Here is a 72,089-nt window from a genome sequence, read left to right as displayed (position 1 = left end):
ATCAAATTTGGCCTTGTTGTAGTCACTATTGTAAGCCCTTTTTTCTTGGCAAATTCATAGCAACATTCTACATGGGAATGAATTCAAATAAGGAGATATATGTTGCATACCATTTGTTTGACAAAATGTCCATCTAATAGCATATATGATCAACATAATAGTTGTATGCCAAATATTTGTCAAAATGTTAGTTGGTTGTAGGTATGCATTCCATATCTAGTTTTCATGTATATGCATTGAAAATACTAAAAAGAACAACACTTGCATATCAGTTCATTGTAAGAGGTATTTTACTATCATTTGAGAATATTCTAAATTGCTTAGCATCATTCAAACTATATCAAACAATTTGAAACACAAAAAAATAGAAAAGAGAAAAGTAGCATACAAGTGTTTGACAATATTCCTTGAGCTAAAATCAATTAGTTTGGGCAAGGGATATTACATTGGTATTAGAGCTTTCTTGCAAAGTGTTTGACGAAATGTCAAACAACTGAATTAGAGAAGAATTTGGTGTTTTATGAAGTTACAACTGGTTAGGGTTATTACATACTATAGCAGCAAAGAAAAAATTATTACTAATGGTCGCCAAAAATGAATCTTCAAGTTTGCACTCGATAGTTCTTCAATATTCTTCAAACTATTCGGTTATTCTTTAACTTTGAAAGCAAGCTCTATGTAATAACCCAAACTAGTTATAACTTTGTGAAAAACCAAATTCTTCTCTAATTCAGTTGTTTGACATTTTTTCAAATACTTTGCAAGCAATCTCTGATACCAATGTAATATCCCTTGCCCAAACTGACTGATTTTAGCTCAAGGAATATTGTCAAACACTTGTATGATGCTTTTCTCTTTTCTGATTTTTTTGTGTTTCAAATTGTTTGATATAGTTTGAATGATGCTAGGAAATTTAGAATATTCTCAAATGATAGTAAAATACCTCTTTAAATGAACTAATATGCAAATGTAGTTCTTTTTGATATTTATAATGCGTATACATAGAAACTAGATATGGAAAGCATAGCTACAGCCAACTAACATTTTGACAAACAATTGGCATAAAACTATTATGCTGATCATATATGCTATTAGATGGACATTTCATCAAACAAATGGTATGCAACATATATCTCCTTATTTGAATTCATTCTCATGTACAATGTTGCTATGAATTTTCTAAGACAAATGAGCTTACAATAATGACTACAACAATGCCAAATCTGATTTTGAATTATCACGTACAACATCAAAATTATATGTCTACGATTACAACAATAACTACTAATAGTTGAAAGAGGAACCTGATAATAGGGATGCCCATGGATGGAATCATAATCAAGCCAATTATTGTAGTGTGGGTACTATTCATGGCACTATTCATGATACTATTCACGTCACTGTTCATGACATTGTAGCAGCTAGCAATAAATGTATTCTCCAATTTAAACACAAATAGAACTTTAGAATGAATCTCTCTTGAATGTCAAATTCAATGGATATTTCACCACCTCAAATGGTTGCAACACTAAAGAATTGACACTCTCCAATGGCTAACTAAAATCAGAAACTCTTAGTTTCTTCTCCCAAGTTTATATCAAATGCAATTGACAATAATTAGATACCTTGCAATGAAGCTTCTACCTCTATTTATTCTTTTCCCTCACCCTTCTAGAAGGAAATAAAATATTATTTAATTGCACTCTCTAGAAGCTTCACCCTTTTGAAGGCAATAATTAGTTGTACTTCTAGAAAATGCACTCTCTAGAAGCTTCCCCCTTTCCAATACAATAATTAGTTGTGCTTCTAGAAAATTAAATTAATTAAATATAAAGTCACTTTAATTTATATAATGACTTTATAAGAAATTAATTTAATCAATTTCTCCTTATTTCTTGAATTAGCCTTTGGAGAATGTAAAGGCTAAGAACTCCACTAAGATGCTAAAAATATGGGGACATTATAGTTCCCCCCTCTTGAAATTGCTTGTCCCCAAGCAATCTCAACTCTGGATGTTGCAAAAAAAATTCACTCTCCCAAGTGGCATCCTCCACTAGCAAGTCTTTCCACTTCCCAAGTACTCCTTGATAGTACATCTCAAATTCCTCTCCCTAAACTCAATGATAGCCTCAAGTACTAAAACCAATTTCCCCTTATCGTCCAAGAGTAGAAGCATTGTAAGAGGAACAATTTGGTGTCCTAGCACCTTTTTGAGATGTGACACATGAAAAACATTATGGACTCTGCTCTCTACAAGAAAATCCAACTTGTAAGCCACCTCTCCAACTCTCTTGGTCACCCTTCTAGAAGGAAATAAAATATTATTTAATTGCACTCTCTATAAATATTATTTAATTGCACTCTCTAGAAGCTTCCCCCTTTCCAATACAATAATTAGTTGTCCTTCTAGAAAATGCACTCTCTAGAAGCTCCCCCTTTCTAATACAATAATTAGTTGTTCTTCTAGAAAATTAAATTAATTAAATATAAAGCCACCTTTACATTTATTTATTTATTTATTTATTTAGTTTAATTTATTTCTCCTTATTTCTCCACTAGGATTTGGAGAGTGAAATGCTAAGAACTCCATTGAGGGTCTAAAAGATGGAGAATATTACAATATTGGAACATCTCTTGGGTTCAACATTATAAAATTGATCACTACTTTCAGAGTTAGATATGCCCTATAAAGGATGTTGAAATTGGTTTTCTCTAGAAGATCTCTCTTCCCCATCTTTGGTGGGGTATCTAGAAAGAGAGAAACAATAGAATTTTCAAAAATAAGGAAACTCCAGATTGGGTTTCGGGTCAAAATATTATTAGAGCTATTTAAGAGAATTTCAAATCTCAAAACAAAAACTTTGATGAAATCCAAATAAGTAATCCAATGAATGGTAAAGGTACTAAAACCAAATAGTATGACCAGAGACAATATGTGAAATGGAGATCTCCTCCTTTGGGCTAGGTTAAAGCTAATTTGATGGTTCAGCTAAAGGGAATCCTAGAAAAGTGGGGTGTGGTGGAGTTTTGAGAGACCATTATAGTAGAGTAGAGGATGCTATTACTATACCTATAGGTCATTCTACTAATCATAAAGCTAAGGCTATGAAAACTTTGTTCACGGTGAGAATGGTTGTGGTATCTAGATACTAGAATTTATTGTTGGAAGGGGATTTTCTTAGTATTGTCAATATGTTGAATAATAAGAGTATGATAACTTGGATTATTGAGGGTAGCATCATGGAAATTAAAGACCTTATTAAAAATATTGATAATGTTATTATTAATCATATTTTCTGTGAAGGTAACAAACTAGCTAATTGGATAGTGAATAAAGTGGTTTATAGGGATGCTAAGATGACTTGGTAGGATTACCTCAGCAAGGAGCGTGAGTTGGTGGCTATTTTTAATTATGATATGAGAAATTCTATTGAAGGAAATATTACTTAAGATTGAGAAATTTATGAGAAGTGATGATTTTATGGTAGATTATTTGTGTATCCAAAGGAAGTACCATTGTGTCATCATAAAAAGTACTTGGCACATTTTCAGGGTTAAATTTTTTTTGGAGATTAAATATATTTTGTTCTCTATTTTTGTTACCATTTCTCATGACATTAGTTGCAATTGAAGAGTAGACTACGAGATGGGTGGAGAGGTGAGGAAACAAGAGCTGACGACCTACAAGGAACTGAAGATGAATTTGGTTGTGTAGCATATTCTCCAAAAAGAGAAAGTGACAACGTATATTGAGAAGCTTCATGGTTACAAACCGCATATTACAGAGTATTTTTTCAAGAATTGGATTGAAGATAGGGTTATAATGCATGGTGTTACTGTGAAATTGTCTGAGGAATTTCTCGCCGAGATTACGAGATTTCCAATGGGGGGCCTAAAATTTAGTAAAGAGACCATCATTTCAAATGTTGCCTTCAAGAAATTTCTAAAAAGTGATGAAGAGGAGAAAAGACTTGTGAAGAATGGTGAATTCTATGACCTGGGCTAGATTAAGGTGATATGGCAAGATGTATTATCCTGCATTCATTAGTATTTCATTCTAGATGGAAGATCTAAGAGGGTACGCCAATTTCATTTTGTGTTTTTAAATCACTTTCGGTATAAAGATAGATTGTCTTTCTCATTTTATTTAAAGTTCTCTCTACTTCATAATCTCTAGGCCCATAGGAAGGAGTCTAGACCTGTGCTCCATGAGGGGCTAATTTTATTAATTAAAAATTACTATTAAAAAAAAGTTATTAAACGCTCTCCAATTATAGAGAAGAAGCATAAATTGCTTGGTAGTGGTCCTCATCAAAAAGCTAAGAAAATTGAAGTTAAATTTGAGAAGGGTAGCGATAGTAAGGGCTCCAAGAAGGGTAACAAATGGGAGAAAAAGAAGAACAATGTGGAGGAAGTTACAGAGTCTAATAATACTATTGAAGATTATGATAAAATGGAAATGGGAGACCTCAATTTTAATATGGATGGTTACTCTAGTAGAAGAGGTATTTCTGTTGGTAAGGATGACTTGAATAGTATAAAAGAAAGGAAAACTAAGCCAAATACTGGCTCTAAAGCATCAGGGCATAACAAGGGGAATCAAAGTGCTAACCCTACACCCATAAAAAAGGATGCTACTGAGGTCAAAATCCATATGGACATGGAAACTAAAAAGAATGATGATGGAAAAGCCATTATCATGAAAGAACACAACCTAAGGAGAATAAAGAGGAGCTATGAAGTAGTAGGGCTTAAACACCAAGAAGCAAGACCATATCAAGGAAAACTAGGAAACCATTAATGACTCTATGAATAAGTTTGGTGAAGTGATTGGGGATGGTTCTCATCAGGTGAACTTGTCTTTCCTTCATAGAGCCAAGCTTAAAGCTAATGCATCTCTTCAAGGTGACTCATGGTTCTATAATGAGATTATGGTGTTGTGTTATCTTAAAATAGAAGCACTTCCATGTTAAGAGCATTTAGCCCTCCAAGTAGGTGGTTTGGGGTCATGGCAAGCACCTTGAATGGGTCTTTGCAATGATTTGACTATTTTCCCCTTGTTCTACTTTTCTCTCTTTATTTCTAGCCTATTTCTAACAAACTGCTTTATGAAACTGAGGACTTTCACCTCTGGGTCAAGGTTGACCTCGACCCTAGGTCAAGGATGACCTCAACCCTAACCTAGGGTAGGGTTGACCTCGTCCTTGACCCCAAGTCCTATTTTCAATTTCTAGGAGTTTCATGGCCTTGGGCTTCAGAAAAATTCTTTTTCCACTTCTGCGTTGGTTGTTTCGAGTTTTAGAATGGTAGACTTTCAAATTACATTTAAACTAGGTCTATTCCTAAGGGTTAAGGTTAAATAGGATTTAATGCTCCTATTTCAACCTTCACTAGGAGCTAGTGCCCTAGATCTCTATATAAGGAAGCCCTCTTCCCACATTTTGACATCTACTTTCTATCCATTTATTATCCATAACTTCATAAGTGCATCCACTATCTACAATCTATGCACGACTGATCTAGTTTTCTATGAGCTAGGAGCTACCCTTTATGAAGTGTATCCACCTACATGAAGTGAAGTTCTATCAAACATTCAAGTGTTCAAGCATCCAATTCATCAAGGAGGACCATTGTTAGCCATTGAAGGATTCAATCTCTATGGAGCCCTCTTGTTGAAGATTTCTATTCCACATTCATCCAAGCCTTCTTCTATACAAAGATACATTCAAGATTAGTGTTGAATATCTAATGAAATTGATTTGATACATCTTACATACATTTCTACATAGATTTGGAACATCTATACTTGTGGATTCAAGGATTTGAAGCTAACACAAAGATTTCCACATAAGTAAGGTGAATAGTTCCATTTACTTTGTTTATGCATATATATTGTTTCAATTATATTTCAAGGTTAATTCCAAACTAGGGTTTGACTAAGGAAAACCCCCCATACAAACAACAAAATCATTTTTCTTGTAGATATAGGTGTGGAACAATGAATCAGAGAGTAGATTTAGATACCCTTTTTGATCGAACTTGCAAGATCCATGAACAAAAATTTTGTCAGATTAGTGCAGGTCAAGGTCAACTTTTTGGGGTACAATTGTGCCCCAGGGTAAGATTGTGCCATGCCAATAGAATCAAGGTTGACCTCCCTTCAAAACACAAAAGATTTATGGTTTTCTCTGTCTCAACATTTCTAGTCTAGAATAGGTTGCTAATTTTCTAGAAAGTCCATATAGACGTTAAAAAATAGCATTTTCCAAATTCAAGGTGAGTATTTGTCTTTTATCTATTTTAGGTTTTTGGCACATACTCTCCCATAATAGAAAGATCACACATAACCCCCCTCTTTCCCCCTATTTTTCAGCACTTGATCCATTTCTGCATTCAACACCTGCTTGTGTTTAATCAATTTGGATCATTCCTATTGAAAATTAGGGTTGGGAAGAGGGTTCACATTTTCTTTCTATTCAGGTGCTAAAGAAAAAAGTGGGTGAGATGTAGAAAGATTTGGATCATGAAAGAATTTTGAGAGCCCATCTGGAAAGCCAAGTTGGAAATATTCCTAATAAAATTAAGTAGTATGAATTAGAACTCCAATAATTGATCAAGGATAGTGGACATAAGATGGAGCTTGTTACTTCTAGCTTATGTGTTGTTGCGGCTAGTTTAGGGAAGAAGAGTAATGAGGAGATTATGTCTCCAGACACATTTGCGGCTAAGAGTCCAGGTGGTCCATGTAAGAAAACAAGGTAAAGTATGAAGAAGGAAGTTCTTGAGGCTCCTAGGCCTGCAATAGAAGACATTGTCCAAACCACTATGGAGGTAAGCAAGGAGTTAGTGAAGGTCATCAAAGAGCTTCTTTAGTTGTTGGTCGGGTTCGTTAGTGTGTTGGTTCTATTTTTTTGTTGTTTCCAATTTTCTCTATTTTAACTCTAGGTTCTAGGTCCTTGTAAAACCTGGGTTTGCTTCTATTTGTTTACTCTTCTAGTTTTAGGTCCCTATAAAAAATGGTATTTTGATGTTTTGTGGTGAACTTTAGGTTTTGGGTCCTTGTAAAACCTAGTGATGCTTACTGTTTATCTTTCACTTTTGTAAGGGGTTTTCGGTCCCCTCTAAACCTGTTTTTGTGTTAATCTAAAAATATATATTATAATTAATATTGTTTTTATTTACAAAATTATATAAAATATTTAAACATTTATCTTTATAAAATATGTGAAAGTACATATCTTTACAAGAATGTATATAAAATATTTGAAGAAAGACCATTGAGTCATTTATTAGTATTTTTAAATTATTATATATAATTTATTAAAATTAAAAAGTAAGTCCTTAATTTCTTTCAATCTACCTTTCACTTTTGAAATACAAGATTCAGATTCTTCTTGAAAATATAAAATTATGTGGAACTCATACAAATTATAAGGGAACTAATTGCCAAATGTTATCTATCCAACATTTTGAACTTTCATTCATATTGATTAATGTTTATGGCCCTACTCCTATGATAAATAAACAACAACTTTGGCTCACACTTACAAGTTTAATTCAGCAATCAGCAAGTGCCAAATTCATTATTATTGGTGATTTTAATGACATTTTGCATCCAAGAGAAAAGGTTGGAGGTATAATTCCCCCTCCTAGAGCTACCCAAAAATTTAATTAGTTTGTTGACAATACTGCTCTCTATTTAATGTTTATCCACAAGTTGGATCTTTCACTTGGACCAATAGAAGAGTTGGGTTCCACCATATTGTAGTTAGATTAGATAGATTTCTATGCTCACAATGCTGAAAATTGGAGATTTATACTATCCTATCAGATATACTACCATATTTTGAATCTAATCATTTTCCTATTCAACTTTTAGTTCTTCTACCAAATTCCCCTCTCACTAGTTTTTCTAGACCATCCTTCAAACTTGAAAGTGTCTAGTATCATCATCCCCATTTTGATGGCCTTTTAAAACAATGGTGGAAGGATTCCCCATTAGAACCTGGAACTAAAATGTTTTAGTTTCACAAGAAAATGTAGTATGTAAAAGGGCTTATTAAAATATGGAATAAACATGTCTTTAAATATATTTTGAGGAAAGAAAGGTAGTAGAAGGAAAGCCAACTGAGATTAATCAACATATCTTACACCATAGTTTAAATGGTGATACGTGTGCAAGGGAACATACATTATAAGTGGAGTGGTTTGAATTATTGAAGAAAGAAGAAGATTATTTGAGATAAAAGTCTAGAGAGCTATGGCTTCAACAAGGGGATCAAAATTCTAAGTTTTTCTACTCATCTACCAAACAAAAAAGGGCCAACAAAACTATTTTCACAATTCATGACCATCTAGAAAATTTAATTTTTAATTGATGCAATGCAAGGCTAGAGAATCCCCAAAGGAGATGTCTAAACCCCCAACAAATAACCACACAATGGAAACACAACAAAAATGCAAGATTTAATACCAAATCCTAACTCTTTATTCATAAAAATAATTGATTACATGCAATATGCCCAACTATAAGGCCTTCTAGATTGTGGCCAAATACAACAATAATTACAATAACAGTTCTGCAAGATCCAACAAGATCCCACTTCTAGCTAGTCTAGATCCACAATTAGATAAGAACACCAAGAAAAATCTGCACTTGTACCCTTGGGTCCACCAAGCAATCCTTTGGTTCTCAAGCTGTAGCTACTAGCTCTTCAAAGTTTGAATCTATCCTCCATCCTCTTCTCCAAGTTGGATAATCATAATATCTAAAGACTCCAAAAATCCCTGACTTATACCCAACTAAACCAAGATTTGGCCTATTTGATTATAAATTAAATTAAATCCCTTACATTAAATATATGTTGAGCCACAAGTCATCTACAACATAAATTAAATACCCATACATAAATTAAATGCCAAAAGTCAGCTCACAGACAACTCGACACCAATAGGAACCAAGACCAAGTTGAGTCCTAGTAAGCATTAGTCAAACCATAAGCAATGTTGAGCTCCCAGAGCATGTCAAGCTCCCAATGTATGTTGAGCTCCAAAGATTGTGTCGAGCTCCCAGTGTCTGTCAAGCTCTATATAGTATGCTAAGCTCCTAATATCTATCAAGCTCCATAGAGTATGCCAAGCTCCTAGGCTAAAACTATGCCAAATAATGATCAAGCATCACTCCTTTGGTGACCAAGTCCACAACTTTAAGCCAAAATCCCTCCAAATCCCTCCAACATGCAAGATTACAAGCCAACCAAGGATACTCCTACATCAAACACCCTAGGTTCAAAAAGATGTTTTCAATAGCTAGAAGAACATCTTCTGGGATTCCACACATAAAATTTCAAATTGGTTTTTCACATACATATCCTCCAAGTCTTCAACTTCTACACTCTTTCCCTTTTTTTTCTTCTTCTTCTTCTCATCTAGTCTAAGTGTTCTACAAGTATTCTTTCCATTCTAATCTCAAACCTTCTCATAATCCCTCAACTCAAATCGTCTACCAATACTCAGGTTCCTCCTACTAAGCTCTTCATTTTGTAAAGGAATCATGGAATACTTCATGCCACCTTTCTCAACAGTAAACACATTCTTGACACAATCATGCACAACCCTGCAATCATATTGCCAATGTCTACCAAGAAGCACATGACAACTATCCATGTCCACAATATCACACAACACTTCATCCTTATACTACCCAATCTAGAAATCAACAAGGCATTTCTTCCTCACTTCCAAAGAATGCTCACCTTGTAACTAGCCAATCCTATAAGGATAAGGGTGTCTCACTCTCTTCAAACCAATTTTTGGAACCATCCCCTCAGCAACAAGGTTATCAGTACTACCACCATCCACAATCACCTTGCAAACTTTACCACCAGACTTTCGGTGAGTCCTAGAAAAAGTAGTCCTCTGACAAGAATCTAGTGTCCTCTGACCAACCAATATTCATCGAGCCAGTAAATTCTCTCCTTACTCAAGTTGAGTATCTTAGACTACAACCTCATTGATAACAATAAATTTTCTACCATGAGGAAATTCAAAAGATCTATGCCCTTCTTCACCATATCTGAAACAATTACCACTAAAGTCACCTCCTCTTGTCCTTCTCTTTTGATTAATAGATTTTTTTCACCTTTAGCACTTATTTTAGCTTGTGTCAAGCTATCTTGCTTTTCCTTCCCTCTAGCAGTACCTTGACTTTTCCTTTTCAACTTATCTTCTTCCTTTAGAGCATAATGAAAAGCATGCTCAACTAAATAAATATTTAGCATACCAACTTCATCTTGAATATTGAATCTCAAACCATTAATGTATTGAGCTACCTTCTCCTTTGACAATTCTCTATGCCTAGACCAAATAATTAACTTGTAGAACTCCTCGGTATAATCTTTCATAGTCATATCTTTCTACTTTAGATTTTGCAACCTCTTAAACAACTCAAGTTCGTAATCAATAAGAATAAACTTAGCCTTCAATTTAGTCACAATCAACCTCCATCTAGTGATCTTCATTTCGCCTTCCTCCTCTATATCTCTTTACAATTCTTTCCATCAAAGAGCAGCATGTCCCTTCAGCTTAGTTTGTTGCAACCTCACTCTGAGAAAATCCTCAATATCCTCAAGCTCAAAGTAGTCTTCCAATTCACCAATCCAATCAATCACCTAAGAAATTAGAAACCTCCATCTTATGCTTTAGCTTCAATTGAGATCTAGGTCTAGCAAATTGACCATCCCTAGTTCCCATAGGTCTCTCCACATGATCAGTTATGTCCTCACCACTAAATCTAATAGCTTCAAAGTATTCAAAAACTTCCTCATAGCCACCTTTAGTACCCACATGCCTAGGTAAACCACCTAAAGTAGTAACAATTTCAGCAATCATATCACTGTTCATCAAGGCAATCTCATATCTAAATTCTACTCTAATCTTCTCTAAGATCCTTTCCTCCATAGCATCACTAAGATAATCAATTCCCCTAGGGTCCAATCTTCTTGGAGACATCTTCCAAAAATTTTGCAAACCCAAAGCACTAGATCCACCAATCCAAAAGATAAATCAGCTCCATAAGATCAACCTTCTCCAACTTGAGATCCTGGTGCAAACTGCCACAACTTTTTGTGATTTGTCTACACACTTAGGAAAATCTTTTCTCTAATACCACCTAATGTAATGCAAGGCCAGAGAATCCCAAAAGGAGATGTCCAAACCCCCAAAAAAAAACCATAGAATGGAAATACAACAACAATGCAAGATCTAAAATCCTAACTCTTTGTTCATAAAATAATCGATTACATGCAATATGCCTGGTAGTAAGGCCTTCTAGATTAGGGCCAATTACAACAGCAATTACAATAATAGTTTTGCAAGATCCAACTTACAATCTTAGTCCTAGCTAGTCCATATCCATAACTGAATAAGAACACCAAGAATAATCCACACTTGTACCCTTAGGTCCACCAAGCAATCCTCTAGTTCTCAAGTCACAGCTACTAGCTCTTCAAAGTTCACATCTATTTTTCATTCTCTTCTCCAAGCTAGATGATCATAATGCCTAAAGACTCCACAAGCCCCCTACTTATACCCAACTAAGCCACAAGTCATCATAGTTAATTATAAATTAAATTAAATCCCTTACATTTAATATATGTTGAGCCACAAGTCAGCTACAACACAAATTAAATACCCATACATAAATTAAATGCCAAAAGTTGGCTCACAAACAACTCGAAACCAATAAGAACCAAGACCAAGCTAAGTAGTAGCCAAACCATAAGCAATGTCGAGCTTCTAGAGTATGTTGAGCTCCAAGTGCATGTTGAGCTCCAAAAAGTATGTTGAGCTCCCAGTGTCTTTTGAGCTCCATAGAATATGCTAAGCTCCTAGTGTTTGTTGAGCTTCATAGAGTATGTCGAGCTCCCAGGACAAAACTATGCCCAATAAAAATTGAGCACCACTGATTTGGTGATTGAGTCCACAACTTTAAGCCAAAAATCCCTCCAACATGCAAGATTGCAAGCCAACTAGGGATGCTCCTACATCACTAATGCTAAGGGTATGCAAGATGAGATTATAGGGTTTTTCTCTAATCTCCTTTCCCCTCTACCTCAAGACCCTTCCTCCTCTCACCTTTCACATGAGTTATTGGATTGCATCCCCCCAATGATTATACAACATGAAAACTTGATTGTAATGGCCCCTTTCACTCTTTTTGAGATACACCTAATAATTTTTTCTATGCCTCTAGATAATGTGTCATGTCCTAATGGGTTCACAATGCTATTTTCTAGAAATTTTTGGATGCCATCTATTTTGAATTACTTGAGGTCCCTGAGGAATCTAGAAAAAATATTTCTGTTCAGAAGAACTTTAATACCACAAAAATTACTCTCATCCCAAAGATCATTGATCCTTATTCTTTTGTTGGTTTTTGACCTGTTTCTTTGTGTAACACCATTTATAAAATTATCACAAAGGATCTTTATTTGTGACTTAAGTCCATTATCCTAAAGATAATTTCAAAGGAACAAGGGGGTTTTTTTCCTAATCGAGAAACCATTGACAGAGCCATAATAGCCCACGAAACTCTTCACATCATCAAAGAACATGTAGTGTTGTGTTCTTTGTTACTAAATTTGATATGATGAAGGCATACGATAAACCAAATTGATATTTTATCTTCTTAGTCCTTCATCAATTTGATTTCTCCCCTAGGTGGTGTAAATAGATTTAATATTGCATCTTAGGTACAAAATTTTCTAGTTCTCATTAATGGAGCACCAGTATGCTTTTTTTCCTCTTTCCAAGGAGTTCATCAATGTGATCCTCTTTCTCCATTCTTGTTTATCATTATGGTGGAAGCCTTCAGCAGACCTATTAATTCTTTTTATCAAAAGGGTTTGTGGAAAGGTGTTAACATAGTTGGTACATCCTTATCCATAACTCACTCTCTTTTTGTTGATGATACCTTACTCTTTGGTTCATCTTCATATCAAGAAGCACAAAATGTGAAGAAACCATTGAATTATATACACAAGTTTTGGGGAAATTTATTAATGTAGATAAATCAAAATTTTATGTCTTTAATACTTCTCAATTGGTTTCACAAAGGATAGTTCAATTGCTTGGATTCCCCACTGACCAATTGTCTTCTACTTATCTTGGTGTTCCTTTTTTTATGGGTTCAAATAAATATTCTTATTGGAATTTTGTTATTGATCATATCAAAAATAGAATTAGTGCATGGAAGTCTTGTTGGTTATCTCTCAAGTAGAATTTTTCTTATTAAAATTGTTTTCTCAGCCATTTCAAATTATTATTTTTGGGATCCATTTTGCAAGCTCCTAAAGGCATCATCTCTCAAATTGAAAATTTAATTCGCTCCTTCCTTTGGTCAAAAAATTTGAATGGATAGAAGAAAATACCCCTTATTTCTATTTATACCATGTCAACCTCTTTGAAAACTAGAGTTGCAAGACTTCACAACATTACTAATGGGAATAGGGCTTCAAGTGCTAAATTGATTTGGCAGATGTGTGGCAAACCCTTTTCCAAATGGTGTCAACTTTTACAAGAGAAATATTTGCATAACATGGAATCCTCTAGGATTTTTACTACCCTTGATCCACCAAAGGGCTCTATTTTGTGGGATTTCATGATGGCCTCTAGGGAATTTATTACTTCATTCATATCCTCAAAAGTACATAATGGGGAAAGTGTCAACTTTTGGTTTGATTCTAGGAATGTATTCCCCCCTCTCCCTTTCATCTCTTGACTCTTTAAAGGCTTTTCAAATTTAATGATGCAAGCTTGGGGAACATCTTTCTCTAATTATGTATCATCTATACATAGATTTACAGGATTGGTTATTTGGAAAGATCCATCAACTCTTCCTATATCTCATAATTAGGTTGCTTCTTTAAAACAAATATTAGTTTAAAGGAAAGTATTTATGACTAATCAATGAGATTGCCTCTTTGGGCTCTGATCAAAGATGGTAAATACTTTGTTGAGAAATGATACTTAGCCCTTCAACAAAATTAGGATAACCAAACCACATATCATGCTTTTAATTTATGTTGGAACAGTTTAGTTTTGCCAAAAGTAGTATGTTTTTCATGGCTTGCATTAAAGCATTAGATCTAAATAATTGATCCTCTTCACAAACTTAACCTCTCTAATCCCTTTAATCATGTACTTTTTCACCAAGATGTAGAAATAACATATCACCTCCTCTTAAATTTCCCTTTTGCCCAAGATTGTTGGTATTTTGCTCTTAGTAAGCCTAGCTTTTCTATGCCACTACTTGATTGCATGTGAGATCTCTTTCAAGCATGGCCAATTCTACATATTGAATTAGTGTTTTCATATCTTTGGAAGTGTATCCCTGCCTCTATAGTCTGGGCCATTTGGTGGGGGAGAATTAAGATAATTTTTAGACAAATTTCATCTTCAATGTACCAAGATTTAAAAGGATTAGAAAGATCAATTATTGATCTTGTTAATGCTACACTAAGTAACTACAAGGGTAATTTATTTTTTTCTTCCTGGGATAACTATGTTATTCAGCATTGGAAAGGTTTGGTCTTTCCTCATCTACCAACTCCATTATGCCCATCCAAGGTACCTTTGGTCTGTGAACAAACTAAGTGGATCCCCCAAAGTAAGGGTTATTATAAACTCAATTTTGATGGGGCTTTTGGGGGGAATCCAAGTAAATCTAGCTATGGCATAGTCATTAGAGATTTTAAAGGTCAAGTGATTGTAGCTAAATCTTCTCTTCACCATCTGGGTACCAATAAAATACCTAAAGTCTTAGCCTTTCTCTTTGGTTTGGAAGTTGCAAAATCATTGTCCAAATCTAGGTTGCATGTGGAAGGGGACTTAGTCATTATTATTAATGCATGTGTTAAACATCATGTGTATAACTAGTCCATTCAGTATATAATTCATCAAGTCTTGTGCCTTCTTGATTTAATCTTTGAATGTTACATTATGCATACTTATAGAGAAGGCAATATTTTAGTTGATTGTTTGGTCAATCTGGGTATTGATGGGGTTATTATTAATTCTTTAATTTCTCCATTTAATCCTCTTGTCTTTCCTAATCTTGTTGATATTATCACAAAAGAACGTATTTAGAACTTTTCTAGCTTGGGCCTTTATTTTGGCTCCTCATTATGCTTATTTTGGCAATTGCTAGCATTAAAGGATTCCACACCAAAATTGTTTGAATTTCTCTCTCGTTACATATGTTTATTGTTTTATGGATCTCACCTATTCTTTTGAGATTTCATATAAAATTCATGGATGTGACGAACTTGTATCTGTATTGGATGGCCTTCTTTCTATCATCATGATCGCATTTTTGTATCATAGATGAAGAACATTGATGGTGATTTTTGGGCTCTACTTTGTGGCATTTACTCTTGCACCAATTAATGACTGGCTTTACTTTTGTCTTCATATGAGCTCTAGGCTTTTGAGCAATCATAATATAATGAACATGTAATCTTTTTAATGATGTCACTATTCTATGGGTTAAGATTTAGGCATGGTTTTGGGATCTTTTTATCAACTCTCTCCTCTCAAAGCATTGATGTAAGGGTTTTTGGGATTTAAATTTGGGGCTCACAGTGTTTAATACTCTCTTACAATGTAGTATTTTTTCTTCTACATTCTTTTTTTGCATCAAGCAATGACTAGATTTTTCTGCACTGGTTCTTTTCTTTGAGAGACCTTTTTGAACTAGTTATTATTATTATTATTATATATAAAGTTTCACCAAAAAAAAATATAGAATTATCTATTACTCATACAAATTATAAGATAAATGAGCTATCCTTCAATTTAGAAACATGAGATTCAAACTTTACTAAAGTAAAATATAGAATTTTTTCTAACTCACATAAATTATACGATAAATAAGTTATCATTCAACTTAGAAATACCAGATTCAAACTCTATTCTAGAATATAGAATTATTTGTAACTCATATAGATTATAAGAAAAATGAGGTATTATTCAATTTAGAAATACTAAATTCAAATTATATGCTAAAATATAGAGATTTTGTAACTCATATGAATTGTAAGATAAAATAGCAAAAAGAAATTAAGTTTCAATAATCTCTTTCTATATATGAACTAATGAAACTTTATTAATAGAAAAAGGTACAACTATACTAGTAATAAATTGGGAAAATATAAACAAAGGAGAGGCAATAATGCCATTAGTAGAAAATAATAGAGTAAAAATCCTATGAATATGAAAGATGTGAAATTAATATTTGTAGATAATAGAAAAATTCTAATGAGTATTATCCCTAGAGAGAAAATAATCAATAGTATGCTTAGTTGTGTGTGAAGAGTGGTCACATGTGTCACTACTGCCAAAGAGCATCAACATAAATGATCAACATGGTAAGAGTATTCATATTCTCCTCCACATTGGAAACCAAAGTTGCATCAACATTGGTTTCTTTCAACTCACGCAACCAATTTTTTAAATTACTCTATGCACCAAAAAGAAAAACCTACACATTTTCTACACAATCCTTGAACCCCTCATTGGACAATATTCTCAAAAGAAACTTTGCATCATTAAAATCATATCTCAACCCCTTCAACACCTCTGAGCAGTCTACAAGATTCCCCACACTCAAATTTTCTTTCATCAACATTTCCATGAAATGATAAAAGAGTCTCACTTCTTTACTAGCCAAATCAATTGAAATAAAATAATGATGAGTTAATGTCTAAGAAGATGCCCACCCTCCATTAGTTTCCATCAAAAAAATTAAGATGATCATACCACTTATGTAGGATGCCATGCTTTTTTAACTTCAATGCAAATACAAAACTTTAGTTGTTGCTATTATTTGCCACCACTAGTAGAATAGGAAGCTTTCGTTCTTGTTATTCTTTCCTTTGACAAGTTACCTTATATAAGACACTCTCATTTTTCTATTGGCCTTTTTTGAACTTTTGAAAGACATTGCATGTTGCATATATTTTTGGAATAAACTGTTAGGCAATCAAAGATTTGTCTAATTTTACCACTTTTTCATGCGCTTGTAGATCTATTTTTTTGGAATTTAGTTATTGATTTTTGTTTTAAATAATTTTGTAAGTTTTGTTAGCTAATAGTTGCAACTTGATTTTCATGCATGTCATTGCATTAAATTGTGATTTGTCTATTTTTGTTTAGCTAAAATTATATTTAAAACCTCATATTTGCCCCTATCTTATTATTATTAAGTATCACTTCCACTTTTATTGTTCTATATCTATTATTATTTTAATTCCACTCACCAATCAAATATTTAAAATTATTAATTTTTATAATATAACAATAGTATGATACCTTTAGGAATGATTGGAATGAGCAGAGGAACTAGGATTTCTTGAGCGGATGAACCAAATAATGGTGAATGGGCCTCTTAGAGTGATGACCCTGATGGACAGTGTGTGACTTTTCTTCTTCAATGTTTTCCCTTTTCCATGTCATAGGTTCATGATTTTGTATCTAATTGTTGTGTAGATGTGTGCTTGTTTCGAAGGGAAGCAGATGTGGTTTGCCTTTGGCTACTTTGGGTCATGGGGTGTGGATGTCCTAAAGTGATATCTATTGGCTATAGGGTGTGTGTCTAGCCTAATTTTAGATTAGGTGCCCCCTAGTTGACATTGATGGTGTATCTCAAGGGAAAAGAAGGGTTTCTTTTGATGATGGTGACATGGCTTTTGTTCTTGGGATTGTGATTACAAATGAGGGTTTTTTAGTTTGGCTCTAGGCCCTCAATCCTTTGGAGTGTTCCTCTGATGTTTGGTGGAGGGGTTTTGTTTGTAGGTTTTCCATTATTGATGATATTAATATGTGGAAACCCATCTTGGCTCATGGTTTTTCCCCTAATTTCCTTACTGAGGAAGTTCTCTTTCTTGTTGTCTCTATTGTTCTTTAAAAAGCCAATTTTTTCCTTGAAAGGGTTACTCCTAGCAACTCCTCTCATGTTGTTGGTCAAAGGAATGGTTGTGACCTCTTTGCTTGTGAGTTTGAGATGCCCATTTTATGCCTCTTCTTAGGCATCTAGGGATGTTTCTTTCTTGGGTTATGCATATCTGGGGGGCATGTTGTCCATATTTCCTAGTCTATTAAGTGGTTCTATTTTTTGGCAGCTAGGAGATTGTTATTTCTATAGTGATGAACTCTCACCCTCAATTTCAAAGGTACCTTCAACTAGCATTTTGGTTTGACAACTAGTTCTTGTAGTTTCCTATTATGCAAACAAATCTAATTGAGGTGGAGATATCATCTATTGAGGTGGTGATAGGTTGCATGGTTTTTGTTTATAGTGGGTTGAACATTACTCCTCATTTGGTTGATGCTAGGAAGGTGGAGTGGTTTCAAAAGAAGGTTTTCTTGGGGTTTCTTTTCCTTCTCATTCTCCTTATTGAGGTGGAATTCCTTGTTCTTAAGGTGGAAGGAAGCTAAGCTAGGAGGATTATTTTTTATACTCTTCTTTTCTGGGTCAGAGGTGTTGCTCCAAACTAGAATTGAATTTTGTTGGTTGTTACATCCACGATCTTGACAAGGAGATTGAATTTTATAGAGGTTGAGTTCATTCTTATGTTTTTTCTGGTGGAGATTAGTTTAATTAAAAGGGTAGGTATATGGGTTTCCATTTGTGATAGTGCTAATTTTTGGGAATCTCTCTCCCCTAGCATTGATTTCAGGGTCTTTCATCCCCTTAGTGCTATTGAGGAGATCCCCTTCTCTATTTAGGTGGGAAGGCAGTTTGTAGGAGAGTGGAAGATTTTTGGGAAAGCTAAACTAAACTTATGGTTATGTTGATTGTGGACCTATGGCTCTAAGGGTGAAGGGAAAATAGGTTGCTTATTTCCTAAGGTTGGTTTCTCAGCCTTCTGATGATGAGTTTGTCTCCCCACTTTCATTTATTTTTCTCCTATGACCAGGTGGTTGTTGTTAGTTTTAAAGACATCACCTGGGTCCTTCATTCTTTTTTTTGGTTTAAGAATGTAGCTAGTATGGGGGCTCATTCCATGCTAAACCTTTGCAATCTGGACCATGGTTTGTGGGTTTACCACATTTAGATCTTTGTTTTTTATAGAGGTGGTGTTGGAATATTCAAATATGGAAAGAGTAATTATGAGAGGGGGGGTGAATCATAAGTACCAAAAATTTTCAAATAATATTTTTAACTGAAAGTAAGTTGCATGCATCAAATAAATATATAACAAAACTCATGCATCAATAACACATAACACCAAAATTTGGTAACCCAGAAACCCTCTAGGAATAAGAAGGTAAAACTGGGGTGGGGATGATACCCACAAAAATTTACTGCAGCAATATAGTTCAACCACTTCTGATGGTTTGCCCTGTTAAAGGCTTTACACTGTATTAATAGTGACCTGGTTAGAGGATTTTCAAACACTTAACATGAAGTGTCACCTGGTTAAAGGATTTTAATCACCTAATCAAAAGGTTCTTACAAAATAGCTGTAAAGCTAACCTATCACTATAGGATTTTCATTCTAATACAATTACTAGAGAGTATTAGATACAATAAAGCTAATAGATTACAATCCTTGATTGCTGAATACAGTCTCCTTTTCTGCCTTCTCCTGATCTTGATCCTTTGTGATCTGATAACTCTTTCTTCTGAAAATAGATTTGCTTATGCACCCTTGTATGTCCTTCAATATATCTCATCTCTCTCTTTTACAGTGAAATTTCATCTTCCTTATAAAGACTTCAAAGACTTAGGGTTTTTTTTGGATCTACAATCCATATTGAATCTCAATTTCCCACTTAATACTTATCTTTTGCTAATTGGTTGCATGCCTTTATCATTTTTCTTATTGGCTACATGCGAATTGCATAGGAAAAATAAAAGATTCGATCTTATCATTAAATCCTTCAAGATTTACCTTCTATTGGCTGCAAAAATTGTTTGCATCATAGTCTGTGCAATTCCAAACTTTTATGCTGTTCTACTAAGTTACTCAGCTCCTGAAGTATTTCTGATACTCGGCACATGTTGTTTCCTGGATAGCTTGACACTTGAACAAAACTGTATCACTCGGCACATCTTGCACCCGGCACCTGTTGCACTCGGCACTTGTTATCACTCGGCACTTGTTATCACTCGGCACCTGTTACACTTGGCACTTGTTATCACTTGGCACTTGTTACACTTGGCACTTGTTATCACTTGGCACCTATTATACTCGGCACTTGTTATCACTCGGCACTTGTTGCACTCGGCACTTGTTCTTGATCTTGGTTAAGTGTATTGACACTCAGTTGTCAAATTTATTCTTTAAGCTAACAATCTCCCCCTTTGACATGAGTGGCAAAAACACTTAATTAAGATCCATGTGACTCAGTAATTTATCCTTCATTCAAACTTTGCTCCCAAAATTTGCTATCTCCCCAAAAATTTCAAAATTTTCTATCTCTGCTATCTCCCCCTTTTATTATACTTATCATTTCATTCCTATACTCAACTCTTATTACTTATTCTCCCCCTTTTTGACACTTATGTCAAGGGTCTTTATAATGAAATGCCATACTTGGCCAAAAATGTGTTGTTAACTTCAAGGAGTACCTTCAGAGCTGCATCCCAATTTGCTAATGCGACATCTAATGTCTTATGTTGGATGGCAATCTCTGCTACTAGGTGTACAAGTCCATCAGTTGAAGAAAGGTTGGGGTCTTTCCTGAGGACTGTCTCTGCATTTATCTGCTCCTTGTGAAGTAATTCCAAATGAGGAGTAATTGATGATTGCATTTGTATCAATTTGGCTTTTGTGGTTGCCTCCTCTGCTGCTAAAACAACTAATTCTCTTTGTGTGTGAAGCGATTGAACAAAATGCTTCTCACTCTGAGCTGGATCTGTGGGGAGTTGCATGCTAGAAATTTTCAGATTGTTTTCCAAGCTCAATATTTTTTGGCTAGTGTCTTGTGTGAATGTGGAAAAATCACACAACTTGTTGTATAGGGAAAAAATGTTTCCTAGTACAATTTTAACTGTTATAACTTTCTTTGCCAGTTCTTCTTGTGACAGTGCTATATCACTAGATATTTTACTATTTACTTTACCTTGAAACTTCTTTTCTGACCATTCAAGCAATCTAGCATTTGTTTCCTGGTCTTCATTAGTCACCTGGTCAACTATATCAGATAGTTGTTCCATGATTGGTCTTGACTCATCTGGAGATTGTAAGCAAAAAGTTTCTGTGAATATGTCTTTAATTTCATTCAATGTAAGCTTATGCTTGTATTCCTTTCTTAGTGCTTCTTGTCTCCTTCTTTTGTCTAGTGCACTCTGAATTTCATTAATCTTTTCTTCAGTAAGAGTGCTAGATTCATAATATGGGATCTTTATTTCTTCATCAAGCTCAGGAACTCCATAGTGAAGTCTCTTGACTACCTTCGATGAGCTCGAGCCTGGTGTTCTGATTTGCAACTGTAATCCATCTGTGCTCGACTGCTAAAGAGTTTGTGTAGGAGTACCAGATTTTGGTAATGCAACCAATGTTTGTATTGTGGTCTCCTCCTTCTTCTTTGTCTCATCTTTTTCTTCAACTTGAATATCCCTTTTATGAATGCTAGGTTGGGTTGAACTTTTTGGTTGTTCAGATGTTTCTTTTATTTCCCCTGCTGTTGTACTCGGCACTTGGAGTGTATCAGTGATTATACTTGGTGGAGGTGGTGGTGGAAGGAATAGAATACCAGTAGTTTGTGTGGTCAAAGGTGGCACTTGTGCTTTTACCTTGACTTTTGGATTCTATAATTCATCAACACTGACCAATACAGGATTTGAACTTAATTTTGCTACTAGTGATGATTGGTCAAGGATTTCCAAATCCTCTGCAGTTAATGGATTGATGTTTAGATTTGAAATGTCTGTAACATCCTTTATTTTTATGAAATCTGCAGGTGTGATGGTGGCATGAGGAGGACTAGGAGGAGATACTTGTATGTCTTGCATACTTTGATCTTGTGGCTCAGTTGTATCTTTCTCTTCCTCTTTCTCCTCATTGTGTGCCTCTTCTTCCTTTTCTTCTTTACTCTTCTTCTCCACTAGTTTCTTCTCTTTTGTTCCTGATGCTTTCTTTTCCTTTGTCTTGGTAATTGCTTATGCCTTATATTCTTCATTATATACATCTTCAATTTTCTTGTAAACTATTTTCCACAATCTTGTGGATTTGGTAACTACTTCTTCAATTTTATTCTGTAATATACTAAATGCTCTATACTTGGGAGTGAATCTGTTATTATGCCTTCTTACAGCATTTATTATTTGTTCTTTAGTCAAATTAGGCAACAATCTTGCCAATGTAGACTCCCTTATTTCTTTTTCCATTTGTAAACAAAAATGCCATTTATCCTCTATAATTTTATACAGTTCTCTTGGTATAGATTCATCTAATTCTAGAGGTGTGTGCTTATACTCAGCCATCATAGCATACACAGATTCCTCTAATTTATTTTTCTCTTCTTTGGTGAGCTTAGAAAAATTTAGGTTCTTTAGACCTTTTAAATCATTATTTCTAATTTTTGAACATAAATTATCAACAGCAGTCTGGGGTTTGTGCCTTACCACTTGAAATTGACTATTGTCCTCTGACTCTATTTTCTCCTCGTCTATTTCAGGTTGGGGAATAAACTTCCTTTTCTTTGACTCAGCAACAGTATTCTTTGAGTATTTCTTCTGTCCTTTTGCCTCCTCTTGGGCTTTTTGTGTTGCAACCCTTGTGGTCGATCTCTTTGGTGCAGAGGCAACTACTTTCCTCCCCTTGGATTTAGGAGCAGAAGGAGTTGTGGTCTTTCTCTTAACTGGTGCTTCCTTGGCTTCTTCTACCTCAACACTTTCCTGTCTGTCTCCTTTTGACCCTTGAGTCTGACTTTGAAGCTTATCTCCTTCTTCTTCAATGTCTTCTCCTTCTTCTTCTACTATCCCTTCTTCTTCTATGCCAAATTTTCTTTTGATTTGTCTCACCATTTTCTCTTTCTTCTTTACTATTGAAGCAGTCTTCAAATTTGTTATTACCTTTGATTTGACAACATCATAGGTTCCAAAAAAATTTGCATTTTTATCTGCTTCTTTTCCAAGTAAGGTTGTTATTGCTGCAGAGGCTTGATCAACATCAAGTTCATAACCTAGTGGCCTAAGCCATCTTATTCTAGGTATAACTGCTTGTCTATAAGTATAATCTATATCTACAAGAAAACAAATATCTTTTTCATATTTCTCAGTCAATGAGACTGGAATTCTCATTCTTTGTTTCATGGACTTTTTGAAGTCCTCAAAATAACTAGTCATTTAGGCATCAAAATTTTCACCCATCTGTTCAATGTATCCATTAATTTGTTCAACAATTGTTTTATCTGGATTCTATTTTACTTTACCCATAGAAGGAAATTCTTTCATCAGATAGAAAAACATACACATCAAAACTGATCCAAATTTGCATTGAGCTCCCTTGCTCTTCCTTATAGCTCCCAAATTTTCATTAATCTATTGAAACATGAGCTCTGCCAGATCATAAGTGTGATCTCTTTTGATTATCTTGTATGCAACATCAACTGCTATACAAGGTACACTATTCAACCTACTTGATTGATAGAATTTGTGTGATATGATTCTCACAACAAAATCTAGTAGGAGATATGTGACTGTGTTGATAGTCATTCCTCTATTGTTCCATTTGGCACCTGTATTTTTCTCTATTATTTTGCTTTTGTCACTTCGCAGGGTCTTTGGCCGATCTAGGGTTGGAATACCAGTAACCCTATGAATAGTTTTCTTGGTAAATTTTACTGGCTCGAACTCTAACCAAAAAGATCTATCATGTATTCGGCTCAAAACTATCTGTACCCATTCTGTTTTGAAAACAGTCAGAAATGCTAGGGTTTTGGTCAATCCCTTTCTTTCTATTATTAAAAACTCATTTTTCAATACTTTGTTTTCACACAGTTTATCATATGCATTATGAATTTCTAAGTCTCCTATGGCACCAATTTTGCAATTATAACATCTATGAACATCTTGTACCATAACAACTTTATCCAGAATAACTGATAATGCACCTGTAGGATCATTCTTGTATGCTAATTCTGGAATGGGCTTAAATTCAGGTTGTTTTACTTCATTGCTGACCAACTGAACTTCATGACTCTCTAAACCCTTGGTGGTTCCTGACCCAGATGCCATTGTTTGCCAAAATAGGGTTTATAATTTAAACAATTTTATGAGTCCTATGTAGCTCGGCACTTAAGTAAAATACCTTAAATTTATGAAATTTGTATTGAATCGCTGTTGAAATCTTTCACGAATGGCTTCTGAGCTATTCTTGATCTTCTCTGCTCCTTTTTCAGCTTTGCTTCTTGTTCAAATGGTGGGAAAATGATCAAGAATAGGATTTATGTACCTTTCAAAATAGAGTAATAAATGCTTAGTACGCTGCCAACTGTCTACTCGACACTTGAAAGGTTTCGTCATAACTCGGCTCCCATTATGTTTTACTTTACTTGGCTCCTATTGATATTTTATAGCTCAGCATCAACTATCAATCTCGGTCGTTGTTAGCAACTCGGCTCCTAAAGGCAACTTTGACATATCTTCAAAAAGTTCTCAATTTTGACTTAGCATCTTTGTTTATGCTGATTCCATTTTTGCAGTTCTTATATGTCTTGGGACCGATTTATGATGTAACTAGGTTTATCAATCCCTCACACTCATTCTTTGTTTAATTTGATGAAGTGTGATCACTTGACCTATTAGGTGAAGTGATCTCTGTATTTGATGTGCTAGACTCATCTTTCTTCCTCCATGTCTTATTCATTTCACTTCTGATATGTCCAACATCTATCTTTGCCTTTCCATTGCTGAACTCAAAACTTGATGCCTTTGACCTTGTTGGGCAATTCCTGCTGACATGACCAGTTTTTAAGCAACCAAAACATGTGGTTTGACTCAACCATATTTTTTAGTTTCCTCTAAAATGTGTTCTTATGCAATTATATGGGATATGTCCATATTCTTGATAATAGTGACAGCTGTTCCTGGTGTTGTAATCCCAAAATTCATGGTTTGATGTCTTTGCTAGTTGATTTACTGTCCACATAGGTTTTGATCTGCATTCAAATGCCCTATGTCCATACTTTTTGCAATTATAACAAAGTCCATCAAATCTTTGAGTCCTTGTGACATTGGATTTGCAATTTTGTGTCATATGTCCTTGCATGTTGCACTTGTGACAAAAACTTTTGGGTATGTTTGATTGATTGAATCTTTTACTCCTGCACACATTAGCTGTATGTCCCTTCTTATTACAGAAATGACAAGTGGGTTTTGAATTCTTACCTTTATCACTTCTTTGTTCAGCACTCTTTGATGATTCTCCAACTTTAGTGCTATTATATCCAAGTCCTGATGTATCATGGGCAGATTTTGGTGATTTCAGCAACTATTCAAAATACTTGATTGCTTCACTTGATTTATTGAGATTCTCTGCTACCTCTTTTTCTCTGTTCAATTCATTCTACATTTTTTCATTTTGCATCTTCAAGGTAGAGATCTCAATATCCTTTACATTGAGTTCATGATGAAGATTCATCATTTGGGCAAGTGTATCCATCTGCATGTTTGAGATCCTTGTCAGTTCAATACATTTTTCTTCAAGTCTGTTTGCAAGATTCCTTTTTTCATTTTCCATCATGACCTTATCATCAACTGCTTTTTTATTTTGCTCGTTAATTTCACATATCATTATAGCCTGTGATTCATGTTCCATCTTGAGAGTTCTTATCTCATCTTCTTGAATTTTATTTTTCTCCATTAGTTCTGCTATTGTTGCATCAAACTCTTTAGTGTCTCCACTAGAAAATATGTTGGTGGTATCAATCTTCTTGTAGTGTATATCATTTTCAGCTATGGCTAGATCCTTCCTCTTTTTTAATGAGTTTCTCAATTTGTTTTTGAATTCCTCCAAGCTATGTAGAGCAAGTTGCACATCTATCACCTTATTTTCAATGATCTTTCCAAGTTTGAAAGCTTCCATCTTTAGATCTTTTCCTCGAAGCTGTTAGGCTTTTCCTTGTGACAACCTAACCTGCTCTGATACCAATTGTTGGAATATTCAAATATGGAAAGAGTACTTATGAGAGGGGGGGGGGGGGGGGGGGGGGGGGGGGGGGGGGGGGGGTGGTGGTGGGGGTGAATCATAAGTACCAAAATTTTTCAAATAATATTTTTAACTGAAAGTAAGTTGCATGCATCAAATAAATATATAACAAAACTCATGCATCACTAACACATAACACCAGAATTTGGTAACCCATAAACCCTCCAGGAATAAGAAGGTAAAACTAGGGTGGGGATGATACCCACAAAAATTTACTGCAGCAATATAGTTCAACCACTTCTGATGGTTTGCCCTGTTAAAGGCCTACCCTGTTAAAGGCTTTACATTGTATTAATAGTGACCTAGTTAGAGGATTTTCAAACACTTAACATGAAGTGTCACCTGGTTAAAGGATTTTAATCACCTAATCAAAAGGTTCTTACAAAATAGTTGTAAAGCTAACCTATCACCATAGGATTTTCATTCTAATACAATTACTAGAGAGTATTAGATACAATAAACCTGATAGATTACAATCCTTGATTGCTGAATACAGTCTCCTTTTTTGCCTTCTCCTGATCTTGATCCTTTGTGATCTGATAACTCTTGCTTCTGAAAATAGATTTTCTTATGCACCCTTGTATGTCCTTCAATATATCTCATCTCTCTCTTTTACAGTGAAATTTTATCTTCCTTATAAAGACTTCAAAGACTTAGGGTTTTTTTTGGATCTACAATCCATATTGAATCTCAATTTCTCGCTTAATACTTATCTTTTGTTGATTGGTTGCATGCTTTTAGCATTTTTCTTATTGGCTGCATGTGAATTGCATAGGAAAAATAAAAGATTCGATCTTATCATTAAATCCTTCGAGATTTACCTTCTGTCGGCTGCAAAAACTGTTTGCATCATAGTTTGTGAAATTCCAAACTTTTATGTTGTTCTACTGAGTTACTCACCTCCTGAAGTATTTTTGATACTCAGCACATGCTATTTCTTGGATAGCTCAGCACTTGAACAAAACTGTATCACTCGGCACATGTTGCACTCGGTACTTGTTATCACTCGGCACTTGTTATCACTCGGCACCTATTACACTCGACACTTGTTATCACTCAGCACTTGTTGCACTCGGCACTTGTTATCACTCGGCACATGTTGCACTCGGCACTTGTTCTTGATCTTGGTTAAGTGTATTGACACTCAATTGTCAAATTTATTCTTTAAGCTAACAGGTGGATCATAGCTAATGTTCACTTGGATGTCTAATACTAGGTCTTGTTAATATGTTTTTTAATAATGTTTAGTGTCTTGTATTTGTACCACAGGTCTATTGGCAATATGACCAATCAATCAAATAAGGTGAGATATGTGGTTGTCATTTATGGAAACATTTTTTTTGTAGTTTATTCATGATTATTTGTGAAGGAAAATTTTCTAAGTATTAGACAGTGTTACAACAGCATGACAAGATTTGTTGATAGTAGAATATTCTCTTGTGTAGTTAACCATAGATGCATTATGTCATCCTAATGATGCATACCAGTGCACATGTCCATACGATCAACCAAGTTCAAGTTATGGAAGAAATACTGATGCAGATAGCTCATAATGTAAAATAGAGCATGTTAGCAAATTGACTTGTACAACTTGTAGAATTGTTTTGATTACTAAATCTTTTTGAGTCAACTCTAAGGATGATATGTGAGCCGACTAAGGAAGAAAGTATTAATATGTTTGATATAAGTAAAGAAATTCAAATGCAAACTTAAGAAGAAAAAAAAGTAAATGTGAATGTGATATTATGATATGTGATGTGAAGCAATGTTATGCAAGATATTATATGTGTTAAGTCACTCTTTGTATGAAGAACTGACAATCAGAAGATTTGCAAAGTATAGGAAGTGATCTAGTATTGTATGTATACTTTTTTTCTTGAAGAACTTATTGTATAGTTGCATGTTAAGGCAGTGGGCTCTTCTTGCACACATTTGTATATGATTTACCAACTCCTAATAGGGACTCGAGACACTTTATATTCCTTATAGACTCCTAACAGGGTCAATATCCTTAATCAGATTCTTTAATATAGTGAATCATCTAGTGAGTTTCATTACTACATTTGACCTCATTTTTAGACCAAAATTTTTGACCATCTAATAAAATGGGGTCAAATTGGTTGAAATATGGAAGGCAACATATACATTTTTTTTAAATACAAGCTCGTGTTGGTCAAAATTTTGACCAACACGAGCTTACACTATGTCAAAAAAATGAAAAGCTCTTTGTTGCCCTAATTTCATTCTTGCACAACCAGAAGATTGTTAGATTAGGTGAAAAACTAATCTCCCAAAAACACCTGCATGCATAAACCTGTCACATGGATGAAGCAAAGAACAGAGGCAAGGAAAAATCAAGGAGGCCAAAAAAATAGATCCATCTTATGGACATGCAAAGAGCAATATCTCATATAATCCAATAAGTGAATGAATAAAATACGAAGAGGTGAATCCTTATAAAGGAATCACAAAACTCGAAAAGGGAAACTAAAGCCTAAAAAAGCTAGGGTTGCACAATATAATTAATAAAATATTAATTATATGCACCTACAAGATAGCTTAAGAAAACTAGAGTAATAGGAAACTTAATTAATTAAATCAAAGTGATTTAATTAATAAGTTAGAACAAATAATTACTCTAACACCCCCCCTTAAGCGAAGCTTGGGAGGAAGCTAACCTAGCACAGCTATGAAAGAGAATTGGGTCCCGGCAACAAGGCCAGATCAGGTACCCAATCACAACAAAATCTCTATAAAGAGGAGAAATAGAGAAAACCATATGGGAAAAACTCTACTCCAAAAAGAGATGGAAAACATGCTGAAAGAAACTAGTGAAGGACTAAAGAAGCCTCCAAACTAGGGAATGTCTCAGAAGATAGGAACAAAGATGATCATGTAGAACACCACTGAAGCATGTAGAAGCTGCAAAGCTCTGTCAAAAGTAACTGCTGATCTGAAAGACCTCCACTAAAATAGAACATGACCAGGTAGAGAAGACTGTAATCTGCATCGAATCAGGAGGCACACAAAGGCAAACAACTAAACTCGAAGATACAGATGGCATGAAACACCAAAGCCTAAAGAGCTGATCAATTGAACCAAGGAAGCATGAGAAACAACAGAAGAACCCCCCCTAATGCAGACAAGGGTGAGGTGACAGGCACCTAAAAAGTGGGCCAAAAGAACTGCATGTCAAGGAACCATGATCAAGATGCACAAAATAGTACATGTGTGTGTACTGAGGTGATCAATCTCAGACACGTCATGAGGCTAATGTCACGGAAGGGACACTCACTAGACAAAGGAAGATGGCAAAAAAAGGCAAAAACATCAACCCCCCATGGCACTTTATCAAAGTAGTGCATGTACAATAAGGCACAATATATAATGAATCCCAAGAATACAGTAATCTATATGAGTGTCCTCAGATGACACTACTCGAATCAGAAGGCAAACAAAGGCAAACATCTGAAACGAAAATACAGATGCAGTATGGCACTTTATCTCAGTGCGTTGCAAAAAAATGCTTACAATGAATATCAACAATGATCAGAAAAAAAATAAGGCTGAAACAATAGAAGGTAGAGCCCAAAACGAAGCAACTGAAGCAACAAAATCGATCCCCGGACCTGAAACAAACAGAATATCCACCAAAATGCTAAAATGCAAAAGACTGAATAGGATGTGCCTAGAACAGAATCTAGAACAACAACCAGCATCACTGGAAAGATCATAGAAAGAGATTTCCAGCAATATAAAGAAGTCCAAAATCGGAGATCGGAAGCTCAAGATACGCCTCCTGGAGTGCAAAATAGAACATCCAGCTTTGATTGCCATAACAGGCAACCAAACTACATCAAAACCCAAAAAAACCTATACCAGCATCTCTGTCTCGGAACCAACTTTTTGGTGCATTTTTCGGATTGAAAAAATACGTCCGTATGCTCGAGTTATAGAGAAAAAACCTCCAGGGCCTCTGAAAATGCAAAAAATTATTTCCAAAAAAATCCCTCCACCGCCGGCGGAGCGGCGGCCGGGCGGCGGGAGGGAGGAGAGCGGCCACGGGGCGGAGCGGCGGCGGTGGCCGTCGGCAGAGCCGCTGGCGGACCGCCAGCGGTAAACGCTAGCGGTGGCCGTCAGCGGTGATCGCACCGGTGACCGCTAGCGGCTCCGCTGCGATTAATTAACCGTCGGGGGCTTAAAAAGCCGTAAAATAAATTTTTTTGCAATTTTTTTTTATTTTTGCCTCGTACTGCGTGCAAGGGGCCGTACGGCCCTGTCGGACAAAAAAAATTTGCCTTCCAGACCAACGGTGTCCAAAATGGACAAATTTTATATGGATTTTGACTGCAAATGGCCTTTCGGATCCAATGGAAGTGTCTGTTTGAGCCCAAAGTGCTCCAAAAAAAATTTAAAAGTTGTTCGTACAGCCTCCCACTGCTCCGAAAAAAGTAGCTTCTGAAACGCTTCAACAAACCATGAACAGCGAGTAGCAAGCTTGCTCTGATACCATGTTAGATTAGGTGAAAACCTAATCTCCCAAGAACACTTGCATGCATAAACCTGTCACATGGATGAAGCAAAGAACAGAGGCAAGGAAAAATCAAGGAGGCCAAAAAGCCAGATCCATCTTATGGACATGCAAAGAGCAATATCTCATATAATCCAATAAGTGAATGAATAAAATACAAAGAGGTGAATCCTTATAAAGGAATCACGAAACCCAAAAAGGGAAACTAAAGCCTAAAAAAGCTAGGGTTGCACAATATAATTAATAAAATATTAATTATATGCACCTACAAGATAGCTTAAGAAAACTAGAGTAATAGGCAACTTAATTAATTAAATCAAAGTGATTTAATTAATAAGTTAGAACAAATAATTACTCTAACAAAGATAGCTTGTGCAGTTAATTTTTTCCTCATTGCATTTTGTGGTGCCAGGATTATGTGCAGAGGCAGGGTTTGAGAATTACATGCCAACAACATTTTACAGCTTCAGTGAAAATAGGGGTTTGAGAGCTTCACTGATGCAACCTCCAAAATAGTAAGGGTTCTTACCCTTCTTTTCTTTATTAGAAACACAAACATTTTAATTTAATCCAATGGCTTTTTGCAATCATTTAATGCTTAATCATTTAATTTTTAATGTCGATCATATGAGCCTTGCCCTACTATCTAGCCAACCTTTTTCTTCACTTACGTTTTGTTGGATGTTATGGCATTATGTTGATGAAAAATGAGATCCCTATTTTCTAATATCCATGGCTCACATGAAGCCAAAGGACTCAACCAAAAACTTTGTGGCTTCATCTTCTTGGCCTTTGATATGATTTAGTACATTTGAAGGAAACAATCTACCTGCATGCTTATCCTTTGATTAAAAATCAAATATTTAAATAAATACACTAATAATAATGCACACGGTCGTAGCTAGGGCTTTCATCAAAAATCTTCATCCTCAATTTGTAATGACTATGAAATGAGCAATGGCATTAGACAGATATTGTGAGAGCACTTTCTTTGTATAGGTGTATGGCATATAATTCTTAATGACTGACAATGATTATATGAGACATACCATTTAAATCTGACTACCAAATGTCAAACTTCTCTGTTGTATGTCTATCTTTTCATATGAACTATACATAAGTTGAAAAATTCAGTCTTAAATTTATCAAGTTAGTTTTAATCAGTAGGTTTTTAATCATGGCAATTTTTAAATTCAGATAGTTGTATGCATCTTTAGAAGGAAGCAGAATGATTTTGATGTTACTGAACAACATTAATGGCAACTATAAGGCAAAATTTATGTTCGGTTAGGATTGTGTTAGTTACTTTAGAACTTTTACTATTACATTTTATCGGTAGATCCATACTGTAGATTGGCTTTCTCACACAAGGAAAAGCTTGAATGTAAAATATAGTCAATGGTGTGTATTCGTGATAGTGATAGAAGATGCATTGATGATTATCCTTAGCTATTATTTGAATCCTATAGTTTGAAATCCATCAAGCATCTAAAGCCCATTTTGCATGTTCATAGCAATTTAACTTTCCTATGTATAGTAATTATTCAAGAAACATCCTTCAAAATCTAATTTATGAATGTCTAATCTACTTCACTTAAGCTTTTCCTAAAACTTACATGTAAATCATTGATGCAAAAAACTAATGTCGTTACCTCTCTCTTGCTCATTAGGTTTTCCTATCATCCTAGTTTTTAAATTCAGCTTACTTTTCAGATCTTTATGTCTGATGAGTATTGGGTCAGTAGTTGTCCAACTACTTCCATGATCCATCCTAGGTATTTTCTCACACAGAAAAAATTAGTGCTTAATTTTTCTATAATTTATTTGGCCTTATTAGTGTCTTAACATCATTTGGTAGAATTAGAACGTATGGATGAACTTTCAGTTATGAGCTCTGAGTTAGGAATCGGTAACTGTTTATAATGGGTTAGGAGCTTTGAGTTTTAGTAATCTAGATAGGTAAGTTGAAAATAAAGAAAACAGTTTGGAATGGATGTCTCCATAACTGAAATTTTCCTATTCATGCTCTATGAGACAATTTAAGCACCCTTACTTTCATACCCCACCCCTTTTTTAGAAAGCCCAAAAGTAACAGTATTTTTTTGTTATTTGCGACTTGGCACTATAGTAAAAGTTACCCAACCATAGCCTATAGTTCTAATATTCATTTAGTGTTTTGAAGATGTGTTTTGGAGTTGTAAGCCTATAGTTCCAATTTAAGCCAAGTGGATTTGCATATTTTAATTTTAGTTTTATATTTCACAACACTATCTCTATTCTGTAATGTGCACACCAAGTGCAATCATTCATTTCATCCTTGATCAAATATCTCCTTGAAGGCCACCACATCAATTTCTCCTTGGACTATCTCTTTATACACAGTCAAAATCCAATTTAAAATGGCTACATTATGTCCATTTACCAATGCCAATGATCACCTTGCAATTTACTACCACCCAAACATTTCATTGGGGCCTAATAAATTATATTCTTATCTTTTTCTATATGAGCTATTAACTTTTGAAGTCAGTTTAACTTCATACAAACTATGATTTTGGAAGTGAAGAAGACTAAGTTTCATACAAGTAAATGGACAAATTATGTTCAAAACTGGAAGGTAAATGATTAGTGTAGAGATTCAAGAATGACAGATTATAGCAAGCACCACTTTAAATTTCTGAAAACTATTCTGGTTTTCTTTTTGAATGTTTTGTAGCATCTTTTGTAGGTTAGTTAAAACTTCTATTATGTGCAAAATCTGAATGTTCTTTGATGCTTGGAACTTGCAATATTGCATGCTTTATACTTACTTGTCACATTGATCAGTTTTTTTCTTTTGATCATCTGCAGTATAGAGTTTGTTTTATTTATTGATCCATACTATCTGTATCACTTTTCTTTTGTTTTTTCAATATCTTGATTCTTAACTAATTTTTGTAGCAAAACACCACCTGTACCTATCACACTATAATAGCTTCAATGAGCATCTTTAGTAGTGGTTACATGGGCACATTGTTATCTTGATCAAGAACAAATTTCACAAAACACAGTCTTTGTGTTTCCTATCTTAAATGAAAATCCCAGAGTAATCTGAGAGATTGGGAAATGTGTTGCAGGAGTTGAAAACTTGCATTTTTTGGGATATCATGAATAGAAACAAAACCAAATTCTAAAGTTGAATACAAAGCATGGTGAGATTCGAGAATAATAAAGAGAGTTAATCGAATGAATGGGAGAATCAAAAATAATTCATGTCTGGGGAATTCAATCCATCATGATATTTTGAGGGTAGAATGTTTGGAAAATTTATGTGAAAAAATTGTAGTTGAATTCCTAAAAATGTTACATTTGGACATTGTTAACAATCACTTTAAACAATTGCAGTTTTTACACTTTATTGGCATTGTAATGCTTTTGTACGTAGACATCTAATACAGATATCTTAAATACATCTATCTTAAGAAATAGTAGGAGATATCAATTAGAGCTATTTTATTTACCTTATTAAGTTATTTAATATACTTTATATTTACTACATGCAAAGACATAAGTTTTATTGGATCTAGATTGTTAAATAACTTCAACTATTTGTATTTAATTTTTTATTTAAATTTTAAAATTCTTATCTTTAGGGAAAAAAATAGATATTTTATTTTATGTTTATACAAGGCATCTCTTTATTTTCATGTGGTTTATTTTGGAAATATCATGTTCATAACTAATATTAGTATTTTGACATGTAAATAGTTGTCAAATTTGAAAGAAAGAGTTTTTGTTAACACATTTACACCATTACACACCACCCCTTGTTGTCATTGTAGAACACTTCTCGACAGTATTGATGCAAATATAGTTTTCTTTGCAAGTTGAAAATAGACATCATTAAATTAAGGAAGAAACTGACGACCTATCAAGAATGCAGCTAACATAAAATAAATGTCAACTCTCATTCTACCTATGTTATTATTGCAGAAATTGCTTAAGCTCCATTATTGAGACTTTGGAAGGTTTTTGCCCAAATAAACATATTATGTAATTAGAGGATGACATGGAGATAGAAAAGAGTTTCTAGAAGTTTGAAAGGAGCTGTCATGATTCTACTATGTTATAAGCAATCTTTTTCAATCTATTTGTACACCATGCAAGAAGCTCAATGACTCTTTAATACCAATCATGCTTCTTCAACAACAAAAAAAGAGGCATGTGAGTCTGTTCCTGCAATGGACAATGATAGTAGTTGGGTGTTTGGCACAAGAACCAAATTCTTCAGGGTAGATCATTTTATGAAACTAGAGGGAATAAAGTTATAACTTGTCAGTTATGGAAGCAATCTAATCAAACATGGTGTTGCATGTTATATTTCATAATTGAATTGTGATGGAAGTATGATAATTGAGACTTTTTAAAATGAACTGGTATCCTTTCTTTTCCTTTCATAGAGACCCATTGACACCAATGTCATGAATTCCTTTAGTCAAACAATTCATGTTCTTTGTACATGTTTTGACCATCTGGATTAAAACATTTCATAGCAAGTTGATTGTGTAGAGAAGTTGCAGGTGTATCTCATGCACTGAGCCAATAGAGTCAAAGCCATTTTTGACATAAAACATTACATATCATGCTTTCCCATATGCATGTCCATCAATAAGCATTCCAAGCTCTATTTTGGGCATTCTATCAAAAAAATTGATATCATACTAATCCCATTGCACTATGCATTTCAAGTGCCAAGCTTTGTCTTTACTAAGGCCATTGAACGGTTAACAATCTCTTTGATGTTTCTTGCATTTTCTTTGTACATCCATGCACTATCTCCATGATTCCATGTTTGGTCCTTAGCCTCTTTGAAATAACCACATGATCAATGATTGTCAAATAGTGCAAACATACTATGTGGAAAGGCCCTTTCTAGATCATATTTCAATGCAACAATTTATCAAATGGTGGCGCTTTGAGGGGACAATGATCATCTTCAATTGTGTGACTTTGGCTCATTACTTCAAATTTCTTAGAGGATATAGAAACTTACTGACTATAAATAGCAAGTATGTTTTAAAAGAAAACCCATACTCACTGTAAACAACAGGTATGGACTTAATGCATAATTCATGAGTTGTGGTTCATAAAAACCCATACTCATCAGCTTGAATTGTTTGTTTAATACCCAATGCATTGAGGTGACACTTATAATTTGAATTCATAACAACCATTTCTCATCAACTTAAATTGTTTGTTTAGTACCCATTGCATTGAGGTGACACTTACAAGGTTGAAGTATTGCAACTTCCTAGAAGGTCTGCCTACTCAATTCCGTGATGATCCAACTTTCCTTGACCATAAAGTTTTTCCCAAGATTAAGCCTTCTTAGCTTGCCATGTCACTTTCAAAACCTTCAACAAGTTATGTGCCTTATGAACCATTGATCATAGATCTACTCGGTTCCTTCATTGACAGCTAGGTGGTATTTTTTGTCATGTCAAATTATGTGATGTTTAATTAGTACTGATCTTGAAACAATCACAAGAGTAGTGGTTTACAAGAGCTCATCTCTTGTGATTACAAATAGTCCACTTAGCACTCATTGCATCCATGTGATCCTCATACATTTGAAGCATTTGAGATTTATTTGGTGTTGTTGTTGCAAGACCAGTACAAATTTTTTTGCATCTGCAGAAAAGAAAGCATGGAGAGTGCAAAGGAGAAAATGTTGTAGGTCTAGGAGCTCAAAATGTTGTTAATAAAAAAATTTTGGGTGCTCATTATTTAAAGTTTTATGGAAGGTTCTCCAAGGCTTAACAACCATGTCTGAATGCTTCAAGTTGGCTAGAATTTGGTAGGACATACCTGAAGCAGAGGAATTTGTCATGGAGTTGATAGCGATAGAATTGGATGTTTTGGATAATCTACACTCCCCATTGGATAACCAATGACATGTGTGTAATATGTGCAACCCAAAATCATGTTATACAAAAAATTTATATATAAATCAGTAAACTGATTAATTAATATAATATTCTTGTAATCCTATAAAGATATATAGGAGGGATGTGAAATATATATCTTCCTATTACTTTATTCATTATTTTATTTACATATAAATTGTTATATTAAATATATATAGGAATATCAAATTATATATTATATTGTACAATGAACCCAACCAGACTAATTTTGGGATTGTTTTTCCATATTGGCAAAACCAATTTTTGTAAACTAGCAAATCACCGCAGAGTAGCTGGATGTTGTGACAAAAACCTAGAAAATATAGTTGCATTTATATAGGATGAAGGTTTATTAAAATTTAAAGAGGGAAATATGTAATGGATATAATAGTCCAAGAGATTTGACCAGCTAGAGATGAATACAATAAAGAACTAGGGGATAGTAGATTAGATAATATAATAACATTACAACATAGTGCACATGAATAAGAAAGGAAATTAGGAAACTAATGGAATTCTCATCATTCTAGCTTCATCATCACCTTTACCATATATTTGCCTTAACAATATTCCCAAATGAAAACACTAAAAAAATTCCAATTTCTTATGGCTTGTATCAGATTAGAATGTTAGCATCGTAGTGAGAAAATGTGGTTATCTGGATATAGGAAGAAAATTAGGATAAGATTGTAAGAGTGTGATGACACACTGGGCTGCCTCTATGTTTGATCTTTTTGATTCTTAGATGGTTCATGGTGATCTTCTTGGCATTTTTGCAATGATCACTACTACATTTAACCTTATTTTTCTACTACAACTGTATTTCTTTTTCTCTGCTTCATTTTACTAAACATTCCCTATCAACAAAATATTGATTGTGTTTCAATATTAAAATGTATGAGGTTATGTAAAGACTTTGTTGGTTATCCATAGAAACTGGTTGAGAAGCACATGAAGTTTTGAGAACTCATGCACCCTTGCCTCCTCAACTAGTTTTATTTTTAGGTAATAGGTAACAAAATTTCTCTCATTCTCATTGTGCTTTACATCCATGGTAGACATGTATTTCACTAGTCGAGCACAAATTGGATTTATATATTTGAATTATACATCTGAATGTTTTAATTTGTATATCTAAATATTATATCCTATATTTCTAAATGATCTAATATTCAATTATAAGAATAATTTAATATGTAGATATATGATATATGTTTATAATGAAATAAGCATTATATAACAATTACTTATGTAACATATAAAGTAATTTATACTTTTTCTTTTTATTATTATGCTACCTGCTAGCAGGCAACATTACAAATTGTCATTACCTGTCACACATATTGGTATTGTTCACTATCACAAATATTTTTGCATCACTGAAAGTTCTTAATATTTAACAGTTGTGTGCAATCTGATTTTGTTTAATAGAGTTGTGTGTCATCAATGTTTGATAATGAAAAGTCATTGATGCATCCAAAGGTTTGTGTGGAAGAGAAGACAATCAAATTTTTTTTTGAATAGACAAAGGTTTTTTTTCTACCGTAATTGAGCAATTTCATAGCTCAAAATAGTGCTCACTCTTGTTAGCATGTCTAGACCTTACTCGGATACAACTACAAATACAACTCCCTAGTTAGTTAGAGTAGCAGCAAGCACAATTGACAAAAGTTTCCTTACTACATTGACTCTTGGAAACAATCAAACCTTCAAGGTTAAAAACCCATTCTTCTCTTTTTAGAAAATTGTGTAAGATGTTTAATATAGTTGGATCATTCATACTTAGTATCAATAATAAGAGATTTCCACAATCTAGAATGTATAGAGAAAGTTGTCTCTGGATTAAATTGTGTACACAATTTTTGTACCCCACTCTATGATTCATAATATCTTGATGATGATGTTGGAAATGATTGAAAAGATCATGAGGAAAGCTGTTAGAATGATCATATGGAACTGGTAAAGAATGTTCTCAATCATTGTTTTTTCATTGATGTCAAACTTGCTACTTGCAGGAATGACAATTGCTTTAGTGATCCAAATACTATCAGTTAGTTGATTGACAAGGAGGCAATCAATAAGATGTAACTAGTACACCAAGAGAAAGGTTGAAGTTATGATGTTGTAATGAAGTGCAAGGATCAACTAAGCCATTGATGAAAAAGTGTGTTGATGACATACTATAAGACACAGAGAATGGGCACACTGAAACATATCAAACATATAAGGTTTTTAGCTAAGACATCTATAAAGCCTAACTAAAGTTCATTAGAGAGAGGGAGCCGAGCAAGCTAGTAGGTGCCAAATAGATTCCTAGTTGAAGTTGATCAAGTGAACTTCAAGTGCCGAGTAAACTTCAGCTGCGAGTGATACAGAATTTATCAAGTGCCGAGTGAACTTCAGGTGTCGAGTGATACAGTTTTATTTAGGTGTCGAGCTATCTAGGAAACAGATGCCGAGCATCAAAAAATCAATAGTGCCGAGTAACACAGAGGTGCCGAGCACCAGCAAATCAATAATGCTGAGTTGCTACATTATTTTGAAAATCAAAGATTTGCCAGATCTAAGCTGACAAGGTTGTTATCTAGAAGTTTTTTAATTAAATAGAAGATAAGAATGATGAGTTGGTGGCACAGAACACCATGTAGAACATTTTTAAATGATACAACTGACAAAGTTTTTAGTAAGAACAAGATATGGGATAGATACATTGTATCCTACCTAATTCATTTGAAACCCTAAAATTGGAGAGGGAGAATTGAGCGAAAAAGGCAAATCAAATTTCTATTTAAGGAGACATAAGTTCATGAAGAAAACATATAGGGAGAGACAGTCAAGCATGAAAGCATAAAATGCTGAAGGAGGTGCTAAGGAGAAAAGAGAGCATAGTTACTTTGTTTCAATAAGAAGACCCCAGATATGGACGCATTGGTATGATGAGTAGGAAGACTCAAGGAGATGAAGCTTGAGAAGAAGAAAAGCAGTTAGAGCTGAAGTGATTAAAGCCAAGCAAAAGGATAGAACTGAAGTGTGATTTGAAATCTGCAAAGTATGTTTTAAGTTGTATTAGATTAAAAATCCATTATTGTTACTCTCTAGCAATTGTAACAGATAGTTTAAATCCTATGGACTTAGGTTGGTTTAATAGCCATGAGGTAAATCCTTTAATAGGGTGAAATTCCAAGTGAATGTTCAAAAATTCCTTTAACCAGGCCCATTCCTAATAGTTTGGTGAAATCCTCTAACAAGGTCACATTTAATATTGTGTTGTAAGCCTTTAACAGGGCAGGCTTTTAACAGGGCATCACTTTAGAAGAGTGAAAATAAAGTAGCATGTTACTGGTGGTTTTTCTCAAATTGGGTTTCCACATAAATCATTGTGTCATGTGTTGATCTTTCATGTTTTATCTCTGCATGTTGATTTACTATAACTTGCTAATATGGTTGATTTAAGTTTGGATGGATGAAAAGTGTATGGATTCATTAAAAGTAGAGAAAAAGTATTATTAGGGCATTTGGACCTTGAATAACTAATTCACCCACCCCCGCCCCCCCCTAGTTATTCTAAAGAATTCTAACAATTGGTATCAGAGCTAAACTGCTAATTCTGTTTAAAGGGACTATAAGCAGAAAAGATCAAAATGCCTAAGAGAGAAGTTCCCAAGTTCAACAAAGACAACTTTGTTGAATGGAAAAGTTTGATGAAGTTACATCTTGGATCCATATGAGATTATGCCCAAAATTCAATTGTCACTGAACATGTAGATCCAACTGGTACTCTTACTGCAAAAGACATGAAAAACAACCAGGAACACAATCAGACAATACTGGAGATTGCCTCTGCACTCAACTATGTTGAATTTGATGATATCAAGGGATGTGACACTGCATTCAAAATGTGGAAAGCCCTATCTGACATCTATGGAGGAGATCAGAATGTATAAAGAGCAAAAAGAGAAAGTCTCAAAGGAAAGTTTGATGATATGAAAATGGAGGAAAATGAGAATGTTGCTCAGTATGGCACAAGAATAAAGAAAGTGGTAAGTGCAATAAGATGCTTAAGTGGTCAATTGGATGAAGATATTGTTAATAGTAAGTTCTTAAGAACCTTGCTCCCTATCTATGCTATTAGAGTATCAGAAATACAAGAACTAAGATGTGTACCAGGAAACAATCTAAGTTTTGAAGGTATAATAGGTAGACTCACTGCATTTGAGTTATCTAACTTTGACAACTATAGACCTGAGAATGTTGAATCTGCATTCAAGGCCAAGCTATCACTGAAAGATGTTGAACAGGTGAAATCAAAGAAAGGAAGAAAAATGAAATATGTATCCAGTGATAGTAGCACTGATGAGGAAGATGTGGAACAATTGGAAGCATTGCTTGCTAGAAGATTTCATAGAGGCAAAGAAAAATTCAAATGTAAGATGCCTATCATTTGTTTCAATTGTAATGAAGTAGGTCATATTGCTTCCAGATGTACACAAAAAAAGGATTACAAGGAAGGCAACAAAAACAAATTCAGAAGAGATGATGACAGGAGAGATTACAAAGACAAATGTAAGAAGTGTTATACTGTTGAAGAAAATTTTGATGATAATGATGATGAAGTTGTCTATGTAGCCATGAAGGACCAATCTGATGAAGAAGAGCCCACATCACTGGTAACATGTATGAACAAGAATGACAGGTGGATCATAGACAGTGGATGCTCACATCACATGACAGGAGACAAAAGTAAGTTTGTTAACTTTACTCAGTATGATGGAAATAGTGTTAGATTTGGTAATGATGCTCCATGTCAAATCAAAGGAAAAGGTTTCATTAATCTCATAGAGAAAATTTCATGTGATAATGCATACTATGTTGAAGGATTAAAGTACAATTTGTTGAGTGTCTCACAGTTAGGCAACATAGGATGCAAAGTAGAATTTGGAAACAAAATTGCAAAAATCTATGATACTGATGGTAAACTGATAGGAAAAGGAGATCAAACAAGGAGTAATCCATTTTACCTTGATATGGATGATGTTTCTTGTTTTATTGCAAAATTTTATGATGAATGGTTATGGCATAGAAGGCTATGTCATGTCAACTTTGAAAATCTGGTCAAGATCAGTAAAATGAAGAAAGTCAGAGGTTTACTAAAATTGAAGAAGCCTAATAATATCATGTGCAAACAATGTTAGTTAGGAAAGATGATAAAGTCAAGTTTCAAAAGCAAAAACTATACATGCAAAGAAGTACTTGAACTAGGTCATACTGACTTATGTGGTCTAATGGAAGTACAAAGCTATAAAGGAGATAAGTACATAATGTTGTTTGTTGATGAATATTCCAGGATGATGACTATTATGTTCTTAAAGCAAAAATCTAATGCTTTTCAAATTTTTAAGTGGTATGTGGCTAGAGTTGAAAAGGAAACAGGAAAGAGCTTGAAATGCCTAAGATCAGACAAAGGTGGTGAATTCACATCAAATGAATTTGAGATATTTTGTAATGATAAAGGAATCAAAAGACAAATGTCAGCTCCTAGAACTCCCCCACAGAATGGAATTGATAAAAGAAGAAATAGATATATGATTGACTGTTGCAGAACATTAATGATGGAAAAGGTTGTTGCTCTAAAATACTGGAGAGAAGTTGTAAGTGTAGTTGTTCATACACTGAACTGAGTACAAGTCAAGAAAGGTACAAATACAACACCTTTTGAATTATGGTATGGTCACTCACCCAATGTAAAACATTTCAAAGTATTTGGTTGCAAATTATTTATCCTTAAAGATGCTGGAAATGGAAAATTTGATGCAAAAAGTGATGAAGGCATATTCTTTGGTTATTCCACTAGAAGTAAGGCATACAAGTGTTTGAATACTAACACTAATAAAATTGTGGAAAGTGCAAATGTAAACTTTGATGAACATACAGAAGTCCAAGCTAAAGAACCAAAAAGAATGGATGAATACAGAACCTTTGTGTATTCCTATGAAGGAATGACTGATGAGGATGATGTCAATCAAATTGAAACTCAACAACAAATTTCAGTTTCAACCAACTCACAACCAGTGAATGCTAAGTTGCATTCAGAAGCTGAATTGTAGAATGAAGGAAATACACAATCTAATTCTGAAGTCAGTGCATATGAAAGAGATGAAGAACAACCTAAAAACTCAGTACATTGTGACCCTGAATTAGAAATATCAAACATGGAAACAAGGACAGAACCAAGATTATCCAAATATGTAAAAAGACATCACCCTGCTGAACAGATAATTGGTGACAAAGATGCAAGACCAATGACAAGGAACAGACTAAGACATGAATCATGTCTGATTAGCAAATTTGAACCTAAGATAGTATATGGTGCATTACAAGATAATCACTGGTATAAAGCTATGGAAGAAGAGATTGATCAAATAAAGAAGAACAAAACTTGGAGTTTGGTTCCCAAACCAGTTGACAAGAATGTGATTGGCACCAAATGGGTATTTAGAAACAAGCTAGATGAGAATGGTGAGATTACCAGAAACAAAGCTAGACTAGTATGCAAGGGTTATGCTCAAGAAGAAGGACTAGACTATGGGGAAACATTTACCCCTATTGCTAGAATGGAAGGAGTAATAACTTTACTTGCATATGCTACATATAAAGATTTAAAGTCTATCAGATCGATGTAAAGTCTGCTTTTTTAAATGGTATACTAGAAGAAGAAGTCTACATTGAACAACCGGAAGGATTTTTTGATGAGAACAATAGGGATATGGTTTGTAAGCTACATAAAGCACTCTATGATTTGAAACAAGCACCTAGAGCATGGAATGAGAGAATTTACAAGTATCTAGTGCAAATAAGATTTGCAAGAATTGATGATAACAGCAACATGTACATCAAAGCAGAAGAAGGTAAGGATATTATTGTATCTAAAATCTTTGTGGATGACATAGTGTTTGGTGGAACGGAAGTGCTTTGCAAAGGCTTTGCTGACAAAATGAAACATGAATTTGAAATGTCTATGTTTGGAGAAATCAAATTTTTTGTTGGATTGCAAGTACATCAACTAAAACATGGTATATTTGTGACACAAACAAAGTACATCAAAGAGATTCTTAACATGTTTGGATTGGAGGAGTCCAAACCAGTCAGCACACCAATGGCAACAGGGAATACGCTGTCCAAAAATGATGAATCGGCTTAAGTCAATCAAACAATGTACAGATCTATGATTAGAAAACTACAATATGTTGTACATAGTAGACCAGACATAGCATTAGCAGTTGGAATAGTGGCTAGATTCTCTGCTAATCCCAAAGAAAATCATCTCATAGCAGTAAAAAGAATAATGAGATATCTTAAAAGAACTGATAATTTTGGTCTATACTATAAGAAGAATGGAAAATTTGAGTTCAATGCATATACAGATGCAGATTGGGGAGGCAACATTGATGATAGAAAAAGCACAAGTGGAGGTGCATTATTTCTAGGCAAAAGGCTAGTTACCTGGACTAGCAAGAAACAAACATGCACATCCTAGTCCATTGCAGAATCAGAATATGTGGTAGTAGCAGTCAATTGCACAAACATTATGTGGCTCACACATCTATTGAAAGGAATGAAAGAAGAGGTAACAAAATCTGTGATATTGTATTGTGATAACACAAGTGCTATAAACATATCCAAAAATCTAGTAATGCATGCAAAAACCAAGCACATCGCAATCAAGTATCATTATGTCAGAGAATTGGTAGAAGACAAACAAGTAAAGTTGGAATACATTCACAAAAAGGAACAAACTATAGATATCTTCACCAAACCATTTCCAAAGGATGCTTATGAATATCTTAGAGGCAAGTTGGGGGTAATACCCCTAACTCAAGCAATTTAAAGCAACAAGAAAGCTGCCCTACATCACCAGCAATAAATCATTGAAATATCAGAAGAATGATGCAGAGGATGATAGCAGGAGCAGAAACTCCAAATTAGTCACAAGCATGGTGAGAGAGGGAAAAAAACAACAAGAAGCCAAAGCTTATATTTTGCATGATAAAGATGCTACATCTTTGGCATTTATGTCAAAGAGGGAGAAATATGCAGAAACTTGATCAATACAAAGCAAGAAGGAGATATATATGAAAGAAGGAGATTGTAACTAAGTTGAACAATTGATCAGTTTGGTTTTTTCATCAATGCCAAAGAGGAAGATTGTTGGAAATGATTGAAAAGATCATGAGGAAAGTTGTTAGAATGATCATATGGAACTGGTAAAGAATGTTCTCAATCATTGTTTTGTCATTGATGTCAAACTTGCTACTTGCAGGAATGACAATTGCTTTAGTGACCCAAATACTATCAGTTAGTTGATTGACAAGAAGGAGGCAATCAATAAGATGTAACTAGTACATGAAGACAAAGGTTGAAGTTATGATATTGTAATGAAGTACAAGGATCAGCTAAGCCATTGATGAAAAAGTGTGTTGATGACATACTATAAGACACAGAGAATGGGCACACTAAAACATATCAAACATATAAGGTTTTTAGCTAAGACATCTGTAAAGCCTAACTAAAGTTCATTAGAGAGAGGGAGCCAAGCAAGCTAGTAGGTGCCGAACAGATTCCTAGTTGAAGCTGACCAAGTGAACTTCAAGTGCCGAGTAAACTTCAGATGCCGAGTGATACAGAATTTATCAAGTGCCAAGTGAACTTCAGGTGTCGAGTGATACAATTTTATTTAGGTGCCGAGCTATCCAAGAAATAGATGTCGAGCATCAGAAAACCAATACTGTTGAGTAACATAGAGGTGTCGAGCACCAGTAAATCAATAATGTCAAGTTGCTGCATTATTTTGAAAATCGAAGATTTGCCAGATCTAAGCTGACAAGGTTGTTATCTAGAAGTTTGTAAATAAAATGGAAGATAAGAATTATGAGCTCGTGGCACAGAACACCATTTAGAATGTTTTTAAAAGATACAACTGACAAAGTTTTTAATAAGAAAAAGATATGGGATAGATACATTGTATCCTACCTAATTCATTTGAAACCCTAAAATTGGAGAGGGAGAATTGAGTGAAAAAGGCAAATCAGATTTCTATTTAAGAAGACATAAGTTCATGAAGAAAACATATAGGGAGAGGCGGTCAAGCATGAAAGCATAAAATGTTGAAGGAGGTGCTAAGGAGAAAAGAGAGCATAGTTACTTTGTTTCAAGAAGAAGACCCCAGATATGGATGCATTGGTATGATGAGTAGGAAGACTCAAGGAGATGAATCTTGAGAAGAAGACAAGCAATTAGAGCTTAAGTGATTAAAGCCAAGAAAAGGGATAGAACTGAAGTGTGATCTGAAATCTGCAAAGTATGTTGTAAGTTGTATCAGATTAAAAAGCCATTATTGTTACTCTCTAGCAATTGTAACAAATAGTTTAAATCCTATGGACTTAGGTTGGTTTAATAGCCATGAAGTAAATCCTTTAACAGGGTGACATTCCAAGTGAATGTTCAAAAAGTCCTTTAACCAGGCCCATTCCTAATAGTTTGGTGAAATCCTCTAACAAGGTCACATTTAATAGTGTGTTGTAAGCCTTTAACAGGGCAGGCTTTTAACAGGGCATCACTTTAGAAGAGTGAAAATCAAGTAGCATGTTACTGGTGGTTTTTCCCAAATTGGGTTTCCACGTAAATCATTGTGCCATGTGTTGATCTTTCATGTTTTATCTTTGCATGTTGATTTACTGTAACTTGCTAATATGGTTGATTTAAGTTTGGATGGATGAAAAGTGTATGGATTCATTAAAAGTAGAGAAAAAGTATTATTAGGGCATTTGGACCTTGAATAATTGATTCTCCCCCTCCCCCCCCTTAGTTATTCTAAAGAATTCTAACAGATGAATCATGAAATCTGATCTAAAAGATTGATACAAAAAACTTGTACACAATTTAATTTTAAACCATTTTTCTTTCTCTACTAATTTAGTAAGTTAAAGTTTGATGGCATTACTATAAGGCATATTTTGTCCAACAGTGTCAAGCATTGTGTACCAAAAAGCATATCAAGAATTCGTATAGCCTTGTTTATGCAGAAGACATTGCTTCTAGTGATGTTGCTGCCTCACAAGCTAGGTATGACTTCTAACATTTATTGCTAACTTTCACCTTGAATGAAGTAATGGTTCTCATAGGAAGTAATAAATTTGTAGGACTTGAAAAATAGACTCTCTTAATGCTACTTTAGCAAAAGGTAAATTTGGTATGTGCTTCCAAACTAGAACACAAAAGCCAAGCACTGCTACAGCAATTAGTGTCTACAATGCCCAAGGAATTGGAGTGATCTATGCTCAGATAAAAACCAAGACTATAGTTTCTTCCCCTATTATTCCACGTGTACAAGTGGATTTTGAAGTGGGCACTAGTATTCTTTCCTACATAAAGACATCAAGGTAATCAATTGGTAATTGCTACATAGGAAATAAAGTAGCTATCACCCTGCATTTGCAACTACAAGATTTTTTTAAAAACATTTTGACTAAAAATGCCTTGATATTGATACTCTACATGATATTCAATATCCTTGGTTCATGGTTAAAGTGTTTGATAGTGAAAATTTATAGATCAAGTATATCTCATGACTCTAGACAATTTCTTTTTATAATTTAGGCATTGTGTATGAACTATTATCATTTTGTCCTCTATAAGTTTAAATAGCTCTTTCTTCTATTATCTAAGCCACGTATTGTGTTTCACCTTTTTTTTTTGTGCTTTATAAGGTTAAATAGTTCTTTCTCCTCTATATAATCTTGTGTTTACTCATTTTCTTTATATTTTTAATACTGTGTTAAATAAGCCTATCAAAATAGGGTCATCCTATTCCATCCCATACCCTACTTTGACATAAAATCTTGGCATATTATTAATGGGTCTTTGTGGCACTCAAAGGTTTGCATAATTAAATTGGAAAGAGATGTAATACCTCCATCCCACTTATTGGATTCTTCATTTAGAGAGATTTCCATTCTCTGCTCCTCCCATTTTGATTACAGTTTTAGTTTTGTAACTTGACATTGTGAGTCACATGTGTGAAATTTTGCGTGATTGATGTTGAAAATTGTTCATTGGAAATATAGGCACAACCCTAATGGAATGGAATACTGAAGAAACTAAAAGAAGAGATCAAAGAAAGAAAATGAAGAGATGAAGATGATGAGATTAGCATACATTTTTTTCTTTTTAAATCCTAGTTGTATTAGAATGAAGATGATGAGATTAGCATACATTTTTTTCTTTTTAAATCCTAGTTGTATTAGAATGCCATGATAAAACAGATTAGAGAATATTAATACATCAAATCATTTGCTATCCTTTATGCTATAAATTAGTATGAAGTCTCTTAATATGAATTGATCCATAGTTGTACTCGAGATAATGGTCATTGCAAAATAAGAGTTTTTAAACATGATATTTTTAACATATACTTGATTTATGGATGCACCATTAAGTACTCCATTATACATGCTTTAGAAAAACTTCAAATTCACCTATTCTACCTCTACCTACAATGTCATACTCTACATTCTAAATCCTCAAAAACCACAATGTTCTTTCTAAACAATCTAGCAAACATCTTGAATCAACAATACTTTATACTTCCTCTAAACTATACCAAGTATGTGTGCCTCAGATTTTATAGATTAGTAGCCAAAGAAACTACTCTTTGCACTCATACCCAACACTCCAAACCTTGACACAGCCTTAGGGCATATCTTACATAGTAGGATTCCTCAATTTGTTTGACCCTCCATGCATTTCTAGACACTTTTTCATTAAACCCTCATTTTAAGGGTTTCTAGCCTAGGGCTTCCTAGAAAAGACCCTTCCTAGACCTACAAGACCTTTCTAATGGTTCAAACACCTTATATTTTACTCACTCAAATGTTTCCAATCAATATTCATCCACTCCAACCCTCAGTTTATCTTATCCACCATGTGGTGCCTTGCAAATGCACCTTCATTGTTTGTTCATCAGTCACACTACTCTTTTAGTCTATTCTTCTCTCTATCTTCTTATAAACCTGCACTTATTCAATAGTAGAAATACATATTAAAACATTGGACTCCTCTCGCACAAGTTATAGTACTAAACAGACAATGAGAGAGGCTTCACTTCATTTATTTACAAAACTGCAATGTTGTTGTCACGTGTTTATGATAGATAGTAATTGTTCAGCACTATTTCAATAAGACTTTTACAATATATTTGACTCCAATGCTAAAGAGACTTTTAATAAATGATTGATAGCCTTCTATCAACCTTAAAATCTTACAAAACACCAAAATTTTCATGCAAATAAACTAGTCAATACTTTGAAACAAACAATAATGGACAACATTGTTATGACATTCAGAAATAATACAGAAATGACAGAGATTTTATTTATTCTTTCTTTCAAACTACTTTCTCCTCGACCATCACTATTTCATTCATCTAAAATGCATTCTTTTTAAAGACCTCTTGCCCTCTAACTATCCACAAACTAACTCCCATTGACCAAATTCCTTTATAACTGTCACATGACAGTAAACAACAATTTTTGTAACTCTTTTCAGTTAATCATGACTTGTTTGTTTTCTCTTAGCCACTTTCTTGGCTTAAGAATTTGGCAACATGTATTATTGTATCTAAATAGCTTTATGACACCTAAGTGACCTAAAGAATCCACATTTATCCTTAATTTCCTCTAGGGTGCCATATTTGGCTTACATTGTCAATGTTGACAATTTTACAACATATTAAACTTTTGCCATTACATTGTATTTCTAGCAATTCCTATGCAACCTATAACCCTTCTTAGGAAATTCTAGGATTTCAAATGATTCATTACATCATATTGATTGACTCTTGACACCTCACTTATGCCATTTTTCCCACTCTTGGCAATACATTACAATTTGACAACTTTATGAAGTTCCTCACATTTTCATGGCTTCAATAGCCATAATCCTTCATCAAATGACTTGACATGTCTTCATTAGGAATTGATTTCCCTTGTACCTTCATGGTCTCCTTAATGACTCCTGGTGTACCCTATATGTTCATGTGTCCATTGGGTGCCCCTGCACCAAACTCCCTGACTTCAAATGTTTCCCAGTCCTTGGGAAACTGTGTAGCTACAAAATAAACATTAGGAAAAAAAATTTCATGTGCTTGAAAAGCTCTCAACTTCATCCCTACCAACAACTTAGTGACTTGTTCTATAATTGGACCTCTGAATTGTGCATTATCATTCTTCAATTATTTAGATATTGGAACCTTTACTAGTATCTTCTAGTATATGATCATTAAGTGGACCAAACTTTTGGTTAACTTGTTTGAAGGCAGTTTGCCATGATTTAATTTCTTTGCTATTACCTCATGGAATTTGTTTATTATTCACCTGTTCCCAATTCTAGACCTTTAATTAGCTTATTAATAACCTCTGTTATTTAGAAAATGAAACCTTAACTAGTATCTACCAGTCTATGATCTTAAGGTGGACCATACCATTAGTTAATTAGTTTGAAGGCAGTTTTCTATAATCTAATTTCTTTGTTATTACATTCTGGAATTTGTTAATTATTCACCTTTAACCCATCATACTCTCTTAACTGTATGTAATTAGATGATCAATCTTAACTGCTCTACCAACTCTTGTGAAAGCCTTGTAGTAAGTTGGTCATACTTTGCCCAAACTACTGAAGCATTTTTAGAAGCATTGTGATGTTCCTTGAATATCATCTCAATGTCCTTCCTTAATCTTTTGTTATCTTCCTTAGTCCAAGAAGAGTCACTAACAGTTGACACATTATTTGGATAAAGATTTTTATGTTGATGTTGTCTTTCAATTGACACAAAACTTCCAAGTTGATCCCTTGGTTGATTTTCATGATCTAAAGCCATGTTAACACTAGTACATTTGACCACATTTTTAGACCAAAATTTTTGATCATCTAATAAAATAGAGTCAAATTGGTCAGAATATGCAAGGAAACACTTTTTTTTTTCAATACATGCCTATGTTGGTCAAAATTTTGACCAACACAAGCTTAATATGTAAAAAGGTAATTTTTTGATGCCCATTATCATTGTAAAAAGGCAATTTCTTGATGCCCATATTGAATATCCTTAACACATGCACGGGAAGGAGATTATTCTTGCTAGTTTGACCTACAAATTGGCAATTTCTTGTTGCCCATATTGTACATCCTTGACACGCGCACGGGCGAGAGAGTATTCTCGGTACTTTGACCTCTATGTTTCCATGTTTACTAGTATGGATGATATTAGTCTCGCAAGTTGAACAAAGGTATTATTTTGAATTTTCTTTCTTTTCATGTGTGCATTTAGCATTTACATCCATCATTTGCAAGATTTCACGCAATGTGTAATACTTCTTACAATGGTCTTATTTATATATGCACATACTGAAAAATGACGTAAGAGAATTTCATTATTGTATAGGAAAATTGTTGATGTTTTGCAATAATGAAATTTTTTAGTTGTACTGGATTTTCACCTCAAAAGTTTCCATGGTGAAAAAAACTACTTGTTGTCTTTGCTTCTATTATTTCAAAACTGGACAATATTCTTGTGATTAGTAGTGAAGTAATCTATAAAAATGAGTGGGTTTCATTTTTTGTCTCTTAAAAGCATTTTTGTTTCAATTGTGTGGTGATCTAGAGATTCTAAGCCATCCTGTTTACTTCAAAAAATTAGATGGTAGTATGTAGGGTGAACACTACCATTTGTATGGTGATGCTTATTTTTTGATCCCTTATTTGATTATACAGTGTCAATGTCATGACATTAATAGTATTTAGTTATCACCATGGCAGGAAACTATTTAGTATTTAGTTAACAAGTGACTAAAATTGTTTCGCTTTTCCAATAAAAAATCAGCTCTCAATTTTCTTTATATGTAGCTGAAATATTAGAGATATAAAGTGCTCACAAAAGAACTGAGGATAAATTTGATAGCTTATTATTGGTCTTCGTTCAATGAAGCAGAGACTTGTAGTCTCACAATGCAAGAGAAGGGGGAAAATTTCAAAGTATACTATAAACTTTGTCTGCAAGTTTGTAGAGCTCTGCATTCCAAAAATAATTTTATAATATTTTTCCTTATTAAACAAGATTGGCACATGTCTGGAACATGGAGGGCAGGACAGTTTCAATGTGGTGTTATGTAAAAGAGTTTATGTGCCTCATATATGCTTCTTTGTCTTTCATACATTATTATGGTAGTTGCTACATATTACAAAGCTCCCATTTCAGTGCAGTTGGGTTTATGGTTTTAATGAGATCCTTCATATTATGAAGCTCTTCTTTGCTTTGTATGCCCTTAGAATTACGCAAGTTTTCTTCAAAGTCGATGGTGTCCCTTCATAGACAGTTTGTAATGCCTTTTTGTTGAATGAGAATATGTGCAGAGTGTAGACATTAGATGCAGACAGTATGCTCTACATTATGCCAATGAATATTCATTTCTCTATTCTAATTTATCTAAATTAGATAGTTTTTCCATTGCTCAGTGAATTTTTTGTTTACTTAGTTCGTCTAGTTTTCTAAAGTAAAGGCTAATCAAAATGCTATTGCGGATTCTGAATATCTGAATGCAAATTTGGGACTGAAAAACTATAGCATCTTAACAACTTATGCTTCAACAAAATTTTCCCAGGTAAATTATTATGCTCAATTTCTACACAAAATTTGTTTTGTTTATGTGTTGTATAAATTATACTTTGCAATGCAACAAAATAATTTGTCAAAGTCACTATTTGCTTTGAACTAGATGATTTAGAATGAATCCATTAAAAATTAAATGACTTACAAGGAACCCATAAAAAATCTAGCCTTCCTAAGTACAATTCATACACCCTAGCAAGTCGTATGACATTTTCAAATATTTCTTGCAGTTGATGTTCTTGAAAGCTTCTATCAAGTGCACAGCTACTAGTGGCCACTGTTCATCCAGGACTCGTGGGCACAAACCTTGCGATATCAATCTGTCATCTTTCTTTAATCAAATTATAATTTTCCAATTTCAAATCCTATACATAATGTATATCAACTCAAAATGGTACAATGTCTCTAGAGGGGATTGAGGTCATTTCAATTTCAAATCATTTTGGAGACTCGACGCAGCATAATATAGCATACTAAAATCAAAACATTCTCTTATATATCTCTATAGCTCTTATTGAAGAACTTTAATGCAATTTTTTTAATTAGCCTTACATACCAAGTTGAATAATTGAGATCTTTGTGTTCTGTTGTTATTATCCGGACAAGAATAGGTGGTTTAAAAAAGTGCTACTGTTATTTATCATTGCTTCAATTCATAGCACATTCAAATAATTATACCTGAGAGAAATATGCACCAGATTGTTCTCATTACACTTCTCATAGCTGGCTAAAAAGAAATAAAAATTGCAAGAAAATATTTATTTAATTACAGGTGCATTCTTAACTACTTACTTATCTATTACTCTTCCTAGAGCACCATTTTTTCTTTAGTTTGAGAGGCTGATGGCATCTTGTTTGTGAAATAACTATAAAATAGATTCATAGAACAGAGGACTTGTACAATGCTTGAGTGAAATTATCATTGACTTTTTTTTGGTCAAAGCAGAGCAAAGATTGACTCATTCAATTTTTCAGTGCATTCATTTGTTGACAATGAATTCTTATGGTTTTAGACTTACAGTTAACTAGACGATAATGTCATATTGACTTAGTATGTAGTTACCATTATGACCACTAAATTCAGTGCTAAGTGTACTTAATCATCAATGGTTTAGACCATCCAATTGATGATAATTTTAAAGGAGGTAAGTTATAAATACATGCTCCTAGTCTAGTCTTGTGTAGATTAGTGCCTGCAAAGTAAAAGTAGCCTCTAAATGAAGGCATTCGACTCTAATACCATATCTTAACAACTGAGCCACTAGCCCTTTACAAGTTTGAGTGAGGCAATAAGCTTAATCAATACATCTTGCAAGAAGTGGACATTGCATAGCTAAATATCTTTCAAACCAAATGCTTACCATCCAATGTGTATTTAGAGTCATATACGTGTTTGTGCCTCTTACACTCATGTATAGGCAATTATTTTGAATATAGCAGTAGCCTCAATTCAGTCCTATATTGAACAAGGGTGTTATCCCTCATGAAGTCAGGTAGATACCTTAAAGGAATCCTATAACTAAATTAGTACATTGTGGATTCAATGGAACTTGGCATATGTTTCTAGATATTATTTTAATTGAAATCAATTTATCTAAAAATGCTATGGCTTTAATGCCATTTTGTGGTCCCCTAGATCCAAGAAGTTCTCCCATGAACATTTAGTGTAGTTTTTATTTCATTTTCCTACTTCAGGATAAAATTCATCAAGAAGGATATATTATATGACATAGATAATGCAATAAAATAATCTCCTATAGAATATTTATATTGTCAAGAGCTTAAAAATGTCTTCTTTGGAGTACAGCCAACTAGTGTTGTTGCTTTATATTGTGCTTTCCTAAATTTTCCCTTTGCTTTATCAGAGAAGCACTATCTTTTACTTGTAAACATTCCTATTGTTTGGTTTATTCACTAGTGGACATTAGTTCATAAGTACATTAAATTAACTTGTAATGGGATTTCTCCTAGTCTATAAAAGTTTGTGATTAAGGAAAAATAGGTTTTCAAGGAACTCCAAAACCCCATACAACCATATTTTGATAGGGATCTGGTGCACCACAAAGACAAACCACTACCAAATAAAAATTCACTGTAGACCTGTAACCCTAAACCAACAAAAAGATGGTAGCTCAAACTTACAAGGCATACAAAGAACCAAGCACTCCCAAAACCCCAATAGAAGATGTAAAAGCATTACATCAAAGAATGAGCCTCCTAAGCAAGGACTAGAGAGGAGATTTGATGGGCCCTGATAAATTTCCAGAACAAAATAATGAGATAATGGCTGCATTGTGGGCCCAATTCTGAAGAAAACCTGATAAATGTTATTGTCCTTGCAAAAAGTGTAAGGGCTTAAAGAATTGAAGAATTCTAATCATAATAGCCTAGATTCATTGTAGGAAATATGGTCATGTTGAAGGGAGCCACAATTTTCTTCCATTGCTGAATGTGGATTTCCTACTAGGGGAACATGGAGGTGTGAATATCCAAGCCGAGGATAACACTACCATGGAAGAAGATGATAATGTGCCAGAGGACATGATTGAAGAAGATGGTATTGGGGTAGGTGATGAAGGGGCTCACAATGATGGTACTAGGGAATCTGATAATAATAATGAAGATGGTCTTGATATACCTTTACTTAAGAAGGCACACAAGCCCTTATACAAAGGCTCCCAAACAACTCTACTATCAGCTATAGTGTTGTTGGTGAACTTAAAGGTTATGAAAAGTATATCCAATGTAGCAATGTCATGTATGCTAATGTATGTCATTTTTTTCATCTTTAATGTTAGCATACAATTACTATTCATTATATTAACAATGCATTTTTTTGTTGTAGGTTGATTAGTGAGTTTTTGTTACCACCATCAAACATTTTGCCTCGTTCGTACCAAGAATTATCTAACATTATGGATCATATTGGAATGAAGTAGCAGATAATACATGCATGTCCCAATGATCACATTCTATATCATAAACAACATGAATTTGCAACAGAATGCCCTGATTGTCATGTTAGTAGATATCGATCAGATCAAATAACAAAAAAAGTGCCTCACAAGGTTCTTCGATACATTCCCATTATTCCACGTCTTGAACAGTTATTTAGGTGCGCTAGCTTGGCACAATTTATGGATTACCATGCACACAATAGAAGTCAGGATGACATTATGTGAATGCCTATCAATGGTTCTATGTTTAAAGAGATAGAAGAAACATGGTCACACTTTAAAGAAGAACCTCGTAATTTGAAACTTTCATTGGCGGCAGACGGTGTCAATCCGTATGGAGATATGAGATTTGTTTACTCAGTATGGCCTATTTTTGTTATTAACAATAACATTCCTCCTTGGATGTCCATAAAGAGGGAGCACATAATGTTGTCAATTATTGTGCCAGGTATTTTTTTTATTTTATAGTTATCTAAATTAATTTATAAATAGTGCATAAAAATGGCTATAATAATTATGTAATGTTTATGTTCCTTCAATTGCTAGGTAAATACCAAGTTAAAGATATGAACATGTATATTGAGCCCCTAATTGACAAGTTGTTGAAGTTATGGAATGGCATCACTATGTATGACATCTATAGATCGATAGGACATCAACAATTTCAATTCCATGCAATGCTTGTATGGACAATACATGATGCCCTTGGGCTAACTCATTTTTGCAGTATGTTATATTGTTAAGATCACATATTTTTGGTCTGTTATAGTGCTTACACATTACTATCAAATTCTTAAGTTGCACATGATAATTGTACATGATCCAATTATACATGATCTTTTACGTCTTCAGACAAAGGGAAAATTTGCATGTCTAGTTTGTGGTCCGAAGATGAAATGTCGTCATTCGAGAAGTTTAGGAAAGTAGGTGTTTGATGAGTTTAGACACTTTCTCCACAATAATCATAGGTATCAAATTGCCAAAAAACATCTTTTCAATGGGAAAGAAGAGACATCATCAAGGCCACGAAGAATGACACCTCATTTATGGAAGTTGGAATACAATTGACTAAATCGTCGAGGTAATGTCCAATTTGTTGTCTAAAGTTTACAATTTGTATTTTGATATTGTCTTATATTTATTAATGTTGTAATTGATGCTCGTGAAGGTTTTCAAGGCATAAATGACCAACTTCCTAGAGGAATGAAAAGTTATCCTACTCAATTTAGTAGGTTACCATACTACAAGGATCTCCCAATTGCGCATTTGTTTGATGCTATGCATATTGGAAAGAATGTAATAGAGACACTATGGAAAATGTTGGATGGAAGGCATGATAGAGAATAAATTGCTAAAATTTGTACTAACATTCATGAATCCAATTATGCACTAAAAGTTTTCATTGAATCAAATAGCAATAGAGACCACATAAATACAAGTTCCCTTCCTTGGTTATTAACAGAGCAACAAAGTGATGCATTAAAAGAAGTCATAAAAAAAAAATTTAAAAAAAAAATCCAACAGGATTTGTTGCAAATATAAGTACTCTTCTATCAAATAAAGGTGATTTTGGGCCAGGGTTGAAAACACATGATTGGCATACCTTCCTCAAGGTAAGTCATGTTTTCTATTTACAGTATATTTGTAAGATTGAATGTAGTACCAATTGCATTATTTAATAATATATTGAAATGATCATTTTTTAATGATTGTAGTTCATCCTACCTCTATCCCTTCCACACCAATTTGACAATAGTATTAAACAATTCATATATGATCTTGGAAAATACATGAGGTTAGAAGTGTTTTTTCTTAGATTTGTAGCTTTTTATCTGAAATCTATTGTATAATTTTATTTGAAATCTCCTTTATGTGTTTTTGTGTGTTGAATCTCTTTTAGGTGGTTATCATCTAAAGAAATTGATAAAAAAGATATAAAATATTGGAAGAGAAAAATTCCATAGCTTATGTGTGAAATGCAAAAGTGTTTACCTCCAACGTTTTTCAATGCTCAAGAACACTACCTCATACATCAAGTTGAGGACATTGAATTGTGTGGACCTATACAAGCTAGATCAATGTGGATAGTTGAGAGGCACCTAAAATTTATGAAGGGTTTGGTTCAACAAAGAGCACGTCCTAAGGGTTCTATGATAGAGGGATATATGATATACTAGACCATGGTGTACATCAGTGAATATATTCCAAAGTTTGTAGCAGGTATCCATGTAGATCGCATTCAGGATCCCAACTATGATGACAAATTCAAAGGGGAGTACTTGATGGGGAAAGGTAGATTGAGGAGGGTGAGAGGTAATTATAAATTCTTTTTGTAATTTAACAATTCTTATCCATCATCAATATATATAAGTTGTTTCTAACTAGTTTAATTTTCTTCTTTATAGTTGGTCATGAGTGGGATGCACTACACTTGTATATTGCAAACAATCTTGATTGAATGATAGTATGGATTGAACAATCTCAAGAAAATGATCACTCATTAACATGGGATGGTGTTGCATCATTGGTTAAAGAAGCTCATCGTAATGGAGATCCCAATGTTACGTCAATGGTACTTGATCTAATGTATGGCTTAAGAGATAGAAAGGTACACATAAGATTACTAATCATGAGACATAAGTTTAATATCAACTCACAGATCAATGAGAAGATTCTTGACATGTTTGAATAATTGTAGGTCAAACACCACAAAGATTTTTACTACCATGGCTATAAATTCTGCACAAGAAAGTTAGACGAAACAAAAAAAACGTGTGATTCTAGGATAAGTGTTGTCTTTGCGATCACCAATATTTTATCTAGAACTGACATACATCCTCAACAATCTGAAAATTGATACTATGGCATTTTGGATGATACAATTGAGTGCAAATTTAATTCATTCAAAATAGTTCTATTTTTTGTCAAATGGTTCAGGTGACAACTAAATCGAAATGATCTTGATAGGACTATTATTGAACATGATAGTGGATTTACTATGATTAATACAAATTCATTTGAGCTAGTCAGAGATGAGTCTTATGTTCTTCCAAGCCAATGCGAGCAAGTGTTTTACTTTGGTGTTCCACACAAACCATGTTGGTCATTTTTTGTTAGACATGACCCAAGAGGAAGGTCAGTAAAGTATAATGTGATCGAAGAAGAAGATATTGAAGAAGCACAAGATAAAGTAAATGGTTATCAGGAACGACAATTACCTAGTGATGAAGAAGAAGAAGATGGTGATGATTTTGGTCATGCTAACGATAATGGTGATAATGATGATGATGCTGATGATGATCATGATCATGGTGATGAAGATGGTGGTGATCATGGCGATGATGGTCATGATGATGATAGTAATCAACAAGATGATGATGGTGATGAAGATGGTGGTGGTGACGACAATGATCAAAGTGACAAGTACGATGATGATATGATGATGACATGGATGAAGATCATGATGATCAATGAAATATCCAGGTAGGATCAATGTCAACTATAATGGGGTCTTTTATGACCAAATTTTTCTTTCCAAACCATATGTGCACATATAAACATTAAGTAGAACATGTCAATAAGATGAATTGTGGTTCCAAAATAGAAGGACAAGGTAATAATCACCCTAACCCACATTCCTTTTTCCATGCTACTAATTAATTTAATGCCAATTTTAATAGTTATCTATGGATGAATTGTTGGCTATAATGAATGATCTAAAATGTTAATATAAACCTTTTTCGGTTAATGTTTCTGAATATATTTCATGACTCATTATGTTGATCTAATAATTAGGAAAAGAGAAATAATATATAATAGAGTATGAACTGAAATGTTGACTAAAGACAAACTTTTTTACATAATCAAATTCAAAATCATTATTAAAAATATTTCTTGAATTTTGCAGAAGCAAGCTCAAACAAACTGAAGTTGATTGCGAATTCCTAAGGAAATTCTATGAATCATTAACATAAGAAAATAGAAGATTGTAGGAAGAATTGGCACAACTGAGATCTACAAGATTTGTATCATCTTCATCTCCATCTCCATTATACCTTCCAATGCATGCAACAACTCTAACAATGTGTCCTTCCTGTCAAAGAGTTCTAAACTCTGATAATGCAAGGTCTTTCACTCCTCTTCAAAATCCACCCTACTATACTTCTTACACACATCCTTCACTAACATGTTAACTATTTAGTTGTTCAATATAATAGATTGTGGAAATCTAATATCACTAATACATAGTTATCAATTCATAATTTTGAATACATGTGCCAAGAACACTTCAAAATTTATGAAGTTATTATTACACTCTAGTGAATGTTGAATCCAAGTAAGATGTTAATGGGATATTGGATAGGCCCATTTTCCTAAATTCTATATAAAAGCATGTTTATATAAATTCAATCAATGATTTTTCTCAATTTTCTATGTGTTGAATTATCTCTTTATGCTTTCTTTCTTTATTTTGATGCTAAATCACAGAATGTGATCTAAAACATTCATGAAAAATAGTCATATATTAGCTTTCAAAAATAACATTAATTTTGTTTATATAATTTGATCATTATTATTATTTTTTGATTATTTATTTTAATGATGTGAGAGGGCAGATAATATAATATATGATTATAATTAAGAGAGCACATGATGTTGGTCAGGTTTTTTGTGGGTTGAAAGTAAAGTGCACATATAAACAACTAAATTTTTAAGACAAATGATTTACATATACAATCTACTTTATTATTAATATTTTTTTTGGTAAGTCTATTACTTTAATTTCGCTACTGATTTCTAAGACTTACTATTTTTTTCATAGGGCGATATGGATGCACCATCTCAGACACCTTCAATAGAGGTAAACATTAATTATTGTAAATTTTAATGTTAATATAGAAACAAATGTCATATTATTATGTTCTTTTCTTTATGGCTTTGGAGTTATTTTGATGAAAGTATACGAATATTTGATGTCACAAATGATAGGAAAAATCTACAATGATCGCTGATCGAATGTAATCTGAAATACAAGCATCATATCTATATGACATTGGCCTTAGTACTGACCCTGTATTCATCACCCAAAAAATTACGCAAAGATACACTGATGAACTTGTTAACATTATCATCAAGGGTGACAGAAGTGAGAGAAAGAAGCACTAAGAATAGAATTGGACCGTAGAATCCAATCTTTGAAGGTAAGCAGTAATTCGACTAAAGTAGTAATAGAAGTTCAATAAATATTAATATTTTATAGTATCTTATGGATCATGGTGTCTAATTTTATGTGTTCTTGTATAGACATATGTGCCAGTTGCGACATCACATGGTGAACATGGTCAGGGTTGTTTCGTAGTACCTTTGTGTAAGTAACACGTTGTTTATTTTGATCAACATTATAACACTTATCTTTTTTGTGGACATTTCTCGCTAGTATCCCATTTGATCTTTATCCATTGCAAATGTCTTTGCTAACAATATTCTATTCTTCAGCTTATGATGAAGTGCGGACTCCTCCTTCTATTGGCGGTCCACTATTGTCTAATGCATTATCGGCAACAAGAACCATGCAAACATCGTCGTCTATGCCCACTAGAACTGGTAAAACCTTTTTTTGCTATATTTTGTAATGTGCTATATTTTGTAATGTCTTTCTACAAGTTGATGAACAACGAAGTAGCATATCAATGCTTAAATGATGTCTACAAAAGCTTGCATACACACAAACACATGCATACACACACCACACACACATACATACATACATACATACATACATACATACATACATACATACATACATACATACATACATACATACATACATATATATATATATATATATATATATATATATATATATATATACCCACACATAGAGAGACATGGACATAGGCAGGGAGGTAGACCAACAAAGAGCAGTACTAATATTGTTATTTAATTGTCATGATGTTTTAGGTGATAGACTAATAGAGAGAAATACTACTGAAGCTTATCCATTTCCTGGACCAGTTCGTGTGATTAGTACTAGTTCGTATGAAGGGGCATTATTGCTAAATAAGAAAACTATGTTTCCATTAAAAGAACGCAAGCTTCTAGGTGCTTTAAAATTGTTATTATTTAAAGTGTAAATTTAGTTTACTTTTACATTACTCATTTTGGACTGATAAATCCTTTATTTTTTGTAGGTAATAATGCTTTCTTTGAACATCTTTTTCATATGACATTGAGACTATTTGGACCCACCATACGTAAAAGGTACATAGTTTCATATCATTGCTACATAATTTTTCTTTTCTTCTATTTATTGTTATATATTAAAGTTATTGATCTAACAATCTATTTGTTTTTAAAAAGGTGGAATTTACAAGCTGTGGAATTAAAAAATCAGCTGATTGCATCTATTGAGGAGAAATTCGGGAAAAACATTTTTGACACTGGCCTACTTCTGAAAAGAGTAGCAAAGCATATAAAGATTGTGAGGGATCAATATAGAAGGGCTCTCAAGAATAACCCAAAGTATGACCATCCTCCTATGATTCCACTAATGGAGTGGAATGAAATAGTAGAAGATGCAAAAGAGAAAAGGCTATGTGAAGATAGAGATAATGAAGTAGCACAGGGCAAAATGAGGTATGTCATTATAGTATTAAGTACATTGTAATCATGCACTAATTATTGATATTTGTAAATATATAATCTAAGATGTTTGAAATTGTTCATAGATTGCAAGACACATCCATGGCTACAAAAGTGAGAGTAGAAAAGGTTGGCCAACACAAACTTGGCTCTAGTAGCTATATGAATCTCCAGTCTCGACTTGTAAGTAGAGCAATGAAATTTCATTTTTTTTAAAATATAATGTTGCAAATAGTTTTGTTTAATGAAACCATACATGGAAAACTAACGTTATCAAGCAAAAAACATAGGGCATAGATTTCAATGTGGAGGTCATAGACGAAGATAGAAAAATTGCCTTGAAGGAAGGCTATAATGTTATGGCTGCACACCTATGTGTAGAATCTGTAAGCCTTGCCCAACAATCCAGTGCACCAAATGATATCTCATAGGTAAATTGGTCAGATGAAAAGTAAATGAAATTAAATAGTTGAGAAGATTTTTTTTGGTATTAGTTTTAAACAAAAATTGACTACATAACAATGTGCATAACATTTTACTACAGCCTTCATATCCTACCACAGAACCTGCTCGTGACGAAGGCCATGATGTGTATTATAGTGGTGGACATATTAATTTGCTATTAGAAATTAATTATGCAATTATGAATACAATTTATCATCTTCAATTGGAATTTGATGTGTATCCTTTTTTTGAATATTTCAGAGCATGTTGAACATCATGTTGAAGGAGTGGACCATGTTCCAAGTGTTCAACATGTTGACGCAGTGGTGGATCAAAATGTTAATGTACATGATGTGGCATTGTGAGGTTAGAAAAATGCATTTTATGTTGTACTCATACTTAATTATAGACTTGTAACAGTTAGAAAAAGAAAAAAAGTATGCCAATTTATCTCATTCACTTGTTCTTGCACCAGAGCCCCCTTTAGTGCAGCAACCTCCTGCTCCTCCAAAGAGAAGGAGCCATCATAATTTGACATTACATGTGCTAGAAGAGGAGGAGAATGATGTGGATATGGATGCTCCTATGAGCACTTTTCTTAAGAGAGCTCTGAAAAACAAAAAAAAGAAATGATGTTTTAAAAATCTTCTTTGATAAACCTTGTTGGATAATGAAAGAACTTTGTTTTAAGTAATTATGTATGAATGATGCATATTAATACAGATTTTTATTTAATGTTAATGAATATTTTTATGTGTTAATGAATATTGTTATGTGTTAATGAAGTCTAGATTAGTATTATTAATGAATTTTATATCATATTAATGAATGTTATGTGATTATATTGATTGAATGTTATAGTTCATAAATGGATGAATGAATGAATGAAGTATGTAATTAGATGATAATGGGTACTTTAGATTGATGTTAGGGGGAGGGGGGTGAGGCCAGATGAGCTTCCACCTTCACGTGGTTGGCCTTTTTAAGTAAAGAATATTATAGTATTCTTGAAACCAAGTGAAGCTCAAACTAACATAAAATGGACACTTTGCATGTCGTAGGTCTAAAATGATCCACAGCTACTGCTACCCATAACATACAATGCAAATGTGATATGGGATTTATGTGTGGCTACCTACAATGTTTGATATTTGATCATTTTTTTCCCTTTATATATTTACCCTTTTTTTTGGCCCTCAGCAATAGTTGTCAATAATGATATTCTAAACTATGCATTAGGTGACTTAAATGACCATTACGGGTAAATTCAAATTTGGTAGTGATTAAAACCTACATCATTTGTGGTATACATTGGTTTGTAAAAGGATAAGCATGAATTTGTGACATCATTTGTGGTATAAATTGGTTTGTAAAAGGATACACATGAATTTGTGACATGCAATTCAAAGAGGTTTGGACCAGGTTTAGACACTTGGAGAATGTTGAGGGCTGTTTATGACATTTTGCAGTAGGGCTTGGCAGAAGGGGAAAAGAGTGAACAGGGTTATTTAGAGCAATTTTGGCCTTTGTGTGAAGCTACTGGTATCCTTAATTGGCAGTTTCAAGCCTTGCTTTGGTTCCATAACTGCCAGCACTCTTGTTAAGAGAGGTGGGCTATAGTGTGGAAAGAAGCTATTTATTTGTTACAAAAGAAACAACCCATGGCAATGTGTTATATAGGTGGGATGTTCAAATTCTCTGTTCTGTGTTTGGCTTGGAAGAAATGGAATTTTTCTTCATTTTATTGCTTCTCTTTGTAGTGAAGTTCAGAGTTGCTGAAAACCTTGACATCTCAAGGTTACATAGATTTTAGTGCTATTTTAGAATAATGATGGAGCGCATGAAACAACTTGCTTTGAATTGTTCAACTGGGCTTGACTTATGTAGTCTCTATTTATTGTGTTTCTTTAGTCTGTGTCAATCTGGTTTGTTTGATATGAGCTTATGCTTTCTTGGTCTGTGTTGTATGCCCAATATATAAAAAATTAACAAGAAGTGTTTATCTATTATACGTTACTGATTCTCTTTTATTTGTGATGCTTTGTTCTCTTACTAGCCTTTTCAGAATTTTCATTTTATAATTAAATCATGATAACATGATAAAAATTCATATAAACTTTTTATGTTGCTTGAACTATGTTGTTGTGGGTTTTTGTGAACATGATTTTTTATTTTGGGGTTTATTCAATTTTTTTGACATTTGATAAAATTTGGGTTTCTATTCTCAATTCAATAATTTTGATTGGAGGAATTTTATTTGGTATTGTTCAATGCGGTGTGTTACTACCCTAGATGTGCTTAGTTGTGAATGCAACAGAAGTTCTGGATGAGGATTACTGTTTTTCTTCTTGCTGAGTTGTCCATCATGTTTTTTTAATGTTTTTTTAACTAATTTCCATTCATGAGTTCTAATTGGATTCCTACTTAGTAGATCATGTTTTTTATTGTCATTCTTTTGATGATTTTTGCCAAACTTGAACTAACTAGTCTTGGGATCCATTTTCAACTAAACCTATATCCAACCCTAGAGCATTATTACCTCCATGGTTGAGTATAGTAACAGAGTGTGTTGGAGTTCTAAAACTACTAGACAAAAAAATGCCCAATATCTCAGTGGAAAAAGCCTATAACCTAAGGATTAGCTAAGTCCTAGTCACAACTATATGAATTCACCACTTTGAACCAACTTCAACAAAACCAAAGATGGTTTCCTACTCTTTAGGTCCTGCTAAACCAAGGTGGGTATACCTAAGGATACCTAATCACGATACTGTTATATGAAACTTATCTTAGTTTCATTATGATTCTTATCTTCCATTCCTATTGTACTTGCAACTTTATCCATTAATTGATATTTCATATTTAATACATGTCCTTTTTTAAGAAAATTTTGGTCACAATTCTCCTTAGATCTACAGTAATTCCTGGCAATAGTAGCTACTTATAACTCAGAAAGAAAATGTAGACGAGTGATTGACCAGCAATGTAATCGTTAATGAAAATGACTTCAATTTTTGAAATAATTTGGCACGTAGAATTTACAATCTACTTCTTCAAAGAACTTTGAACTTTCAGAACCAGTGCCTTATCCATTGGGCAAAACTTCAAACTATTGGCAGGAGATCTAATACAAACTACTTGTGACTGTATTTATCAATAGTAATCACTTCTTTCCCTTCTTATAAGATCCCTTTCATGGACTTATGAATTTTACTGATAAATTGAAGCATTTACATAATTCATTGAATAAAAAGCAACAATATATTCAATATACTATCCATCTAGATTGCATTCACCCACTCAAAACTTGTTCAAATGACTTCAAAAAAAATAAACTCATAAACTGGAGATAGAAAGTAGTGACACGAAATATTCTACAAATACCCTTTTGTATTGTCCTTTGAAAATGACTAATACAAGGACCAATAGACTTCAAAGAAAACTCAGAATATGTAACTGATTCTTTTAATTCTATACATCAGAAAACCATTGAAGGATGTAAACCAAAAATAGCTACATGAACACAGGACTGTCTGTATTATTTCTTGACACTCCAAAAAATATCAGAATTTGGACCATCACAATGCCTTGAAAACTCATTTATATAACATGAGTTGCAACAAGCAAAGGGAAATTGTGACTGACAAGTGTCCTTTGCCTAAAAGAAAATAACCTATCACAAAAAGCCAAAACTAGTTGAATAACATAAAAGACCTTGACATGAAGAAGCTCATTTTGGTGGGTCCCCTTCTGTTGTTAAGACAAGAGCATGTACATGATTCTTGATTTACTCTAGAGTAAGTGGCCTTCAAGTTTGTTAGAGATGAATCATCTTCAGTTGCCTACATGCTTACTCAAAGGTTGGGATCTTCCTTGTCTTTTTCATCAATTGTGAGGGTGACAGTTACCTCGGTACTATCTTCTTTTTCGTCACCTCCTACAGGTTGCTCCAAATGCATGATTTTATCTTTCCACTCACCAAAAATAGTATCATCCAGCCAATCAAAATTCAAAACCTCCCTATGCACGGCTATCAAGGAATTTTCCAATGCCTCCAAATCAACAAGATCTTTTTTGATATCATTATAGAAGATTTGTACTTTTGCCAGCTCTTCATTTGTTATTGCCCACAACAAATACCCTTTTTCATTAATAATTTTGTTTAACCTCCCACAAAAATTGTCATCCAATTCCTTTTTCCATTCCTCCTTTTCCTTTATTCTATGAATACTTTTTAGAGCACACGGGAATAAATCAAATTTTCTAGTCAAATACTTAAAGAAACAAATTGTTAACCTTCTGAGAAAGGAGTCATATTTGTCATCAAAATCTTGTAATATATTTAACAAATCAAAAACCTTTTCTACCTGATGACAAGTCAAGCTTATGATAGACATATACATTAAAGTGATGTCATTGCTCCTTTCCCTCCATTTGTGTACCAAGGGTTTGAATACAACCTCTTTTCTTTTCATCTCATCCCTGGCAGTTGCTATCCTTGCTAAAAAATCAAAAAAGGATGACCATTCCACCATATCCACCACGTACATGACACCCTATCTCAACTTTTCTTCATATTCGTTATTTAACTCTACATGTATTGCATATAGTTTACTCTTTTCTTCTTCAAAATCCTCTACACTATAAAAATGAGGTCTTTTAGGGGTGTATGTTATATCAACAATTGGGGTTGACTTAAAAGGTCCTACGGGTGGCCTTGGGGGATATGCAATTCTAGGCCTGGAGGTTCCTTTTAACATTTTGTTTTCCAATTCTTTCCTTCTTTTAACCTCTTGATTGTATGCTTCTACAACCCTCTCATACTTACTCTGTAATTCAAGCATTTTCTATTCCTCCTTTTCTACAGTTGCCAAAGTAAATTGAGAATGATCCACACCCATATGTGTTGCACGTACATGTGAGGTATCATCGACTCTTCTTACAATTATGCTTCCCTATAATCCAGATTCATCTAGCTATGCCATAGCTCTAGACCCTCTCCTTAAAGACCAACTGACTAATGCAGCTTGATCCTAAATAAAGGCATTGCCCTAGAAGTTTTCTTTGTCTTGATCCTAGATATTTAATCTATTGGAAACAAAATTAAAGACTAAAGCATCAGCAATATCCCAATTGGGCAACAACAAGATATTTGATACTTTCACCATCTGCCTTCCCTCTTCAGGGATCATATTCTGGAATTCTTTTGTCATTTCATCTTTTACATGGCCTTGGATAGAAGCTCCATCCATCTTTGGATGCTCTGCTTTCAATTTTGTGCATCTTTCCTCAAAAAATTTCATGTTCGCTCTCTAGGAAAATTGATGGAAAGCTCTAGATTTTATAAAATTATCATCAAAAAGAAATTGATGATTTGCTTGCTCTAGTACAGGGTCCAATTCCTTGCTTCTATAGCCAGCTATAGTCAAATTCAAACTAGGTGGGGAAGGCTCTTGAAGGGTACCCTCATCAATTTCTACTTGGGTAATAAAAATAACTCCTTGTGACCCTATCTGCTCTACCTGTTCACCTGTGAGCTGTTCTTCTTCAATCCTCAAAGGGGATTGGGTAGGTGAATACTCTTGGTCGCCTGACCCCTCTTCTCTTATGTATTTTCTTCTCTTTAGGGATGGCTCAAGAGGTCTTTCTTCCAGGATTTCACTAGTGGATTCCACTATCTGCTAACCCTTATCTACAGGAACCTTTTTATTTTGAATTATAGTGTATCCCGGTCTCTTTTGAACAATTATTTCACTAGCTCCTACTTTTGGAGTAAAAGCCAGCTTTCTCATAATCTTTTTGGCCTTGTCTGGGAATGAGTCAATAAAATTTTTATTCTTTTCATTCATGGCTTCCATTATTTTAGGGAAAGTATTCATGAGCTTATTTATCTTATTAGCCTCTATACCAGCATTATCTAGAGGATTATATTTCTGATCAAAACAATGAATAAATTCTAAAACCCGAGAGTAGACTCTCCATTTTTCCTTTTTGGTCTCCTACTCCTGCAAGGAGAATTCATTCCTTATAATGTCCTCTGGATAGTATGAGTCATGTTTGATACTTCCCAATTTAATCCTGTATCTTAAGGTCTGATTGTAAAAACCTCTTGTATCACAAAAACAGGAATGGGAGATACCCATTTTGTACTGATCTAAAAACTTATATAGAAAGAGCCATCCCCCTTTTGTAATCACAAACTAATGAGAAACTATGCATGTAGGAAATATTGACCCCAGTGATCTCTTCAATAAGTAAGACTCCTCCAAACCTCCTAGCTGCCACAAAATCTCAGCCACTCCAACTTTCAGAGGTACTTGATAGGGTAGCACATGAGGTGTACACTTGTAACCATAAATTTGAAATACAATCGAAACAGGGTAAGGAATGATATCTCCCCAATTATGTGATGCTTTTAAATTATGGGGATTATCCATGGGCTTGATGAGATTCATCAATGCCCTGGGGATCCTGGGATTTTCAATTGAAATGAGGCACCTTAATCTGGATGCAAAATATCTATCAAACCTGACATAACTAGCATTGTCGACATCCCAAGTCATATCTGCACTCCATAACTAGACTGGCAATGCTTCCCCATTCTCTTCTCTATTCAATTCCATCTCTATACCAAAATAGGTCACCCCTTTGAACAAGAACATATGCATCAATAAAGAGTAATGCCCAAAGGTTTTATCCAACTTCCCTTTTGCAATTCCCACCAGACCATTATGAATTTCTTCAGCCAAAAAGGAAGAAAAATCAAAAATAACATCTACACCAAAAGAAGCAATTTGAATCATCATATACATGAGGCCGATGGGCATGAAATCCTGCTCATCTTCACCAAGAACATGACACAGAGTCCTGTATATTTCTACAGCCTAGGATGTGAAAAGACTCCTCTTAAAAGATTTCCTAGAAGCTGCAGTGATTACTGGCAATGCTCCTATTGTGCCAATATGTTCCCTCAATGCACCCTTCCTAATTTCATCCTTCTTTGCTTTGTACTCATTTTCCAATCCCAGTAAACTAATGGGCACATGGTAGTCTGACAAGGGTTCTAATTTGAAAACCTCCCTAATCTCCTCTGAACTAATTGAGATTAGAGGCATTCCATCAGTTCTTCTTACTACCTAAATAGCCTAGTCATATTTCTTAGCAATGGCTTCAAGAAAATCATAATCCATGAAAACACTTGGAACTACCAATTTCCCCTAATCAAAATTCCAAACATTAGCATGTGAGACAAACAAATTTCTCTCTAAAAACCATTTTTTAAACAAAACAAGACCAGTCTATGTAGTAGTTGTATCCCTAATGCAATTTCCTTTATCATAGAGGCCATCTGCAATCCTTAACCTAGGGTCTAGAGAGGTTAACCTTTTAACCTGTGCAGGCTCAGTAGTGGATTGTGGGAGTAACTCTAGCAAGTCATCATGAACATTCCTATCCATATAATTAACTTGCCCAGAAAATGCTTTCTTAGGAGGCATTTTGACCGTAATGAAAGAACTGGAATGCTACAGAGGTTATAATATGAGTACTTACTTGGTGGCCAAACTCATTCTTCTCTGAATTTTTGTAACTGCTCTTCGAATAACTGAGGAATTGCTTCACATCTTTATCAGGCTCAATACAATCAACAAGGTTTTGTGCTTTGAGGATGCAAAAACTTTGTTTGATGAGACTAGCAATGATAAAATCTCCTGGATCATACTCTATTTTCTCTCACATGTGAAGCCTTCATTCATCATAAATGCACCAAATTGTACAACAAAGCAGCACCATACTTTCTTTTAAATTTGTGCCGTCGATTTCTGAAAAATCCTACGATCACAAAAAAAGAACTGGGCTGACTCGCATTTCTTCTTAACATGTTGGTGGTCAAACCAATAAAATAATTCCACTTGTACCTTTCCTCTAATATTGGTGCTTTGATCTTGGCCCATTGATAACTGGGGATGCGTGTCATCACCTCGCTACCTTGCTATACATATCCTTCGAGCACCTTTTGATAATGAGTTAGCGATAACCATTAATTTTTCTCTGATCTTGCGGTAAACATTTGATATAGCATGTGAGAAAAAATGATGGGTCCTTCACTCGCTACCTCGCTATGCAAAACCTTCGGACATTTTTCCATAGCGAGTTAGCGATAACCCTTGATTCGGGTTGATCTGATGACTCAGAATCATTTACCTGTTTTATCCATGGGGAGTGGGTCCAAAGTATCACTGTCACTAAGCTATCTTACATGTTGGCGTATATACTTAATATCAAATGTCATCACCTCTCCTAGACCCTGCCATTTTTGTCATTTTCAGACGAGTCGCTACCTCACTATTGAGAAAATATTGACTTCTCGACTAGCGAGATAGCAAGCTCCGGTGGAATCAAGAACTTCCAGCTTACACGTGCTAAATAGGATGCCACCGTGGCATTAACCTACACAACTTCCTTATGAAAAATCACTTGCTCAGGGCCCACTTTAGTTAAAGCTTCCAACCTATCACAGCTTTCCGACTAGTCGCTACCTTGCTACCGGGAGAAACAACTACTTCTCAGCTAGCGAGATAGTGACTTTCTAGGCAAGTCAAAATCTGGCACCGGAGAACAGGACACATTTACTGCTAATTAAAATTGGCGTCAGAGAGGATGGTCACGCGTACTTGACATCAACTTTTGATATATAAGCGATCATTATTTAGTTGATATATAATGTGAATAGAACTATTATTGTACTTGAATAGAACATATTTGCACTGGGCCAGATTGTCCATCCATGCCATGACGTGACTTCTCTACAGATAACTGATAGTACTTTTGATGTCTAATCAACTGTGTATCAATTTTGTATTTGTAATAATATATATTAGCATTAAGTTGCATAATTGTATAATGTTTATTGTTTTAAATTAATCTAAATGATTATTTTTTAATTTTTATGTTAAGTAATTTTAAAGTTTTTTTTTAAATAAAAAATAAATTATCATTTTATTTTATTTATTGATATCTCTTTTAAACATATATATATATATATATATATATATTTAAAAAAAAGTTACACTAGAGTAAGTACCAGATGCATATGCATAAATACTAAGAAAGGAAGAGACTAGTGCAAAATATCATAATGGATATCATCTCAAGTAGTCCAACCCAGAGGGCCTTCCATCTAGACGATGTTCTTTCGTTCATGAGGATCTCATCCTTAATAGAATTAAAGTTCTATCTGATTTCTTCGTTTAGTCCTCCTCCATTGGTAACCATGTTTCAACTCATAAACAAAAAGGGTGATAATATTTATATATGAATACATTATTATTTTTTAATTCTATTTCAAAATAATTAATTACAAACTTTATATATATATATAACTTATTAAAATATTTTATAATATTTATTTTATGTCATCTAATAAATAATTTTAAAATTTTAACTATAAACTTAAACATTAATTTAGTTGGTCTTTTTTAATATATTTTAATTTAGTTGGTCTTTTTTAATATGTTTTAATTATTTTACGAGACAATTTTAAAGATTGAAATTTCAAACTTTAATATAGATATCTAGAAAATTTTAAAAGATGAAGATTTAACATGATAAAAAATTAAATTAATTTGTTTTATGTTA

This window comes from Cupressus sempervirens, chromosome 2, assembly GCF_028749045.1.
Source record: "Cupressus sempervirens isolate cs-2001-9-10 chromosome 2, ASM2874904v1, whole genome shotgun sequence".
Lineage (NCBI taxonomy): Eukaryota > Viridiplantae > Streptophyta > Pinopsida > Cupressales > Cupressaceae > Cupressus > Cupressus sempervirens.
The sequence above is the reverse complement of the archived record's forward strand: the minus strand, read 5'-3'. Positions refer to the sequence as shown.